Source organism: Rousettus aegyptiacus, unplaced genomic scaffold, assembly GCF_014176215.1.
Source record: "Rousettus aegyptiacus isolate mRouAeg1 unplaced genomic scaffold, mRouAeg1.p scaffold_m13_p_2, whole genome shotgun sequence".
NCBI lineage: Eukaryota > Metazoa > Chordata > Mammalia > Chiroptera > Pteropodidae > Rousettus > Rousettus aegyptiacus.
In genome coordinates, this window is record NW_023416295.1 from 102387666 (window position 1) to 102459754 (window position 72089).

Below are 72089 nucleotides of genomic sequence, written 5' to 3' on the forward strand. Positions count from 1 at the left end.
CCTCTTCTGTGGTCTTCCTTGGAGCCAAGGGCAGATATTTCTCTTTCTTGCTTGTGACGAGACATCCTGTCTGTGAGCTTGTTAACTTTGGCCTTCCTGGAATCACACTTGAACCAACTGAATGCATGATGTAGCAAGTGCAGTTGCCAGAGTTTATACCCCATAATGGACCCAAAAGATTACACATGACTGCTCCTTGACCCAATAAAAGGCAGTTATAAAAACCCAATAGGCAATTGGAAGCTGTCAAAAGTCATTTCTCAATGAGTCATTTGTCACTGTTAACAAGAATGAGTTAGGGACAAATGGAAATGTTTATTAGTTTTAAGGCAACTAGATTTCAACAGATGAGCAAAAAGTTGTCATTCGGTATTTGTGAATAGCAGTTGGGTTATTTTGAAGCTAGCAATCCTTACTTCTTTTAGGAGTGCTTATGAATGTCTATCATTCAAACATTTTTCTAGTTACCAGTTTCCCAAAGGATACATGGAAAAACACCCTTTCTGCTACTGATATGCAGCTAGAAAATGGGGGATGCAGTAGAGCCAGATAGAATCAAGCTGGAGAAGTCTGGTCTGGATTTTGTTTTTTGTTTTTTGTTTTTTTGTTTTTTCCATAAGTCTTTTTCTTCACCTGTAAAGTGAAGCTCTTTTTAGATAATCCCTCAAGATTTCGTCTGCTCTAAATATGTGACTTATAAACCCAATGGCCTTAATTAAGTAGTAAAATCTCAGAATCTTTTTGTAGATCTTTAAGTCAAGGGAAAAGACATTTGTTTATAATACACTTAAATCAAAAAATTATATCTCTAAACTATGTAATTTTGAAATATCTATTCTAGGCATTGTGATATATGAATGATAAATTTCTGATTAGGCATATTAAACCATTCTTAGTTAGCAATTTAATTTCAACACTTATTAGATAATTGCTCATAGTTTCAAATACTTATCTACAGAAGGGTTATTGACCTGTTTCCTATTGGAAATGAACCTTATATGTAAGCTTTCTGAAATTGTAAGGCACGGCATCTACAGGCATGTAAGTATTCTAAAGAAGATACAAAAACAAACAAACAAACAAACAAACAAACCCCAAACCCAGCAAACTTCACTCTTTCGATACAAATTAAGGATATCTTCCCTAGCTTAACAATCTAGAAATGTTGTTTTTTTTTTTTTTTAAAAGGTGTCAGTTTGAAGATTCTGAGGGAGCCACTGGCTATAGCCATGGTGCTGTAACAGAAATTGGAACATATTGTTTCCTGGTGAATGGATCACAGATAACGCCATTGTATTAAAAAAGACAGTTTATTTTCCAGGTTTCTTTTTTGTGTGCGTGTTTGTGTAATTATAAAGGAATTTTCGGCATTTAGATGATGAGTCCAACAGTTGAAATTATTACAGACAGCCTTGTCATATCTATAGTTGTACATTAGCCAAGATCCCTGGGGGATGGTGAAACAGCCAAATATTACCACATTAGCTGAGCGAATGCTCTGTGCTTTCTCCAAGGTAACTAGTTATTCGGAAAGACTTAGACTGCTGTAGCAAATGAAAGATAAGCTGTGGCGAGGGAATTATCAGGTCAATAAACAAGAAATTCAGATACATGTCCCGAGATGAAAGGTTAAGAGGCAGGGCTTAAATGGCAACTTTATTTAGTGATCACTCACAGGCCTATTGAAGAAAATCATTCTGTGCAATACTTAAGATCACAGTTTTTACTGAGTAAGGGCTGTGCACTGAAAGAAAATACCTTTTATTGATTAGCATTTCTTTTTACTTTGAATAAGCAGATCATGTGTGTTGTCAAATATAGATCATAAGTAATCACTGGCAGAGGAAATTGCTATTTATTAGTTCTTTCTCCTAGAACCCTAAAGCTTCATTAGTCAATAATTTCACATGCTATCTCAGTTTCTATGTGGGAAATGACACAAGCTTTCCTAAATATTTAGGGACTTGCTCAAATATCTAGTTGAAATCGGTACTACTTTTGTAGAAATCCCTATTTCCTCTCTTAAGAGCTTAAAGATTTATAATATTTATCTTTTTTTTGTGGGGAAGACTTTTATTTTTTTAAAGAGGGCTATAACTTTTAAAATGATATCTGTGTCTCTAAATATTCAAGCAAATGCCTTCTTTTAGATATTCTCCCTACTTTTGAAAACTGAGAATCAGCGACTCTGGCTACTGAATTGGAGCTGGCTATCTCTACATCTCTTCTTAATCTTCTAACACGGAGTATCATGGATACACACAGCATTACTTAAACAAACCAACATCCAACCTTTGTAACTGCAAACATGAAGACAATTCACGAATTGACTAATCGCTGTTTTCTTTTGCCGTGACACCTATCTGTGTGTATCTAATTCAGAAGCCAGAGATCACAACAACCCTAGTTTCACATAATAAATTTCTAGCTACTAAAAAATCTCCAAACCTAATTTGAGTTATAATAATCTGCTACACTATAGAATTTCAAGAACCTAATCTCTGTAAAAAGCTAGGTGTAATAGTTTATGCTGTTAATCTTTCTATTCTAGAGTTGCTTAGAGTTGGCTAAGCACTTTTTGAATATATATTCTTTCTATATGGTCTGGAGGCGGCAGGTGTTATCTCAGAATTACAGACGATGAGTCAGATAAAAATATGGCAGGTTAAAGCTCACCAAATATGAATGCCTCCCTTGCAGTTAGGTTGAGGCCATAGGAATAGTTTTGACCAGCAAAATATGAGCAGAGGTGCCATGCGTGTCCTGTTTGTGCTAAGACGTCAAAGAGATGGTTTGCCTCCTCCATTTCTTTTTTCGAAGAGTTCCAGATAGCAAAGCTATCTGGAGAGTGATGTGAGATAGAAATATATTTTCACTGGGTTGAGCCACCACTGAGATTTGGGGTTTGCTATTATAGCAGCAAGCATTAATTACCCTGACTAATATAGTAATATAGTAAGTGATACTACTGATGTTAGAAAGTTATTGGAGAAGCTGGAGTTGTTATTATAGACCAAGAAATCACAAATCTGATTTTGAATCAGAATCAACTGGGGAGCTTTAAAAATATTCACACTCCTGGGACACATATAAGAATTTACTAAATAAAAATGAAAAATGGCGGAAGGAGAGAATGTGATCAATATTTTTATCAAGCTCTCCAAATGATTATACATCATTCCCTTCAAGTCTTAACTCTTGTTCCTCAATGTCAAAGTCTCTTTGATTATTTTCTGGGGTGATGAGAGGGAAGATTAAAAACAATTGGAGAGAATTAGAGATTTTAGACCTATAACAGAGTTCAGCCAACTATAGACCTCAAGGGCCAAATCTGACTTACAGTCTGGTGTTGTAAATAAAGTTTTATTGGAATACAGCCATACCAAATGGTTTACATATCATCTATTGCTGCTTTCACTACAAAGGCAGAGTTGAGTAGTTACAACAGTGATCTTATGGTCTGCAAAGCCTAAAATATGTACTCTCTGGCCCTTACAGAAAAAGTTTGTGGACTGCTGATCTACTTGATTGTCTCTGTGCTTGAGAAAGGTGTGAGCTCTTGATTTGGCCCTGCCCAGGATTGGAAGACTCAAATTCTCAGCATTCTTGCTAAGTATAAGAAGGGCCTGTCATAGAAATTTATTCAACTTTGGATCAGCTGCATATTATGGTATCTCCATGCTTTGTGGAACAGTTTGAAAACATACAATTTCCTTAGTGTCTTATAATCTGTCAAACCACCAGAAACACAAACACAGGAAGATGATTGTTCCAATAGAATCTAGAAAAATCTAGACATTTGTAGGGGAAAAAAATGACAATTTCCAAATATACCCAGATCTTTATAGTTTTTTTTTACTACAAATAAAAATATGAAACATGCTTAATATTTAATAATAGTTGAGTCACACTCCAGTACACATTTTTCTTTAAAGTCTATCTTTCATTCATGCTCGATTTACACCGTGCTTGGTACAACTCCAAAATTTAAAAATAATCTATATTGAAATATGTATGTACATTTAAATGTGCATACTTAAATATATACATTTAAATATAAATGTTAAAGCTGCCAGGTCCAAGAAATTCAAGTTAAAAGTGCATTTCTGGGGGTTGGCTATTTTAACCAGCTCCAAATTCAGAACTGAGCCAAAGATCTTTTCAGCAGCAGCATTATGGCTTCCCTTTCTTTCTCCTTCCATCTCCCCAATAAAATGCTACCAATCAGAAACCTAGTGAATCACAACAGAGAAACAGAATTTTGCTTTTTAGTGAATAAGAGGGGAATTTTGTCTCTTGGCTAAATGATCTGTTATCGCTCAGTGAAGAAAAGAGGAAGTAGCTTTATGTGTGAATTGCAAAGAGCATCACTTGGTCATTTTTGAGGACTTTGGATAGAATTCTGATCAGCTCTACTGCAGAACAAATGCTGAGGCCAGGCTGGAATGTAGCTGAAAAAGTAGAGGGGCTTTGATGCACATGGTTCTTCTACACTTAGAAGAAAAACATTTATGTTTAAGCTCTGTTCTTTCATTAATTTATATAACTCGGAGCTAGAGAAGAAAGAAAAATCAAAGCAAAACATACAATTTTATTAAAATCCCTAATGGGAATAGTTGGTAACATGTGCATCCAATTTTGTTTACTAACTCTTCTATTCACTTGTTGCTGGTTAACCGAGAGTGGCAGTCCCAATTAAACATTCCCTAGTAGCCTGTAATGGCTAATTGTGAGCAGGTTTGAAGCCTTTTTTTGTCTTTGGAAAGGTATCTTACCTCTTCAGGGCATATCTGTTTTGGATTGAAGTCATAATATGGTATCAGATGACTTAAATTCAAGAAAGTCCTTTAATATTAAAATTCAAATAAATGAATTTACGCTCCATGTCATATGTTTAGCAGGTGATGAAGGCCATGTGTTCTTTACCCCACTTAGCAGAGAAGTGTGATGTGTAAGGGACTTAAATTAGGCTGTAACCAATCTCGTTATGGGCAAAAAGTAATATAGTTAATGCAGCAGGCTTGGAATAAAAAATTTATTCATTCGGGTCATTGCAATGACATCCTATTGAATTCAGGTAATTTCTTCTAAAAGGAGTTAGTGTTTCTCTTCCCTCTACCTATAACTTCAAAACTTCATACCCAAGCATTCACTGATTTATGCAGTTACTATTACCAAATTGCTGGATTTAAACAATATGTCTCCCCAAATGCTTTGGCTAATGGGTCTATGTAATGATTATGAAAGTCTATTATGGATGAGGGCACACGTTATTTTCTGTAACAATTGCTATGGTATCCCCTGGATGGTTTCTAAGCATTGTGCAGACTAGCGGGATCACTAAAAAATAGAATATGATGGCTGGAGCTTTATCAACACAATTCTCATTAATAGAAATGGGATTTGTGTAGGCAAGAACCATAGCCCTCTTGGGCAAACATTTATGCACTAAGGAGCACTTTTCAAGCAAAATGCCATTTCCCTTTCCTTTATTTCAGAACCAAATTAAAATTTATGAAAGTCATCATTTCACTTCGAAATCATTTATGGATAAAGATGGACCTTGATAATTGAGAAAATTAGCATAGCCCATTTCAGGATGCATATCTGTTTTTTTTCCCCATCTTTTTCAGCATCTTTCCTTTTGACTCATTATGAGGATAGCATTCAGGGAGGTGAGTCATGCTGGTCTGCTTCTAAACCATTCACCCAGCATCTGTACATCTCTTTCATTTTTGATTTAGTTTCCTACTCTGTCTACTTTCTTTTCTCAGACTCATTTGCTATATGAATTAACAGATTATTAGTGACACATTTCCTCAAGGAGTCAAAGGAATTAGAATTTAGAATCATATGATAGCTTTCTGCTTTTATTCTCACTCTTATTTGTTTTTTCAGGTCTGCTAATAAAAGAAAATACATAAGATCAGTCTATCAGTTGGGCTTTAGGTTCTGCTGTGGATAATAGGGATCCCAAAATATTACTGGGTTAAACAAGATATATACATGTTTTTCTCTGACATAAAAGTATAGAAGCTAAAATGGTGGCTTCTCAGTCCTCTGGGACCCAGGTTGCTTTCTACTGCCCATCTCATGAAGGTGGATGAACTGGGTGTGTGATCCTCATTCACAGGATGGAACATTAACCCTTACATTTTAGTTCCATGAGACAAGACGGAAAAATAGGGAAGAACATGTGTCTCTACTTTAAGGACACATCTCAGAAGTTACACATATCATGTCTGCTTACGTCCCATTGGTCATAACTTAGTTGTATAGCCATACTTAGTTGCAAGGGAAACTGAAGAATGTCTTTGGGCAGCCATAGATCCAGCTAAAATTTTGGACTTCTCATAATAAAGCAGAAGTGGAGAACAAATATAGAGACATCTAACAACCTCTATCACGGTCTGTGTATATGGAAACCAAATAGTTTGGTGTATCTCCTTTTTACACTTCGAATCCCTTTCCCAAGAAATTCAGGTCAAAATCCCAGCCAGTTATTGTAATAAGTTCAAGTTTCAGGATATCTGGGTGATGCTGGCTCTGTCTCTTTTATGAGGTTACAATAGAGTTACACTTAGATCCATAATTTTTTGGTCTGATCTCACCCAATATGCTTCAATGGAGTGGCAATATAATAACTGTAGCAAATTTCCTATTTAGAAAAGGAGGGAATGCAAATACTCTCAGTCATTGGTTTGTAGCAGTTCTCAAATCTTGTTGGACCCGAGTAGTGAGGGAGTATGGACAAGTCTCTTGCTTAGCGTGTCTGGCAGCTCTTGTTTCTGACTCTCTGGGAGGAGTTTCCTGACCACATCTGAAGCAGACCTTGGACAGTTAGCTCTCTTTCTCAGTCTCCTTTTTGCTGGTGGAGTATTTAGGTTTCAAGGGGTTGCTTTAGGGCTTGGATGATCACAAGCTTTGTCAGGCCAGACTTGTGGTTTCTTTGGCAATACAATTTCCTTGCAAAGTTAGTAAGTGTCTGGTCTATATTTTTCTGGTTGGTATACTTTTGCGTAAGCAAAGCCAAAGGACTCATTTACACATGGATTTTAAAACTAATGACTCCGTCTTTTACTTGTTGACCACCGTGTTGTGCTTATCACTCTGACTGCCTGTATTAGTTTGCCAGGGCAGCTGTGACAATGTACCGTAGATGGAGGGGTGGGGGTGGCTCAAACAACAGAAATTTATTTCCTCACAGTTCTGGAGGCTACAAGCCCAAGATCAGGTATCAGCAGGGTTGATTTCTTTTGAGATGTCTCTTTTTTGGCTTTTTGATGGCCATCTTTTTCCTGCGGCTTTATGTGGCCTTCTCTTTGTGCATGTCTGTATCCTAATCTCCTCATCTTTTTTTTTTTTTGAGAAAGAAATGGCTGTGTATAATCGATATATTTAGAACATGTGTCAACACTTGATGCTACTCTTAGACTGTTTGGTTGTATGGATTTTAAATGCTGTTAACTGCTTTAACACCAATAAGGCAAAGGATATGATGGGAATTCCTTGCAAGCAAAGTGGGATACAGTAAAGATAGGCATGGGATGCTGTGGGCTCACAGAGAAAAATTCTGTCATTTTAGAGGAGTTGAAGACAGTGAAAGCTTCCCAGAGAAATGAGATTTTGGTCAATTTTTAAAGACACGAAGATTTGCAAGGCAGGCAATAAGGGGATGGGGATGAGAAAAGTCCTGGCCACTTGGTACAACTTTATAGTTTTTGCCCTGAAATCCAGTGCATACTCTGAGGTATATCTGCTTCCCCTTAGAGAAGGTGGCAGCTGTCTCTTTGCACAAAATTTCATGGGATCTGGCCTCCTGGGCTGTATCTGCCTAGAGGAAAGCTCTTTTGAGAATTAGAACTAATGTTTCCTTATAGCCACAGGATGGTCTGGAACTTACACTGTAGGTATTGGATGCAGCACTTGCAAAGCCATGGATGAGTGAGATATCATGGCATAACTTGTAAAGCTGGCAGTTGAGCTTGTGGAGTTGCCAAGGTGCTATCTCTTGTGCTTTAGGAAGAGCTCTGGTGGCTCCGAGGAATATAGATAGATTGTTGTTGCTGGAGGAGTTGAGACCGGAATCAGGGCTTCACTGCAATGTCATTCTGAGGTAGATTTAAGTTAGCATAAGTGTAATCAAGACCAATGCTATAATTAGCTTTAATCCTTTGAAATTAACATGAATGAGGGAAGATCATCTGATATAAACATTTTACTAGCAGCAGGATATAAATTATAAATAATCTTAGTTTGGAAGGAACAGACCTTGTCTCAATACCTTGTTGGCACAAAGAATCAGTGAAGTGACACATACATCTCTAAAGGCTAGAGAGCTCTCTAGAAAACAGTTTAGTTCTTCCTTTACAGATCTTAACTTTACTATATGTCTGCTGAATGTGGATTTCCCCCTAATTGTTGAGGGAAATTTATCATTCACTAAACTTGTATGTGAAGTAGGAACAAAATTTAATATAATTCTGTGACATTTGTGATGTTGGAATTTTTTTTAAAAACCGTAGCTAGCAGTTTCATAAACTCATGAACTATTAACATCAGAAAATACCTCAGAAATATCTTTCAACTTCCTGATTTTACAAATGAGAAATTTGAAGTCCAAAGACATATGGAATTTGCCCAAGTCGAGTTTTTGTTTGGATTTTCTCCATTAGAAAATGACATTTTTATACCTAAGAATCTTCAAAACTGGTGGTAATTGTTTAATTTCTTAGCAAATTTTCCCAATTCCTTTGTCAAGCAGTTCAACGGATATACTTCCTCTTAATTTTATCAATTTTAAATAAGAGATGGGGACCGATCTCTGGTTTGCTTGTGCTGTGTGTGTGTGTGTGTGTGTGTGTGTGTGTGTGCGCGCGTGCGCGCGCGCGTTTTAATTTTTGAAGATCTAAAAATTCCCGTGTATTCTCTGTTCTTGTTAGAAAAAAAATTAGAAAAAAATCTCTGCTTTGCAAAGTGTGAAGTTTCAGAGAAAAGAATTACTTGTTAATAAAAACATTTGTGAGATGAGGACAAACTCTTTTAAGCTAATGAACAAGTATTTAATGATAAATTATTCTGGTTTTCTGCTAGAGTAAAATAAATATGAAGTTCCGACAATGAAATAGAGTAGCATATTAGTATCTCAAATAGGTTGGAAAAGATTCCCATAAGACTTGGCAAAATGACATCTGGTGAACCCATTCTTGACTACAAATGGAAATTTACTATTCTTTGGCCAAAGAGATATTTTCTCACAGTCAAATGGGGGTGTTGTCATCTGAACTGGTGTTTCATAAACCATAAACTCTGTGTCAGAATGGGGCTTTTTCTTCTTTTGGAGTTGTCTAGGCTTGCTCAGGCATATTCAGGGAGCCCTCCCCATAACTTTTGAATTTTTAAAAGATTGAGGCTAAGTGCTGTCATCATTCCAGTACAGCTCTACTCCAACTCTTTTCTGGGTCAGCATATTCAGATTTTCCCAGATGTAGCTTGGCCTCAGTAAGACTCAATGACTCAAGTTTTTGTTATATAAACAGGAAAGTTTGTACTTACTGCCTCAATTTATGTTGCTAGGGTCTTTATGCACTGCATTTTATGAATATTTAGCACATCGAGTTTCAGGTTAAAAGGTATATTGTTTGTACTTTCCAGAACTAGGTGATCTTTTAATGAAGTGTTAAACCACCCAGACAACTTTCCCTCCTTAATTTTATGAAGAACATCAACATAATTTTATGTTGGTCCAGCCCCAACATTCATTATCTCTCTCTTCCTGAGCTTTTACTGGACACATAGCTTTCTAGCATGAGGCTTCCAGTCTCCCTTGTAGCTGGCGTGGCCATGTGACTAAATTTTGGCCAATGAGTTGTAATCTGAAGTATGTGTGACTTATAGGTCATGTACCTAGAAAGGTATGTGGTATACTTCCTGGCTTGCTCTTCTCCTTGCATGGGAGTTCCCTAGAATCCAGAGATGGAAACCATGTCTGGAGGATGCCAAACCTGTCCTACCAGCCCAGCACCACTTCCCTCTGAACTGCTATGTGCAAAAAAAGTAATTTCTGACTTAAGTTACTGTATTTTGGGTGTTTTTATTATGTCTGCTAAACCTTGTTCTAATTAATATACCTTGCTAGAGTGTTTAAAAGAGTTTCAAACCTTCATACCTGGATTTAAAGAAGGCCGTAGAGACATTTATGACAATTATAAGGAAGTCCTGTTACCAAGGATGAGGTTCCCTTTAAGATCAGGTCTAAGCAGCAGAACTATTCTCAGCACAACTGCTGAACGGAAAGCTTTATAACAGCTCCATACACTCAGCAAAAGTCTGTTTACTTCTGTCTTGTTCCATCTTTGAGGAATTTGTTATTTAAAACTAAATCAGGCCATGATGTGGCTTTGTTATACATTGAAGTGTGAGTCTCCTTTAGTTGCGAGAGTCTCAACTGACAATGCTTTATGATAACTTCAGCTTCTGAAAACTGGAGTATGTTCAGAAGCATAATTTGAGGGATAAGAGAATCAACACTTGAAATATTCAATATGCTAGATACTTAGCCATGTCATAAACAATTCACTGAATCCCTGCTAAGCCTTGTAACATTTATGTTTTTATGCACTCTTTGCAGATGATGAAACATGAGATCAGGGGGTTAAGAAGCGTCTCCAAAGTTATAGTAAGAAGAAAAGCTGAGACTGGAACAATGTCTTCGGAGTTCCAAGGTTTATGCTTTTTTCCGATGGTAGTGCAGTCTCTAGAAGGAAAGATGTCCCTTGATTAGAAACACTAAAATGTAAATTTGCTCAATACCCAAGGTGCTCAGCAAACAATGCCATCTCTTTAGTCCCCACCCCTGCCTTGGTTTACATGCTCTACTACTGGCACTACATCTCTATGCTTCACTTCACTTGTTTTATTTAAACATAGTTTAATTGGGACCTTAAAATATTATTCCTTTGATAATACTGCCTTTAGACAAAACTATACCAAAATGATCTGTTTTTTAAAGTCTTTTATGCTGTAATCTGGATGCATACTACGACCATCTTATTAAGTAAAGAAGAAGATTAGAAATAATTATTATTCTTTGTTTGAATCCTTTCTGTTTAGAAATTTATTTATTATATTACTCTTTCTTTGTTCCTCTTGGAAGAATATTCCAAGTTCCTTTAACCTGTCCTCGTCTACTTCATTTTAGATCTTTGTGGGCTTGTTTTTGGACATAACTCTTTAGATTTTCCATTTTCAATTTGTGGAACTCCAGACTGGTGCAGTAGCAGTTGGTAATGCCTGTTACTTTCCAGGTACACAGCGCTGTGCTAGATGTCACTGTAGTGCATCATCTTATTTAATCTTCACCACCATTTGTGACCAAAGTACTATTATTGGCTCTTTCCTACAATGGAGTAAACACACTTCAAGAGATTAAGTACTGCACTTACTAAAATATAGGATGAAACAGTTTCCAAACCAATCCTCAAAAAGGAGAAAATCACCTTTAGTTTCATCTTTATAAAGTCTCTTGTATTATGTGGCACTTCTTCAACTTCTAAAGCTACATAATCCTGAGATAATCTCAGAAAATTTTGGTCTCCAAAGCTTTTACAGGTCACCTGCAGAATCTCTAAAAAAGAAGGCAAAGGAATTTGACAGAGATTTATGTGTTATTCTCGTGGTGGGTGGGGGTGGAGTGGTGACTTCACAATTGCAAGGGTTGGATGTCATCATAAATAGCCTTTAAAAAGAGGTCTGTCAAAAGCAAGATATCACTTATTATATTAAGAGAACACAATAGTACAAATCTTCACCTACAAGATGAATGAACAAAGCAATTGTTTTAATGTTATGTGAATGGGTAATTGTTGTTTGGGATAAAATTTCTAATGACAGCATCAAACAACCCATCCAGAAATGAAGATGATGTCAGACGAACTGATGCCAATGCTGCATATTGAGAATTTGAAGAAAGCTCTTTCATGAAGTGTGAGAGTAACAAAACTTTTTCTAAATTGATGTTTCTATGATTTTAAGTATTTATGTGAGTAAATAAATAAAATTTTATATGTAGACATTTGATTTTTTTTTCATTTATATTCCTGAAAGTTTATGTAATTCCAGTAGGTAGAAAAAGTTTTCAACCTTTTCCTTGGGAAAATGGAGGAATTTCTAGTATTCAGGAGACTACAGTAACTAATTCAAGTTCATGTAACTAAAAATGGAATAGCTGGGATTTATGCCTAGATTTAATTCACGGACTCATAGTGATTGCATGGTATGATTATGAGTACTGCTGTCCGAATTTGTGCTTCTGCATTCTCTTTCCTGAGTACATTTTAGCAAAGTTAGACTGACTGTATGTAAGGCCCTAAGGAATTCAATATACCATAGGTATATAAATGTTTACTAGGTACAGTAGAATTCCAGTGTGTGCTCAAAAACGAATGTTAAAATTATAATTCCCTCTTTTGTCTTTCTGTTCAGTAACACATTTTCATGTTTAAAAAAGAAATGTGTTTTTTTTTTCCAAAAATTTTTTTTTCATTTTTTTTTTCCCCAGGGCGAATCAATAGGAGCAATCAGGGTGTTGTGAGCCCTGACTACACAGAAACAATAATCACAAATCATGCAAACTCCAATCATCATGTTCCAATCTGCCCTCTAAAGAAGGAACAGGTAAGGATTGTTCTACCTGATGATCAGATTTTTCTCCTTCTCCTTTTCACCTTTTCTCCTTTTCTCCTTTCCTCCTCCTCCTCCTCCTCCTCCTCCTCCTCCTCCTCCTCCTCCTCCTCCTCCTCCTCCTCCTCCTTGTTGTCGTCGTCTTCTTCTTCTTCTTCTTCTTCTTCTTCTTCTTCTTCTTCTTCTTCTTCTTCTTCTTCTTCTTCTTCTTCTTCTTCCTCCTCCTCCTCCTCCTCCTCCTCTATATATATATATCTTCAATCTACAGAGGGGAAGGTGCATTTGTACCAGGGAATTCCACTTCCAGGAATATTTCTGACCCATTATGATGTAAACATTACATTAAGAGTTTTAGATCATATAACCTTTCTTCCCTGTATCTTTATTTGGAGAACAGGACATTGATGTCTTATACTCACTTTTCCTCCTCTCTATGCACCCCCCCAAAAAAAACTCACACACACACACAAATTCAGAAGATATTTGGAATGATGCTTATGCAATATCCCTCTTGCCTTAGGATGAGTAATTATACATGATGGAAAACACATGAAAGTATCTCGTAAGGCTATTAGCTTATTTCTCTCCCATCCACATATTTCTACCATTTACTCCCATATCTTTTGTTAAAAGCTAAAAGCAACTGATATAAATTATGTGATACAACTTCTTGGTCTAATGGACCAAATATTTTATTCCATTTATTGCCACAGGCTACTAAGGCCTGCCTTTATTCCTTTCTATAGGAAACTGACTTTTTCTCTTCCCTCTGGTTGAACTCAACATGAAGGAAGCCAATTTATTAAGCTAGTGGCAGTTACTTAGATGTTCAGACATATGGTCCACAAACTGCTTCATTCTGTTTTAAATCAATTCCTCCTGACAGGCTCCATTCCTTCTGCCATTTATGCCACAGGTGAAGTAATGAAGATGCTTATGTGGCTTCCTGTTAATATTCCAAGACCCCAGGCTCCTAGCAGCAGGATGTCTGTTCTCCAGCTATTTCTCCAACAGGAAGAAGAGATAAAATAAACAAAGCACACACAGTAGTCCATTGAAACCACAGGTAATCCACAACTGCAGTAAAAACAATTCAGGGTTGCCAAACTGGTCCACCATCATAGATTCTCATCAGCAAAAGCAGTTTCAAAATACTTTCAGGGCAGTTGATAGTTTCTTTCAAGTCCTTCATATCCAGAGGGCAGCTAACCTGTAAATCCAGATTTGGACCAGTGAGTCCTAACTCTCCTGCATTTTTAATGAATTTTAAGTGCAATTCTATGGGATGGAAAGGGGGCAATCATGATATAATCATATATAAATTACTATCATATATCAGTTTGATCTTAAATTAGAATTTAAAATGTATCTGGATTAACAAGCCCTTCAAAATGAGACTCTACATAACACTAATATTTTACTGCTTATTATTAGCAAACGTTATTTCCCCAGACACCTATTGTAATCCAGCCAATTGAATATATAGAACTCTAGTTATGTAACTTACATTTTTTAGTGGCATAGAAAATGAGGATAATATGCAAGCTTCATGTGAGATATTTATTGAAAAAGGACTCAGACCATGATTCCTGAGCCAATTCTATATAGATATATAAGTTTGGAGTCCAAAGCTAATTTCTTTCTTTGATTTAACCTTGATGACTTGATACCCAGGGCAATAGATATTACATAAGGGCAAATGCACTGTTAATTCATGGTCAAGCACCTGACTATTATTCTCAGTGTTCGTGACAATGTATCTCTTAGTCATCTATAAGATCTAAATCCTGAACTTTTGAAAACTTGCCAATGAATTCCCAAAGACTTTTTTTCTTTTGAACAAAATATGCACTTATTCATCTCAATGAAAGGAATACTCAGTATAGGGCCAAATATGATTCAGAATGAAATTGAAATTGGATTAAATGAAGTGTGTAAAGTCACAGGCTTGAATGGCCGTAGACACTGTCAATGAACACTGGTGGTATTGAAATGGATTTGTCAAGCCAGTCATGCTCGCCTGCCTTATGGTGACCATGAAAACACTCACGTACTATTTTATTATTTATTACATTTAGGGTTTATTTCCAACCTTATGGTACTATTTTTCTTATAATTTTGTTTTCTTATAGTTACCATTAGCTCTGGAAAGATCAAAGTCTATTATGGGTAGCATTGTCTGAGAAGTTTTATGAATGTCATAGTTTGACTCAAAGATGAACATATTTAAAAAATGTACTTGCACATCATGGGTTTCAATTTTGTGACTATTTTGAGACTTTTCTTTGCCAGTCAAAACTAAGACTTACTATAGCTATCTCAATTTATTAATAAAACCAAAGTGCTTCTTAGGTTAAGAAACTGATAACTGGGTTTAAGCTGACTACATCATTCCTGTTAACATTATAAGAGAGTAGAAAAAGCACTGAACTTGGACTTGGCAGGCACAGAGATGAATACTGTCTTGATCTTCATACATTACAAACAAATATTGATCGGGAGTCCGATCTATAAGAGATTATTGATCACTGTAACTGTACCTTGTCCTCAGGGAGCACGTAAATTTGCTAAGAATACAGTCAGAAAATTTAAGAATTTCATGCCCCACAATGAGATGAGTGTGAGAGAGAGCTATCTAGCATGAATTACTTTTTTCATTGTATTCTAGTTTCTTTTGAGAAAAACTTCCTTTCCTCCATCTTCTGAGTGTTAGTGGGAAGATAATTTCTAGTGACTGATTTTCACCGGGGAAGCTAGAAGGAATTGATCCTCCTCTCTCACCCTAGAGCAACCACAGGCTAGTCAGTCCAGTCAAGTGATCCAGGGTGGGCCAAGTGGACCTCTTCTAGGACTTTGACACTAGGATGGAGGAAATAGTTTCTCTGATCCTTTTGGCTATGAGGCTAATGTCCCCTCTGCTTCTTGCCTCTAACTCTCTTGGATCTTAGACATTTCTGAGCCTGTTCTTCCAGGCATTGTTAAGTCACTGATATACTTCCAGTAAGTTCTCATTTATTAGAGTTACTTTGAGTCCTTTTCTGATGCTCATGGTCAGGAATCATGAAACGGTGTTATAATCTAGAGTAAGGATGAAAGGAGTGGTAGCTTTGAACAAATGGCACCTTGGAGGAGATAACACTTGAACTAAGCCTTTAAGGACAATGAGGAGTTTTCTAAGTAAGAAGTAGGAGTGGCTCTACAGGTAGAGGAAATAGCGGTTTTCACAGGCTTGCAGATTAGAGCAGCAGGGGGCTGGTGCTACTTGGAGAAAATACAAGTAGCTTTGGTGGCTGCTGTATAGTGTGTGTGTGTGTATATATATATATATATATATATATATATATATATATATATATATATAGTGTGTGTGTGTCCACGTGTGTGTGTATGAGTGACAGACCAAATGTTGAAACTGAGGTCTGACAGTCCTGTATGAATGTTTGATAATCAGCTCTTTCCTCTATTAGAATAAACTATGCCTTAGTCATTGCGATGCTACCTAAAAAACGAACTGATCTAGAGAAGGGGCTTGTAAATGTTTAGTGAAAAAAAGTGACAATTGAGTTCAGTTCTTCTGAGATACTTTTTCCAAAATTTTAGAGTTAAAAGGACTTTGTCAGACCATATGTGCCCTGGGTGCCAAAAATTTATGTGCCATCTGGAGACTATCCCTTAAAATTGTACAATTCCATCCTTGCATTTAGGTAGTGTTGCACATGGAACATTCTAGACAGCTGGGAGCATTTCCAATGTTTCTATACTGCAAGAGAAAGAAAGACTAAGGTATTGTTGCTGTTGGGTCTTTCAGTGTATAGCCATGTTTTCTGCCAGGAACATTCCTCTCTATCTAATTCGAATCGTCTCTGCTGCAGCTCACCTCATTTCCTGTTGCTCTCCCCTTAAAGGATATGAACAGAATGGGCTCATCACCCTCCTCGTTAATAACAGCCCTTCACATGCTTGATGTCGATTACCCAATTGCCTCTAGTTTTCCCTTTCCGTTCTCTTAGTCTATTTTCCAGCCTTTAATCATCTCTGTGGGTCTCTTCTCAACCCTTTCCAAGTGCACTAAGTACCTCTTAAGGCACTTTTCAGTTTCAAAACAAACACCAAAGTTTCCAGGCTTGTTCGAACAGGCAAAATGAGATGACTTTCTAAGAAAATATATAAAAGAAAAGATATTTCAGGTGTTACTGTAATATAAAATGATACTCCAAGCAATTAATATAAGAAGAACTCTTGCAATATTTGTCTTTTCAAGCTGAAGTCCTTTTAGGACAGATTCTTGTCAAAAGATCCCCTAAAGAAACTGGGAAAAGTCAATGTAATAAATGTTTATAAAACACTAAATATGTGCCAAGTATTTTGCATGGCAGTGAGGAGCCAAAGGTAAATGAGACATGGTTCCTACTATCGAAGAGCTCACAGACTAGTCATTCAGGCAAAAACAAATAATACCTTCAGTGTGATGGATACAATAGCACAAATAAGAGAATAAAGAGGAATGGGTCAGAAAAAAAGAAGGTAGCATCTCTAGCTGGTGAGGTCAGACTTAAACAGATTCTTGAAAGAGGACTCAGAGCTTTCTAGGTTTGGAAATGAGCTGAGGAAGAATGTTTCTTTTTCACACAGAGAGAGCTGCATGATAAGAGTTATAAAGACGTAAAGCAGTGTGATATGTTTGATAGCGTAGAACACGGTGAGCCAAAAGTTGGCAAAAGATGAGGTTGGTGAGGGTGAGATCACAGAGGGCTTCCTGTGCTAGTCATAGGAGTTTGGATTATATGTGACAGTGGGAGCTGTTAAGTACCTGTGAGTAATGCAGTAATTTAGGAAGAGCTGCTGTCCAGAATAATTACTCTGCTTAGAAGAGTGGAAGGGAATGGGGCTAAAGTGGGATTGGCCTGGAAGCTGATTCGAGAGTTAAAACATGACTGCAATAAATAAATGAAAATGATGTTGGCCTTGATGTGTTGTGGTTAAGAGTAGAAGAGATGATTGAATGAAACTAAGCAATTCTGAGTAATTTCTATGAAAGTTGGGAATGAAAAAGTAAAGTAAATGTTGTAGAACACAGTGGATAAGATAATTGTCGAACAACTTTTTCATTTCAGTCTTATGTTCCAGAGGCCAGCTCCCCCAGCCTTCAGGTCACAGGGTTGAAAAACTAAGGTGTTGTTTTCCAGAGCCAATGGGAAGAATGTTCCAGAATTAGAGTCAGTTTTAGTATCACAGAACCAGATAAGGAGCTCTGAAGAAAATCAGATGATTAAGCAATTGACTAGTACATCATCCAGGATGGCCTGTAAGGGGAAAAATATAGCACTTAGTAATCTGTGTGATTTATGTATCTAGAATCTGTATAAAATATAGGATACAAGATAAACTTTAGAAAACATGTATTTCAGATACAATTGGACCAGGAACTTTACTTATCTAAGGAGTGAGAACGATGGGTGACGGTTGAGTAACTTTGTAGTTGCTATGATTGCCAAGTTTATTGGCACTTTGTCAGATTGTGGCTGCTTTGAAAAAGTCTCTTCTATCCTTCCCCTCTCTGGGGCCTGGTAGCTGTGGGAATGAGGGTGACAGTAGGTTTGAGTAAGTGCCGAAGACAGGTCAAGATGACTGAAGGAGTCTAGAGTGTGCATGTGTGCATGTGTGCGTGTTGCATGTGCATGTCGTTTGGTTGGTTGTTGCATGGGTACAGAGAAGAGCAAACTGAAAAGAGAAGCAATCTTTGTAGGTGGCAGTGACCTGAAGGTGAAGGGACCTCAAGGGCACTACTTGATGAATACTGAGGTTCAGGTGATAAGAGGAAATTAGGGCAATCCAGCAAACTTTCTGTTAGTGGTAAATTCTGAAAATTCATTCGAAAGTTTTTATTGTTAGTTGGGTTTTAGAATGTTTAGTATTGGCAGTTGATTATTTTTTTTAGAAATCTGTCATTATGTTTCAAAGGGACAAAATGAGCCATATTCTAGATAATGAGTAAAGATGAATTCTTAGGATTCTGTTAGAAATGCTGGCTTAAGCTCTGTGGTTACTTTCTTTGATTTTCTAATCTAATAATAGTAATAACACCAAAAGCAATAGCTAGGAGCCTTGTGATTTACATATATTACCTTTCATTCTTCCAACGATGCTTCAAAGTAGGCATTATTTTACAGATAAGAAATCTGCAGTCTGGGAGGCTAATAATATGCCCACAGCTACACTGCTAGTCAGTGGTAAATAGCATTCAGAACTGGGTCTATGCATCTTGAAAGGTTTTGCTCTTCCCACTGTCTCTTTCCTCCCAGTCTACCACAACAAGAGGAGAGCAGGCTAGATCTATAGGCATAGCTTAAAGCTTTGTCAGAATTAACAAAATGACGTCCGCAGCCTGCTTAGGGACCCTGGCCTGCAACACAGCAATGTTTTTCTGACTCTGGATGGGCTGGCAAGTGATTCCTCTCAGGATTCGCACTGAAGCAGAGGGAGGCAGCATTAAGTGCTTGAATCATACTGCTGGCTGGCCTTGACTTCAGAGGCCAGCATTCCTGTGATTGTTCTCCTAGGTTTTAAATTATGCCCCTGCCAAATTGCAGACCTGGTGTCTATGCAAGATAGAGAAAGGAATATTGGACAATTGGAGACTATCAGGCAGCTGTGGAGAAGCCTGTTTGATCAAGGGCATCTAAGGGCATGTGGACTGGACTCTCTTTCTTTGAGTGCTCTCCCTGTTTGGGCACCTGGTGTCCATTTCCTTTCAATTAATTATAAACCATACAACGTTCCTGATAGGAGAAAATGAGACTGTTCAGAGCTTAGGTGTTACTAATTGGCAAAACTTTAAAAAACTGGATTATATGGGCTTTTTTTTCCTTGGCTCAAAGGATTATCTTGGATTATAAAATGACCCGATAGATAGTTTTGGGACACCCACTATATTTTAAGCATGATTCTAGGTACTCTGGACATATTATTGATTAAAATAGTTAAAAATGATTGCCTGCATCAAATTTGTATCCTAACAGATACATGCCCCCTGCAGTGGGCATGTCCTTAAAATTAGTTCAGCTCACTTCTTGAGTATCAAATAAATGAAAAGCAGTAGGTTTTAGAGATGAACAAGAAGTTAGACAATTCTAATTTCTAGTTTCTTCTAACTTATAGTCAGAACAAGACAAGGATACTTATGAGCATTGTATGAAGCAGAATATGATAAACTCCACAATATAGAAATTAAGAAAGTGAAGTGGGAATTCAAAAGGGGAGCACACATTTGGCCTCATGGAGGGGTGGCATTTAAGCTGTTTCTTAAAGTCTGGGCAAAATTTTGACTGGTGGAGATTAATGGAAAAGTAATATCAGGTGGAAAGACAAACATGGTAAAAATGTGAATGTGTTTGGGGAAGACCGAAAGGGCAATTTGGGAAAAGTAGCTTGGGTGATATTGTGGAGGGCAAATAAGTAGCTGGGTCTTGTTTTTGTAGAAAAAGGGAAGTCATTAGAGGTTTATGAGTACAAAAAAGACATGCTCAGAACACACTTTTGGGGGAAGAGTCATTAATCCTTTGAGCAATTATGTGGTAGGCATTGTAACTTATATTATTTTATAGACTCTTGAAATAAACCATCGTTTTATAAAACTATTGAGGATTAGAAGGTTTGCGAAAATTGTCCAATATTACACAATTAGAAGGGGACGAAACTAAGATTTAAATACAAATCCATCTGGTTGTGAAATTTTCTTTCCCCCATAACAGTGATTGTAATAGTCCAGGTGAGAAGAAACAGGAACTTGAACCAGAATGAAGGCAGTGAGGATAGAAGAAGTTGACTGTTAAGGAGGATAGATGGAACTGATATTTTGGAAATGGGTCTAAGAGACTGTCTCAATGGAATTTAAGAATGGATGGGAGAGAAAGATGAAAGAGAGGGAGGGGTCAATGACAACTGAGGTTTCTACCTAGTAGAACAGGGATGCCATTTATAGAAACTGAATAGTTGGATGGAAGAACTAGTTTTATAGAGGAGGAGGATGAATTTGTTTTTGAATATGTTTGCTTTGTGGTATTGGAGGGACATGCAGGTATTTGGCTGGAAGACTGCAATGTAGGTCTGAGCTCATGGCCCAAGGATTGGGAGCAATCTGTGTAGAAGTGATGTTTCAACTGGATAACATCATCAGGGGAAAAGATAACTGGACAAGAGTAATAGGCCAAACCAAGATTAGAAACTGGGTTTCAGAGTGAAAAGATCCAACAAAGTATTCAATTCTTATTTTTGAAAAAATAAAAATGACCACAGTAAGGGAAATGAGTATAGAGAAAACAAGTGTTTGATAAACACCTAATATTCAAGAGCCTTTAGAATGGGGATTCTTAAGTGCTCCACAGTGACTGCCATGTTCCCTGATGTGTTTGTTTAGATAACTTTTGTATTACTTACATAAGTGACTTAGAATGGCTTCTTGACATCAAAGTAGTATTGTTGTGTGTTGATACCTAAATCTCTCTATGAAGCTTGGGGTGTTCCTGGATGTGCCCTGACTCAAACATCGGCCTTCTGTTGGGAAATGTTTGCGCAATATCTTTTAAAGCTTTGCTTTTAGTGGATCATAGCTTGTAGGGGAATGCTCACATCTTTTCTATTTAATTCCTATAGGAGAACATAACGATGACTGTGGTTCTAAGTGAGAAGATACTTTGGAATAATCCATGGTCAAGGCTTTAACCTCACTGTACCCCCGAGAGCTTGAATCTTTGTCTTTCTTTTAGTAAAGAGCTGGAAAACCAGTGTGATTCACTTTTGAGAGCTCATAGAGAATGGCAAATTCAAGTAAGTGATTCATAGATTGCAAATATTAAAAACAGGAAATGAAGAGGCAAGACTATAATCAATCCTTATGAAGTAAATCCTCCCCTTGTTGGTAAAAAATAATTGGCTATGAAGAGGCATGGTGTCCCTTCTAAAGCAGCAACGTTCTTAAATTTATCAAGTGCTGGTTCATGATGCTTCATTTACCTGAAATCTGCTTTCCCTTTTTTCTCCTCATTCTCATGTCTTTTCTTCAATTTACTTGCTCATAGGCTTTGTTTTGTTCGTTGCTCAATTACCAAAGTCCAGAACAGAACCTGGGACTCAATAAGCATTTAACATATATTTGTTGAGTCCACCAGTCAGTGAATCTACTTCTCCATCAATTCCCTCATCAGATATCTATTGAACATTCATTGTGTACCACATCCTGTGCTAGTTCTTGGGGATAAAAAGATGAATCAGAAGTTGTTCCTTCCCTGACGATGATCATAACCTAGTGGCACAATAGTAACATAAACAGAGTTACAATTCCACTGGACATGCACAATAATAGACCTGTGCACACTTGATACAGGCTCTAGTGGGGAGGATGGAAAGGTGGATGTTGCAGGGGAGGTCAGAGGAGGCTTTCAGAAGAAGGAAACCTCCCTTCCTGTACTTCAGAGATCTTCCGGTATTGATTTTTTTTTTCTCTCTCTTATCTTAAACCTCTTCCTCTCTACTGTGTCTTTCCCACCAACCTTTAAATTTGTTTAAGTCTTCATCATCTTAAGCAAAATAACTCTCGTGGGCCCTGCAACTTTTTTCTTAACCTTTCTCTCTCGCTTTTTACTCCCAAGTCTACTGAAATCTGGCTCTCCTCCATATTGCTCTCAATAAAGGCTACAAATGGCATCTTGGTTGTTAAATCCACTGGAGACTTTCTAGAACTTCTCTTACTTGTCTGCTTGGTTACATTTGCTGCTGTTGACACCTCCTTCATGATCGTACTCTTCTCTTGGCTTCTCTGACTCTTCTACTTTCTGGTTTTCCTTCTGCTTCCCTGACTCCCCCTCTCACTCTGTTGCAGACCCATCTCCCATAAAGCATCATTTAAAGGTTGTGACTGTTGGAATTCCTCAAGAATATTTACTAATCTGTATTTTCTTCTTGAGAAAATTTGTCTACTTTTATGATTCTAATACTATTTTTATCCTGATGATTCCCACATAATTTTCTCCAGCCAATATCAATCTTCTCAGCAGCAGACCTTCTTTTCTTCACTCATTCATTTACTCAACAGATATTCACTGGTGTCCACTATATGCTGAACACTGTTATATAGAATGAGATTCAGCAGTGAATAAAAAAAGTCTTTTCCTTTGTGGTACTTATATTCTACTAAAAAAACAAATAGCACATACACACATTCGGTCAAAAAGTGCTATGGAGAAAAATAAAGAAGACTAGGGAGTGCTGGAGTGTGGGTGGGAAATTTTTGTCAGTAAGTCCCTTCTGATCAGATGATATTTTAGTAGAGATTAGAAGAAAGAGAGGGCTAGGGCGGGCCATACAGACATCTGGAAGAAGAGCTCAATTATCAGAGGAACGAGCAAGAGGAAATCATTATTACAATCATTTTCCATTATCTTTGGCTTGATTAAGAAATCTCATATGATGAGGATCTTCTATCCTGGAACCAGAGGTAGATAATTGGGGGGACAAGTGACTGGTGCCATTTCTATACAACAAATGAGCTTCTTTTCTTGCTTAATGCAGCTGAATCATACAGGTGGGCTATAGGAAGAATTGAAATAGGCTTTGTAAATTACTGGCTATCCCAGAAGCCATTTGGCAACAATTATCTTCCCCCACAAAACTGTTCCTCCACCCATGTTCTCGCTGACAGAGACAGGCACTGGCATCCACCCTGTTGCCCAAGCCAGAAACATGGCCATCACTGTCCCTCATCCCCAATACTGATTCATCACCAAGTTTCTGTAAGTGACGTCACTTCTCTCAGACCTGTCCATATCCCTCAATCTCTCTCGCTCCTGCATAAAACCTTTCACTGTCATCTCTGATCTGGATTACCGCCCTGGACTCTTTGCTTGTTTCCTGTCCTCTTGTTAGTTCCTCCTCCAATCTGTTATTGCAGGGCAGCTGGGGAGATGTCTAAGCACATATCTAATTGTAAACTTCAATGGCTCTTCATTAGCTCAGGGAAAGGGTCTGTAATGCCCTGGGTACTTCATATCCCATAGACTGAGCTATTTTGAGTACTTCAGAGAAACCATGTTCTTTCTAACACACACGTGTTTGTACGTCATCATGCTATTCCTTTTGTTTGGAACATCCTCTGCTTTCACACCCACATTTACTAGACTAACTCCTACTCATACTTTAAGTCTTGACTTGGATGTTACTTCCTCCAGAAAACTTCCGACTTTGGTTAAGTGTCTCTTGTCGGTGTACCAGTCCTCAAGTCATTGCATTCATCGCTGGGTTTTAATCATTTGTTTAATGGTCTATTCCCCAATGCTAGGGTATGCTCTATGAAAGCAGGAACTGTGTGTGTCTCTTTTATCACAATAACTTAGTCTCTATCGTAGAATGGATGTCCTATAGTTATTTATTGGATAAATAAATGAGTAAATGAAGTGACATGAGCAAAATTGAAGAACGAATAAGATTTACTAAACATTGGGGTAGTGAAAATCTAGATATGGTATTATGGGCTGAGAGCACAGATTGACTAGACACAGAAGTGAGTAACACGGTGAATGAAGGAAACTGCTTATAGCAGTTTGGTGTTGTGGGGTCACAAAGCATAAATATGGAATTAGAGGCTTGTGAGGTAATTGTGAGAGATCAGCCAAATCATGGAAGGTTTGTGGATCAAATTAAAAAGTTTAAACTTGATCTTGTAGTCAGCAAGGAGCTTATAAGGTTTGCTTTTAGATATTTAATGAAGGTAGCTCTATGAAGATTGAATTTGAAGCACCAAGATGGAGACCAGAAAGAGTGGTTAGAAGGTTGCCACATTCTTTTCTAACTCTGCCTTAGAATACGATACATATTTTTTTCATCCCACCATAAAATTTTTATGGTAGTCAGAATTCTAAGACGGCCTCATGATTTCTGCTTCTGGTGTTACTTCATGGTTATGTTATGTTGCATGGTAAAAGGGATTTTTGAAGATAAAATTAAGGTTATTTATTAGTTTAATTTGAAATAGAAAGACTATCTGGGTTGGACTAATTAAATCACATGACCTCTTTAAGAGCAGAATTTTCTCTGGTTGCAGAATTCAGAGAGAATCGAAGCATTACAGGGATTCAATGTGAAGGAAATCTCTGTTGTTGACTTTGAAGATAGAGGATTTTCAAGGGAAGGAACTGAGAATGACCTCTAAAAGCTAAGAGAAACCTTTTGCTGAGAGCCAGCAAGGAAACGGCTTCTCAGTACGACTACAGGAAATGGATTTAGCTAACAACCATGTGAGCACGGAAGCAGATTATTCTTTAGAATTTTTAGACAAGAACTCAACCCCAGGCCACACCTTGATTTCAGCCTTGCGATATCTGGAGAAGAGAACCCCACCATGCTTTGCTGGACTTCTGTCTGCATAATTGTGAGATAATAAACGGGTATTGTTTAAGCAGTTAAGTTTGTGGAATTTTGTTATGTGGCAAGAGAAAACCAATACAAATTTCAGCAAGACACTCTTGTACTACTGTCAGTTGTCCATGGAAAAGTTTTAGCCATATCTTCTTCTGCTTTAGGAATAATTCTTTTTAGACTGAATTGTAATAAAAGCAGAGCTACCATTAAACATTTTACTGAACACTTAATGATTGATATCTCATTTAATGCTCATGATCCCCTCAGGTGAGAGGCACGATTCACTAACCCCATTTTATAAATGAGGGAACTGAAGCTCAGAGAAGCTAGGTAACTTGTCCAAAGTCACTCAACTAGCAAATTTCAGAGCCGGAACTTGACCTCAGGCTGCCTTCCTTATTCTACCTCGAAAACTCATCAAAAAAATTTAGTGATCCCATTAGTACTAATGGTACTCTAACATTTAAATCTCATTTTCTCTGAGAAAGGTTTGACAGGGTAGATTATAAACTATAAGGATGTACAATGGGAAAAAACTTCAGGTTCAATCTGTGCACTGTTTTTGTTTGAGATAGGTTAGGGAACCATCTTGGGTATGATATCAATTTGCTCTCTTCTGCATTTTGTTGTAATTAGATGAAGAGAAGGAAGAAGAAAATGAAAAATAGTCAGAGGGAAATGGTTAGAACTAATAAAACAATGAGCTCAATGTGGGTTTAAAGGCAGTTTGGTCACAGATGTATTCAATTTAGCAATCCCTTGTTTCATGTCCATTCAAGCACGGGCAGGTGTCCTTTTTCATGTGTTACAGAAGGCTTGAGGCTGTCTGATTTGTGCCAAGAAAAAAAAGCAATTAAATATTTTAATATTTCCTGCCTATAAACTGCTCCCCACCTTTTTTTTTTTTTATTACATCAAATGCTCTGGATTTAAAAGGAGGTGTGAAAGACTCCTGAGCCATTAATAAAAGGCTGCAGCTGTTAGAAGAGAGTGATGCTATGTGTTTTTCAAAGGCAGAATTTTGGTCTGAGCACCTTCGTCCACAGACTGTTGATTTATGGTGGTCTTGAAACTGATACAGAAGCATGAGGCAAATACAGTGCTTCCGGAATATATTTGAGCAGAATACAGACAATGAGTTATTCTCCTTGGGGGAACAAATAAAGGAATATAGAGAAGAAATATGAAAGCAGTTCAGAAGTTATGGTGCAAAGTAGGGCCAGCACAAAAAAGCAAATTTTTTCCTAGAGTCAGTGGCAAATTTCTTGTGGTTTGTTTGCGAGATTTCTGTTCTTGGTAAACAGTATGATTTTCATGATTTATTTGAGTCTTTGAAGGTTTCAAAAAGAGACATGACCAAAAGTGAAAGGTAAAAACCAAGATATGGTTCTATATTTTCTTATAATCAAATAAATAAAGCTTAACAATATCTTATTTGAAACCATTGGGTCCAGAGTGTTTAGAAATTTGAGACATTTTTGGATTTCACAAAGGTAACAAGGTACATATACTCTATACCATGTAACACCATGGTGAGGGGTATGGATAAAATCCTATAGTTAATTGACATTTCCACAGTGAGGCATATGAATAATTGCACTAGGTAGAATGTGGAAAAAATAAAGGTTTTAAATAGCTTCACATCAGCTCAGGTAAGTTGGAAATGTTGGTTTTCATAGCTTTTTGGATTTCATAACTTAAATAAGGAGTTGTGGATCAGTAAGTACCATTAAAAAAAAGTCTGTGTACCACAGAAAACAGAATTGTCAGTAATGTTCAAAGCATGAATTCTATAGTCTTTCTTTCAGATATATAGTTGGGCTAAACTTAAAAAAATTTTTTTTAATTGAAGTATATGTATAACATTGAATAAGAACTTAAAAAACGCAGATCGTAAACACACAGCTTAATGACTATATATATATATATACACACACATATATATATATATATACACAGACATATATATCCATATAACTACGACTGAGTTGAATATAGAACAATTCCAGCACCCAGAAGCTTCTTTCTGTCCCTTCCCAGTCAATACTCCTTCCAGATTCCACAACACGGTAATCACCGTTTTGAGTTTTATGCATAAAATCATGTGATATATACCCTTTCATCTATGGCTTCTCTCACTTAGGAAAACAAGATCTTTCCATGTTATTGTTATATCAGTGGTTTGCTCCTTTTTATTGTTCTATACTATTTCCATGTTAACTTTTATAACCTCGTAGAATGTTACATGCATATATCTTAAGTTAACACTCTCTTGGGATTGAAGTGCTATCTTTCTCTTTCTTTTCAAAAGACAATCACATACAGAAAACTTTTACTGGGAAATTTGAAAGCAGCTGACATTTTTAGTGCTCACCAAGATGGTACCCCTCTCACCTAACTTAGAAAACACAACTTGTGTTGCGATGCTATATATAAATAGTGGTCAGATTCATTTCCTATCTTGTTTTTGCCACTTTGGTGAGGGGATGCAAGTTGTTAGCTTCATTAAGTAAAAAAAAAATTTTTTGATTTAATTTTCGAATAGTGTAAAACTTTAGAAAAGAGAATTAAAAGCTCATGTTATATAACTAGATTGTGATAAGATATGAAAGACTCTTTAAAATAAATTTTATACTAAATTTAGGATGGTGCTTTTTGTTCAGCCAGCTGTTTGTGGCACCAAGTGAGCAAAGATGAGTAGGGAGCAATCATGGGAAGTTTTTTTTTTTTTTTTTAACTTCCTCTTGATTTCCTTTATAGCTTAGCTTCATTTAAAACATTTGAGTTGGTGTGAATTACTGGAACATGAGAAGTACTTGTTCTCAAGATACAAAAACACATTCTAAAAGCAAATAGAATTGTCAGACTTTTGCTGCTTTAGATCGATATGGAGAATTGAGACCTGAATGACCCAAGACAAGCTGGAAACTTGTTTGTTTGGGTTCTTTAAAGGGTTGCATTGTGTTGTTAACTAAAACACTGAGTACAGGCTATAGAAAGTCACTAATCATTAAGAAATATATCAGAGGGGCTAAAAAACATTTAGTCTTATATATGCATTTCATCCACATTATCTCATGAGAGGCAAAATAGCAAAATAACCAGTGGATTTTGAGACGTGAGTTAAAATTTTTATTTCTGTCTTGAGTAGCTATGCAATCTTAGTTAAATTCATTTACTTCTCTGATTTTTAATTTTTATTTTGCTTATTTTTCTTCTTTGTAAGCAGCATTGTCGTAAATGAACCAACATAGAAAGAACCATGCCGATGTGTTTTTAAGAGTTAAAGAATATTGAAGGGCCTTTAGTTTCATAATACAAGAAAGCCCAGCACTCAGAAAACTGGCTGATACAGGATGTCTCTACAGCATCTTTATTAAGGGGCTCAAGATATGTTGTAAACTTTCCCCAGATCTTTCTTTGGCTGGCAGTTGCCAGGGCATTTTCAATAAAAAAGATCCATCATACCTAGTGAGAATGATTTTCCTGAGAACTCAACAAAATACCTAAAGGGCTAGTCATATGATTTTGTTTCCTAATCATCATTCTTTTGGTAGTGTACCGGGATAGTTCATAGAGAGTTAATTGTCTGAGAGATTCAGTATGTTTTTTCCCCAAAGAGAGAAAGGGGTGGAGGCAAAGAAATCCAAATGAGTATTCATTACATGTAATTGAAAGCTAATCATCTCTGCATGGATAACTACTCTCTAGAAAAAAAAAAAAAAATCAGCCAAACCACTTAAAACCATCCACAAATCTCACTGGCCAGTCAAGATAATAATGCTGAAAAATATTGCTGTGCTTAATTTATTTAATTATACCTTGCTTTATAGACTGCCTATTGAGTAGTGTAGGTTTAAATCCAGGCCCAGGATTTAATTTTTCTCCAACAAATTTTTTTTCCTCTGCTTCCTTGCACAAATCTAAGAACATTCATCATAAGTAGTACGTACCAAGTCTTCAAAAAAACAACACTTGGTTGGAAGCAAAATGAGCTTGACCTTGATCTTTATCAAGAATTACTTGAGTCCATTGGCCTGGTCTGGAAGAGGCAGGTAATAAAATATCAACTTGATTTTAAGGATACTTTTAAGAGTCAGGGGTGACAGGCCCTCCATAAAATTTTTTATTTTTCCTGATACTAAAGGAAAAAAATCTTTTTTTTTTTTTTCCTGCAAAGGTGATTAAAATTTATAAAAAATTCTGAGAAACGTGAGCTCTAACAAGTTGTTTTCTGATTTGGATAATAGTGATTCCCTTATTCCCCAAATATTTGGTGACTAATCTTTATTTCTGAATTTTATTTCCCTATTGGCAAACCACTTTATGATAAATCCTATATCTATTTATGGAAAAGTTATTTAGGTGCTATGCTTAGTGCTTCATGTATTAAGATGATGTAGTCAAGTCATGTTTAAGTCCTCCATCGATGAATCTTACTTTTCTGAATTGCTTTCTTAAAACACTTTGCATCTTAGCCAAAAAACTACATTTAAAAACGGGGATTAAGGAGAAGGGATAGCCTCATTATCTAGTTTTAAAACTACATGAATGACATTTCTTTTGAGATATAGAAATAGTAGAGTTATTTTGTTTTACCATATATATATTTTCCTTTTAAAGACCTAATACTATTGTTTATTTTTGCTGGTGAGAAAATGAATCTGGTCCTGGGCTTTTCATGACCAAGTTAAGTAACTCAGAGCCTTAGTGCTAACAATGAAAATGAGATTCCCTTTCACGGAAGGGCTGGCCCATTGAAAGTTAATGATTCTAGTCTAGCTGATCCAACAGGTTTTGATTTCTCAAAGCTTTGAGCGCTGTGAGTCAGAGGGAGAGGAAAAGAGAGGGAGGACATGAGCTCACTACAGGGAGGCTGGTATTAGAAGAGAAGGGAGGAATTGTTTTTGGACCCAAACCGGAGCAAGGAGTGGCTGTTATTGCAGCATGAAAATATGAGTGCTGTGGGGGAGTGGCTGAGCTGTTTGTAGAGTTGGCTTCAGAGCCTCAAGGCTAATTTTCCAAAGGGAGCCAAGTTATTGGTTTACCAATCTAAAGAGGAGACTGGTTTTGGAATTTTTTTGCTCTTTGCCTTTCTCTGCCTGGAAACTTGTCTTGAGAGGAGGGAGTCTCCCCTCTGCCCTTGACTCACCTACACCACACTTCCTTTCATGTGAATGCTCTCTCAAGTGAGATCACACTGGTGAACTCATCTGGATTCAGGAGCAAGAGGAGCAAAAAAGAGGTTGAGCATGTGGAGATCTGCCTGTGGGTGCTCACAACGCTGGATGCTGGATGCTACATTGCTTTGGGAATGAGGCCTTAGAAGTGTGTACACACTTTCCCCTTCTACTTCTTACTCCAAGTTTCAGTTGGCCAATGGTTCAAGTTCTCCTATAACTAAACTTTTTAACATATTTGTTAATCAAATGAAAATATTCTAGATAGAGGCTTTATTTCTTTATTCCATCCTTAATGGAGGGATCACGAGAGGGTCTATGTTAAGAACCTTTATGTTCAAGTAACAGAAATAAAACCTCAACTAACTTAGGCAAAAGGAAAGGGCAAAGGATGTAACTGGGTCTTCAGGATCTCTGGAAACAGAAACTCAGATACCTTCAAGTCTCTCTCTCTCTTCTAGCTTTCATTTCTACTCTTTTCAATTTGTTTTCCTACTGGCCTCTTTCACAAGGTCGCCATGCTCGCAGACTCTGATCCTAAGCCTTGACATCAGAGAGGGACTGTTTCTTTTCCTTAAGCCCCATTTTGTAGAAGCTTAGGGATGGTCCAGTTCAGGTTACGCGCAGACTCTCTAACCAATGGATGGGCTGTTGTGATTGGTAGCTCTCACCTGTCCCATGTGGGACAATAGTATTTCTCCAAAGAAGGTGGAAATGAAAGAAAGGGTGGGTCTTTTCAAAAAAGGAAAATGTGCTGGGATTTTAAGGAATATATTCTCATTATAGGACATTACTATAAAATGTCAAAAGAGAAATTTTAGTTGAGACTGAGTCTGGAAAAATCCACAAACTTAATTAAACATTAATCAGCTTAGAGTTGATGGTATATATTTATGACTAGATCTCTTTGGTTAAACTTTTAGCCTTTATTGTGGGAGGGAATATATAGCATTGAATGTTCACTTCATGATAAGATGAATAATAAAAGAAAAGGACTTGTTTCCCTCACATTCTTGCCCCATATCAGAGTCCCAAAGTAAAAATAATTTGACTGATTCCTTTTGAAAAAAAGTCCAGATCTCTGGTGACTCAGTACAATCTTTGAGTTAAATCCAGAAGTCTCTAATGCCCAGAAAAAGAGAATTTCTCAGCTTCATGGTTCTGTACTCTCTAAAGACAGCTTTACTGCTAAAGGTGTCAGTCCCTCAGGACCTTTATAAAACTTTAACAATTTCAATCATTTTGTGGGATGCCTAAAATTATTCCTACAAATGGGCATCCTAGCATTTCATTTGACTTTCCTCTAAATGTTAGTAGTAGTAGTAATTTGGTGTCTCTGCAATCTTTATATGTTTGAGTAGATATGTTTTGCCTAAAAGTATTTTCTAATCAGCTTTGTTAGGGGAAAATAGCGTTGTCATGTCTAGGTTTTTAAGTGAGAGAAGAAGGCTAGGTCAAAGGACAGAGGAAGATTATTTGAAGCATTAAATTGATTATTGCAAATGTCCAGGTCCAAGATGAAAGCAATCATGAGGCCATTGGGGAAAGATTTCTGGGCTTGGATAAAAAAGTGGAATGCAGAGTATGCCAGTGTTCGAAATGGCCTAGTACAGCAGCAGCCCCAGGGAGCATTACAGCGTGTGCAGGTGCACTACTCATAGGAGGCAACCTGTATGTCCCTGAACCTCAAATCAGGCCTAATAGTGGCTGCACGTGAGATGTGCAACAGAGAAGCATGTGGTCGCCATTGAAGGGCAAATAAATCCTAATCTTATTCTAATAAATGGGTCTGGTTGCCTGAGCCTTCTCCAGTTTGGGACAAAGTAAATAGTTGGCAAGCTGGGAGGTGTCCTTTAGAGTTATAGGATCTGTGGTTTTAAAGGGGAAATATCTACAAAAATTCATGCGTATCTTAGATGTGAATTGTCTCTTTACTAGCAGCTTGTTTAAATGGTTCATTGAGCAGTATATTTTGAACACAGACATTGGTTGAGTTTTCAATGTTTAAATACATTTATTTACTTATTTACTTATTTATTTATTTATTTAAAAGTTTTATTCTACGGATTTAGAAATTTGAGATCTTTTAATAACTGCAAAAGAAATTCATTCACACCTAATGAGTAACACAATGTAGTGATGTTTTATCCAAACGGAAATTGTGTTGATGTGCCATAATAAAATGTCTATTAGTAGAAAATACACTTTGGGACACAGCATTGTCACAAATTACAGTAGGGATACTTTGCAAGAATGTATCAAACTAGGGAATCCTGAATATCTTTTAAATGCAACACTTAAAAATGTAACAACTCTGTGCATTCTTTTTCTAAAATAATGACCTCATGTGTGTCATAGAAATGCTGCTTTATTATTGCAAAGGTCAAAGTTCAAGGCTCAAGCACTACAGGAAAGAATACAAAGGTAGACTTAAAAAAGTTCTCTTTGTTTATGTATAAAAAGAGTAAAGTTTATAAAAGTTAATTATAAACAAAGAACAAAATTAGTATGCGTGTGTTATGTACAAGCATCCTTGGTTTAAATACCTTTGATAATCCAAAAGGGTTTTTAATGCAAAACTATAGATAAAAAGTTAACTGAGAAGAATTAAATGTGCACTAAGAGAATAAGCATTAATGGTTTCTTATCAGTTAACTTTAGCATAGACACACAGAGTAAATACAAAGAAGTATAGGTAGGACTGAAGCATGATCTTAGGGTGATCTCATTGTTCTTCTTTAGGACAGGAGTTAAGTTGGGCGGGTTTGCCTAGAATAATCTCTTTTTTGTCCTATACTTTTCTGATGACACAGGCTCTGAACTGCTCAGTTTTATTATAAATATATGCAATATATGCAATATTTTGCAATAACTCCTTAGTGTGTCTGTTATTACTTGGCTTTAAAACACAGAATTATTTTGTTCCACCTACTAAAACCTCAACAACTGCATTTTCAGTGCCATTGCCTGTTCTATTCTGTTCTCAGTTGCTATTACAGAAATTTGTGTAAAATAAGTTGAACTCGTTAGACAGTTAGAATTTGTTGGAAGTTGAATATTAGACAGAGCCTTCATAAATTGACCCGGCTTACTCTTCGAGCTTCGTTTGCAGTCATTGCATTGCATCTGTCGAAGGCTCTAGTCACCCTGGGTTAGATACTGTTGTACTTTAAAGTTTCATATGTATATTCCTGCTTTTCTTAGTTTTGTCTTCTTTGTCAGCCTGGTAAGTTCATATATATCCTTGCAATCATTGTTTAATTGTTGCTTTGTCTGTGAAATCTCCCTGATGGCTTCTATAACATTCTTCTGGCTAAATTCTGTACGAACCTTAGAACATCACGCTACATGCTATTGATGATAACGTAGTGAAATTGAATTTTTGTCCAAAAATTTATTGTTTAAAAAACACATTTATTCCTTTCTCCCTCTCTCCTTTCTCCCTCTTTCTCTCTTTTCTCTCCCCTCCTTCCCTCCCTTCCTTCCTTTCTTCCCTCCTTCCTTCCTACTTTCCATCTTTCCTTTTTTTTAAAGTTAGCTTAAACCACACATTTCTAGCTTTTATATACAACGCCTACCCAACACCTTCACTTGAGTATTTAGCAGAAAACTGAAACTCAATGTGCTAAAAAAAAAAAAGGTCTGGATCTCCCCAACTCTTCCTTCCAAACTGCCTTATCCTTGGTCTTTCCTATATCAGTTGATGGCAATTCTATCCTTCCCACTGCTCCAGTGGAAAAATCTGGAGTGGTTCTTGACTTGACTTTTGCCTCATACCCTCCATCCAGTCTGTCAGAAAAAATGTTGGCCTTACCTTCAAAATGTATCCAGAATCTGGCCGCTTCTCATTACCTTTACTGCTACCACCATATTTTCTTGACTAGATTACAATAGCCTCTAATACAACTGCTTTATTTTTTATTTCCTAGCATTTTATTTCTCTAACATCTTCTCACATACTATGTATACCCTCTTATTTTATTGTTTACTGCTATCTCTTCAGTCTAGAATGTAAGCTTCTGAGGGCTAGATATTTGTTTATTCCTGCTGTATCTCTAGGACCTATTACATAATAAATATTTATAAGTAAATTAATAAATTTGACTCAATAGAATGAATGCCTCTCATGAGTCTTGCCTCCCTACTACAGTCCTGGGGGAAGGATTACAGCAAATCTTAATTTAATGATGGTCCTTTGGAGGGCAGTTCTCCTTTGTCTTCTACCTACCCTCATCATTTTGAGTGTTCTGATTTTCATGGCTTCTTCATGGCTCTTTAGCTTTTGTTTCACTCTCCTGGGTGTCCCGGGTGTGGTTAGAACCCCTCGTTGAAGGCCCAGCCTCCCTATGTGTTCCCTACAACGCTGAAGTTGGCTTTTCTCTAGGGAACCACGCTGACAAGTACACTAGTCTCTCCTACCTGTTGACATCTGCCTCTTCCCACTGTAAAGCAATTAATATCCCCTATCGCTGCCCTCCAGGGCACTCTTCTCTCTGAAGTGTCCATCATCTTCACTTTAGTGAAGTTAGGCTTTGCCAAAAAACAAGAAGCAGCTTTTTCTTCAAGCAGCTTCTGTCTTCTTTTCTGAAGAAAACTTTGAAAATGAGAGAATCACAGAAACCTTAACTACTACTGCTTAGGAACAGGGCAGGAGGGAACCTACAGCTCCACTCTTCACACACAGGACCCACATTACTGCTTGTTGCCAATCCCTGGGTATTGGCACTATGACAATCCCGTGTGCCTGGAGGAAATTCTAGTTTTTCATGGTGGATTATGCTTTTAATACATGTTTGAATTTAACTCAGGAGTTTTTCATTCATGCTTATTTCTGATATTTGTCAGTAGCTGTGTCAGTAGTAGTAGTAGTAGTAGTAGTAGTAGTAGTAGTAGTAGTAGTAGTTGTGTGTGCGTGTGTGTGTGCGCACGCACGCGTATGTGGTTTGTGTTGTTTTAGTGGCAAGATTATGTCAGCTTTGTAAAGTAAATGAGGAGGATTTGTGTTTCTATTTATCTGTCTGTCTGTCTATCTGTCTACCCATCCATCTATCCATCCATCCATCATCTACATCCATCATCTATCTGTCATCTATCTGTATATATTCTAGAATTGTTTATATAGTGGTGAGTATTTATTTCTTAAAAGGATGCAACCATACAATAGGTTAACTTTAAAGGTTTTTTGGACTATTTTTGATAACTATTTCAATTTATTTTGGGTCTATTAAATCTGCTTATGCAGTTTCTAAATTTTATATTATTGTTTGATTGATTCTGTATTTTACTGATATTTTAAAATTTAAAACATTGAATGGCAGATAGAATTATTTCTAGAGAATGATTACCTCTGGAGTCTTCCAGATGATGTTACTTTTTCCTATTTCTGTACTAATTTATAGACTTAAATTTGTTTTTTTCTTTATTCATTCTGTAATAGAGAAAAGTCTTCTTTTTAATTCAGTGTTTGAGATCAGACAGGGTTTCTGGATGATCTTTGGCTTTTCTCACAGACACTTCTGGTGCTAGATGAATTCTCTCATCAGATCTAAACTTGAGAATAATTTGATTATATCATGTAATGTGCTTTCTGAAAAATAGTTGCTATATAGGATATTAAAAGTTATGGGAGAAAATTTACCTACGCAAAAGGATTTAGGCAATGATGGATAAAAATTTAAACTTAATTATTTCCTGCAGAATATCTCAAAATTCTTACACCTACTACGAACCTCCAAGGAGTAGCTATGTAGCCTTTCTTCAAACTCTTTGTTTACATAACCTTTTGGAAAGCCATTTCATAGTCCTGCTCTTCTGTGAACCCTATTTTGAGAATTCCTTTGTAATAGAAGAGAGTACTCGAAAATCTAAAATACCAAGAACAAATGTCTAGAATGTTTAAATGTCTAAAACATTTGGAATGAATATCTAAATATACCCATTTATTTCCAGAGTGTTCATTTATTTTCCTCTTGGAATTAGTATTCACATGGTTATTGGATGGTAGGAAGTGAAAAGCTGATGGATTTTAGCTGCCCAAAAATGCTTTGCAAGAGTGGAACTATAGTCTGTGGATATCTAAATCAGAGTGAAGTGGTTGGAGAAAGAACAGAGCATCTAGGAACCCCTACTATTTTTTTTCTTATATTTTTAGGTGGCCGAGATATTCTCTTTCAACAGATGAAACATGGGGTAGGCTTTTGAATTTCTTAAAAATCCATTTCCATTGTTAGACTTCATTGAAACCTCCACTAGATTCTTGTGATAGGCTATTAGTTTTAGGTTTTGGAGATGTAACAGTTTTTGTCTTTGATCATCCTTGGTATTTTTGTAGAGAGCTAAGATGAGCTGAAAAAACCCATTTTAAGTCTTTTTTGTCCATAAATATTCTTTCAAGTCCTGCGAATTAGTAATTATTATTTGTAGCATTTGAACACAGGAACCTGAAGGCTCAGGGAGGGAGGATAAATAATATATAGAGAGGTAAACTTCTTGTTACCTCTGTCTGACATTTCTGTAACTTTCACACATCCTGGTAAGGATGCCTTCTCAGCTGAACTTCTATTTTCTTGTTTTACCCTCCTTAATAATTCCCTAGATAACATCCTCTAAAAAAAGGCCACAGCTGTTGCAAACAGACAGATCTGCTTACCTGCCCATTCAGGGTTTCTAAGCAGTCCATTTTTAAAGTCAGTATCTTGTCAAACTCTCTTTTGCTCGCTGCATTCATTAAACTAAATACCATAAGCTGACCATCACCAACAGACTATCAATACATCATCACCAGTCACCTTCAACCACCTCATTTGGTCCCCTAGTAAACCTAAAAATCAAAAAGAAAAACTCTTAAGAGTTCCAGACCAGTTCTACTCAAAGTGTGGTCTTCAGATATATGTTGGATTGGCATTGGACTATTTTTTAAATTTGTTTGCAATAAAACAAGTTTGGAAATTGAGATCAAACATTCAGAAACTTTTATAGTGATTGGGCATTGCCCTGAATTCCATGTGTGTGACCAATGAACTTGTCTGTTGAACATATATCAATTTGTTTGGATGTTGTTGGCCTCAGGTGGTGGCAGCATGTAATATGAATTGTGACCTAGTTATGTCCCGAGACTTCTGTACATATGCTAAGAAGCCCTAGTTTAAAGAGACCATTTTTTTTTACCCTATGTTTGTCTCTGCTGAAAGCCGTGTAAACTTCCTGGTTCACTTAAAATTGTATGGAGACATTTTCCCAATCTCCTTTTTCAAGGTAATGGCCTGCTATCCAAATCCAAAAACCTCAAAGTCTACAAAGGACTCATTAGAATGGAGAATCAGGGCTTTCTTCTCCCAGTTGCTCTGCTAAGACTTCTTTCTAATGACAGCGACAGAATGTTACATGTCTTCTCTAGCTCAGGTATAGTTTGAGTTGTGTAAAAGCAACTTGAGGATGCATTAAAGCCTCTCACTCAATGTCACAGAAATGCCAAATATATCTTTGCATTGCATTTAAATCAGGAGGCCAAGCTGTTCAGCTGCAGCCCAACATGATGCGGCATAAGCCAGGTCCCAGAGAAGTGATAAGTTATTTAGCACCATCTGGTAAAATTTCACACTTGTGGAACTATTAAAATGGACTCTTTTCCCTGAAATTAAAGGATTTATTTTTTTAATTCCCCAGTAGAACATCTGTTATGTGATACCTCGTGTGTGTTGTGCCCCAAACAGTAAGCTGATACATCCAATGAATTCACCTTAAGAAGAGGACTTGTACTGTGTGTGTGTGTGCTTGCCATGTGTGTTAGATCAATCAGCATCAAAGAACACTGACTATAGTGCCAGACTTTTGTTAATTCTAAGTGCCGAATTAAAGGGCAGACTATAATATTCTTGAGAGACTCAGGTATTAAATAAAATCTGTTTCCAAGCTCTTAATACAGTGTTAGATGAACAGTCCTTTTTTCCTGTCGACATATGAAAATCTTGATTTTGACTAAAATCGCTGTTTTCAATGTCCAAGACTGTTTCCCTTCTTAGCATATCTGCCACTACCACTTCTTAGTAGTTTATTTATTTACTTATTCACTTAAGAGTCATTTATAGAGCACCTATTGTGTGTCAAGCATTGTGCTAGATCTAGGCTCCTGTCTTTATAGGGGAGATTCACACTAAACTGACAATGATAACAGGTTGTACATGATGATAAATGCTTTGATAGAAGCATGAACAGGATATATGAGAACACAGAGGTGGGACATTTAAATCAGAAGAAAGCGAATTAGAAACAAACTTTCCAGTATAAGTGATATTTGCATTGAAGTTTGAGGAGTTAGAAATAGTAGCACAAAGAATGTGTGCTTGTATGTGTGTGTGTGCCCTCATGCATGCGTATATGTGATGTGTCTGTGGGAATATCCTCTGTAATGGAGTGACAACATATTAGAAGGCATAGAAGCATGAATGAGTACGATACACTGAAGCAATTGAATGTAAGAGGTTCCATACCACTCTAGATCCTAAGTGCAGACAAAAGAAACTCTTTTACTCAATCTATGCCTAGAGCTTAGCTTATAATAAGAGCTCAATAAATATTTGTGGAACAAATGAATGGCCTCAAGTACTAAGTTAATAAGTTTGAATTTCTCCCCCAAAAATATAATAGCAAGATATTAGCAGTTGTGGCTAGCCTTTATTACAATGTTATAATTTTTTTTTTTTTTTTTGTGGTGTCCCTCAAGGGAAAGACTGCCACATCACAGCTGTTCTCATTCATTTCCTGTCATTCCCATTAGAATCACCTGTTCTTACTTTGCAAGTAATTATTGATTGATTTGACAACTCTCTGGTTCTGCTGGTGATATGTAACATTTGTGTCAAATGTAAACAGGGCTCTAATAGTCTCATATGCTCTTTCAGATAATCCATTGTGACATGCACCCAATAAGGGGAGGTTACAATGTTTTTTGAGCCTAAAGCTAACACTGGAATTTAAAGCAAATAATATACCTTTTTATATCAAGGTGTTTTAACATTTATAAATATTAGAATTGATGTTTAATATCAAGCTCTATTGTTAAGTCATAATAGCATTAAAACTGGTTGAATGTTTATCCTAAGAAAAGTTCTGCCTTTACATAATTAAGCCATGAACTAGGAAAGTTGTGTAAATCCCATAAGCAAAACTTTAACATGTAGAGACTTGATTCACTGGAAATTGATAGTTAGCAGCTGACCAGAAACTAAAGACACACTTGATTTTGGACTTGAAAATAGCAAAACAATAGAAAATTACTTTTATTGAACAGAGGAAAATGTGAGTTTTGAAATAATCTAAAAATTTAAAAATCTTCATTAGATTAGAAGATGCATTCGAAATGAAATTGATTTTAAAAACTATCCTTTCTTTGAAAATTCAGGCTATTTTATCAGTTTGCTTTTGAACTTACTTTCAGTGGTTTCCTTTTTACGTCTCTGCAGATTTTTTTTCTAGATAAACTCCTCTCTCACAGGAAGCACAGCATCTTCCTTCTTTCCAATCTTGATTCAGCTCATATCTTTCGGGTGGGTTCTCTGTTAGTCTCACCCAACTCTGCATGCTTGCTCTGATTCTCCCGGCACTCACCTGTGTTGCTTTTAGATTGTTCCTTGGCATTTTCATGTGGATTTGTATTGATCAAATTAATCCTCTGCCTCCTTTATTTGTTTGTTTGTTTGTTTTAGGTATTCGTTATGTTCAAGGCTTTTTGGTCACAAGAGACAGAAAGCCATCCAGACTATTTCTACTGAAAAGAGAGTGAATTGAAAAGATGCTAGAGCCTCCTAGAAATATTTGGAGACAGGAAATAAAAGTAAAACCTGGGCACTGGAGGCCCTGAGATTGTAAAATCAGTGCCTGAGCCTACTGCATTCTCTCACCGTATGACCAGCCTCCTGATTCTGCTTTGTTCTGCCCATCTGCTTAGTTCTGCTTGTGTATTTGCCTCCTTTCTCATGACTGCTCTGCTCTCTCTTAACTTCTGCTTGGATGTAGCTTTTGCTTAAATGGATCCAGGCATGACTTTGGTACTATACCCATCAATATATCTCTCCACCCCCACCCCAACCGTCATCTCACTACTCTAATTGTTAAACCTACTGCTACATTCCCAGGTCAGAAAATTTGATTTGCTGAGCTGAGTCATGAACAGTTTCTCTTCAGGGCAGCCGTTTTACACATCAGATTAGGAGGTGGGTCTCATTTGCTGCAAACAGGATGGATTCTCTGAAAATAGGTTGTGGGCAGCAGGCAGTGACTAGTATCTCAAGTCCAGCATTCTGTCAGAGCTTCATTCCTAGTCAGTGTTCTCAATTGTTTCAAAAGGGCTGCCTGACAGATTGTGACCAATGTTCGTGCTCAAACTAGTGTGCTTCAGTGGTCTTCACTATTTTGTGCCCTTACTTTATAATACTGTTTCTTTCTTTCTAAATGCCTTATTTCTCCAGTCTGCTTTGATACTAGGGTAGGAACCATGTTCTCTGGCCTGAATGATTGTTCCCCAGAATTCATGTATGGAAGCCCTAACCCCCAATGTAATGGTATTAGGAGGTGGGGCCTTTGGAAGGTAATCAGGTTTACATGAAGTTATGAGTAGAGTCCCCATGATAAAATCAGTGCCCTTATAAGAAGGGACATTAGAGTTTGCTTCCTTTCTCTCTCTGTGCACACAAACACCAAGGAAAGGCCATATGAGCACACAGCAAGAAAGTGACCATCTACAAGTCAGGAAGAAAGTCTTCACCAAGAACCAACCCTGCTGGCACCCACCTTCCAGAACTGTGAGAAAATAAATGTCTGCTGTTTAGGCCATCCAGTCTGTGGTATTTTGTCATAGCATAGTCTGAGCTGACTAAGCCACCAGTCAATGATAGTTTGCTTCCATTTTATAGATAAAACCCTCAGTAATTAAATAGACTGCTCAGGTTACTTAGGTAGAACCAGGATTCGAAGCCCAGCTTCTCTGGCCATCAAACCATTGCCTTTCTACCACAGTTCTCTGCTTTACGCTGTGTCACACTTATAAAACGAAACAAAACAAAACAAAACAAAACCAACTCCAGGTACTAAAAGTAACTTTCAAGTATTTGCAATATGTCAAATCATAGTATTAAACTCAGTTTAGAGAGAACATTAGAAAACTTATTTCAACTTTATAAATTAGTCAGGGAATTTTCTTTTTTTCCCTTTGGCAGAGCTTCTAATATATGCAGTAGTTTTAGACTTTAATATTACTATTATGAAATTAAAAAATAAAGTTTATTTTAATTTCCTCTGTCCTTAGAATGTACCTTGGATTCTTGCCATTGTCATAGGGAACATATATAAAACAGCTTGAAAGTCTGCTTTCTTCCAAATCTGGGCTACCTTTTTTCAAGCTCTTGGATAACCAGGGGCCTTTTAGAATTTTCTCAATTAACAAATAATTAGATATGATCATCTGGAATTATGACTTACTAACTTTAGAGATATATCAGAGGAAAGAGCTCCTTAGTGGGAGTCTGGAGGCCAAAATTTCAGTTTGGACTGTGCTTCTTAATAACTATGTGACCTTGAGGAAATCCTGTCTGCTCTCTGAGCCTCAATTTCCTACCCCATGAGAGGGAATAACCATGCTTCAATACCTCACAAGAATGTCATGAGGATAAAATGAAATAATGAATGGGAAAGCACTTTGTAAACTGAAAAGTAATATAGAACTGTAAGTGGATATTATTATGTATTTTATGAGCCAATAGAAATCAAAGGCCAGGTTTCACTGTCAGGAGGATTTTCCTCACAGATCTAATTTTTAAAGCTTGGCTTTGTCGAGTTAATGAGTACTTTCCAAATAAAGATCCCTTTTACTGCTTTGATTTTTGTGAACTTCCCTTTACTCTGATTCAAAGTCACATGGGAAGGTGCTCTTGTAAAGCCATTGTTTAATTTGGACTTTTCATACTGTGTGTACGTCCGGCTATTCTCTGGTTTCAGTCTCCAAGGAGCCTTTGAGGGCACACCGTGCTTCTTTCCCTTACATATAGTTTGGCAGCAAATGAGATGTTTTCAATAGGGATAAAAAAAAAAAAAAGCTCACAGTATGTAACCTGTCACCTCAAGGAAGAAGCACATCCTGTTCTAAAAGAGTTGCCTAAGAGCCAGCTGAGGAACTTACCTGGTGTTTTTACTTATGACTCAGGCAGTACCCTGGAATGAGGTTTTATAGAGAGAGTTGTTATATACCATTGTTGTAATAACAATATGAGAAGCCACTGTACAAAGCTCTTTATTTTAGTAACTTAGGCTTCTTGTCAGGACCCTCAATTCTGCTCAGTAGGCCTAAAACATTTTATGCTAATACACAGGAAAAGTGCAAAAATGTGTTTAAAAGATAATTACATGTAAGCAGATATGCTTTTAATTACATGTAAGCAGATATGCTTTTAATTTTACATGTGAAGGGATTAAGGCAAAGAGTAGTTGAATTGGTTTTCCTAACGTCACTTTGTGTGGCTTAGATGGAGACAAATTTCCAAGTTTTTGCCTTAAACTTTACCTATTGATTATGCCCTACTATAGTTCTTTCTAAGTTTTTGGGATCCAGACATTGGAGCCAAGGAATGAAGCAAGATCGAACTTTAAAGAAATTAGGTTGATTTTAGAACTATCATTTTATCGTCACTCTCTGAAGCACTATAAAAGGTGGAAGAACTAAAAACAATCTCCTCATATCTGTCTCTTGCCTTTGGTATTGTATTTTTATCAGATTCTGGGATAATAGTTTTGACAGCTGAGGGCTTGTTTGTCTCCGCCTAGGGAACTCAGTAGAGTCCCACAGTGCCAGGTTAATAGGCAGAGCTTCCAAAGTGTCCCATCTATTGTGCTTTTCTTTTCTCTTCGCCCCATCCCATTGCCTGGGATTAAATTTAGTGTCAGGTGATGGAATAGACAAATTGTCCAGAGCGATGATATGAATTGATTGTCAGCTACTTCCTGAAACCCACATCTGGATAGTAGCAAATGCAGGACTTGTATAAATTATAACTTGTGGTTCTATTTTCCATCCTCCCAATGGTGACTTCCTTTATGAATTATAGACAAAAGTGAAAATTAACCGTAATTTAAAAAATATTAAATTTGGAATCTCAGACCAAGAAATCTTAACATTCTAATAGCAACAGAAGCAGGATTTTGTTTTTACTCTAAGTTCCAGTTTTAGTTATCATTGCATTTCTTTAATAAGAGGCCTAGACTATGGGAAATGTTCTATAATGTAAAAGCTATTGCTCAACCTTTTAATGTGGCCAACTGTTTGCATGATCTATTGCAAGAATCTTTAGGATTCCCCAGGTGGTATCTCACATGAGCATGTGAACAGGTACAGTCAGTGACCTTGTCTGTCACTTGGAAATATTCAGAGACCAAATGATAGGATAATAAGGCTCATGTAGACAGGGGTTCTGTTTCGAGTGTCAAGTTGGCTAGATTTTCTTTACATGCTAAAATTCGAAGATTCTTGGGAAAATTCAGGAAATATTTAGGAGATAATAAGTCAATTTGGCTGGAGTAGAGTGTTCACAGCATGGAGAAGCTGAGGACAGAGCTGGAAGGATGGGTTGCTTTCTCCTTCTTAATGCCACTTCACCCGTAAAGTGGGCACGACCATAATCTCTGGATATACAGAGGCTAATTACTAGAAAACATTTGGAAAATGTATAAAAACCTAGGGTGGCACAGCAATGGGGAAATTAACAATTAGGCAGACATATGTAAATCCTACATCTGCCGCCTGCTAACTGAGTGACTTTGGGCACGTTAAACATTGTTAGCCTTGGTTTCTTGACCCAGAAAGTGGCAATATAATGTTACTTCAGAAGTTTATGGGGGTGAGGTAATAAAATATGTAAATATTAAGTATATAAAGCAGTTCTCACACTGCCTGGCACATAATGAGCAATAAATTTAAGCATATCATCTCTCGACTACATAGTTGAAATAGCCTCCTTTCTGGTCTCCCTGCTTTGGCTCCAACTCTGCCTCACTCTATTCTCAACATATCAACCAGAACGATCCTGTGATAATGTAAGTTGGATGGCGTCACATCTCTTCTCAAAACCCTCAATGGCTCTTCATTTCACTCAAAGTAAAAGCTTCGTAATAATAGCTGGCATGTTTTCAAGCTTACCTCCTCCTCTCTGTTTGACTCTATCTGACACAGAGCTCCTTTTGCTGTGCCTTAAACATTCCAGAAAGTTCTTGCTGCCACCTGACACCCTTTATCTATTTTCCCTGTTTAGTTTTCTACTAAACATTTATCATTAACTAACTCTCTCTATATTTTACTTGCTTATAACATCGATTAGTTATCTCCTCCTGCTAGAAGGTGAACTCCAATGGGGCAAGGATTTTTTTCTTTTTGTCTACTTTGTTCACAGCTGAATCCCTAGTATCTAGAACAGAGCCTGGCACATAGAAGCCATCAACAAATACTTGTTCAGATAGTTTTGAATGACTAAACAAATGGAAGCCATTATTAGTCTATTAATGGGATCTGTTAGTATTAGTACATGTACACGATTATTCATCCATTCAACAAATATTGGTTAAGCATGTAATACTAGTTAGCATTAAACTAATTTTTGGGGATAGAGCCAGAAATGAGAGGCATGGTCCTGTCCTCTTGGAGTTTATGATCTTAGTGCCATAAGAACTGCACTGAGTAGATATACTTAATTGTGAAAAGGTAAAAGATTTTCTTCCCCCAGAAAAAGCAATAACTTATAAACTTTACTTGAAATTTTCAGTCTCTAAACATTATATCTAAAACCTTGAAAAAGTATTTTATTTACTTATTATTGTTATTTAAAAAAAGTATTTAAAGTAGAATTAGAAAATTATATTCTAACATTTTTTTAAACCTGTGAAAGGAAAGAGATCCAAATATCCTGCTGGTGATTGAACTTCATATTTTAGATATTTTTCTCACCCTAATTAACGATTGAATCAACATCACATTTAGAATCACATGTAATGACTTTTAATACACTACAATCCATAATGACTTAGCAAAATGTTACTTGAGCTTCTACCTATTTGTAATTTCATATTTAATTCTATGATAATTTGATGCAGCTCTCTTCACAAAGAAACATTATCTTACAGTTTGCAATTTTGTTAACCTCTTATGATTAGAAAAAATATTTCAAACTTCCCATCTCATAACTCTGAGCTTAGCTCAGATTTTTAAAGTTATCACTAGATTTAATTTTAATAATTTTTATTATCTGATTATAAGAGAGTAAGCTGTTAAGATTTATTCAGTCAGATAAGTTGGTATCATGCAGGTTTTTAAATGATTCTAACTTCGGCTTTTTATTTGAATTTGTTCAAAATAGTCTCTCAGTTACTTAGTAGTTTTGATTTTAAAAATTACCATTTTTCCAGTCTGCCGCAGAATATAATTTCAATGAGATTCCTTCATGTTATTTTTTTCTGTGAAGATATTGCATCGGGTTGCACTGGTCACACTGAATTTGCCATGTTAAATGTAAGTAAGACGAGCTTAATTCATGCAAAAGAAATCATCACAGCTCAGAGTAATCAAGTGGGAGATTTGAAATCTCCCTTTTCTACTCATAAGAGGTTAACAAAATTGCAAACTGTAATATGATGTTACTTTGTGAGAGACCTGGGTTAAATTATTGTAGATAATTAAAATTAGGTAGAAGGAAGTTCCAGTTGATTGTGATCTGGCCAATCTCAAAGCTGTAATGATCAGATGTTTCACATTTACTAGGGTTCTATTTTGTCTTTGCTTGGGTATAATTGGAGTTAAGGTCTATGTTTGGGAAATATGTGATGGTTCAATAGTATCTTCTGCCTATTTTCTGAACAAGTGGAAAGCCACATGCACAAAAGAGTAGTGAATAGGAAAAGAATGAAAGATCTAATTTGTTAAAAACAAATAATAATAATGAAAATTGATAATAACATTTCAAGCAACAAGAAAAAAATTTCCTTTAAGTAAATCGAAAAGGTAAAATAGTGAATTAGAAAAAAATTTATTTAGTTCCAAGATCTAGTCTATGTTTACATTTCATTTTGTTCAAGGGATATTATAGAAATTGCCATTCCAAAAAGAACTGACAGAAAAAGCAGTAACTTTTACTTAGAAGATTATCAGGTAGAAAATAAATATGAACAGCGTAAGAAAAGGAAAACTCTGTGATATCTTTTTGAAAAGATATCAGAAAGCCTTAAAATAAGGTTCCTACACTGACTTCAGATGTAATGTGATGGAAATCAGGAAACTCTTCAAAACCTTTTACTAATTAGTATTAGTTTTTAAATAGCCATTGAATTCCACTGTATTCAACAAATATTTACTGAGTGTGCTAGGTGTGGAGAACACAAGGATGAATGTGCACTGATCATGGATTCAAGAAATTCATAGCTCAGTGAGAGAGAGTTATGGAATATTTAAGGAGAAAGCTAAAATTTATTGACCACTGAACCATCTGCTAGACCTTTTGTTAGAGCATTTACATACTTTATTACTTTTAATTCTCTGGAAAAGTTATGAAGTAGATATTATATTAAATAACCATTTTAACACTTAAGCACTTGAGGGTCAGCCAATAAGTAGGTAATCTAGAATTCAGTGCTAAGTCTGTTTGTGTTCAAGGCTCTGATTTTTTCCACCGCAGGATGCTGTAAAGAGATGTATATGTACATACACAAATAAATTTATATTTATATATGCATACATAGGTGTGTATATATATTTATATATATGCATACATATAAAACAAATATATATAAATACACAAGTGTGTATGAGTCATATATATATATCTAGATGGCATCCTTCATTATCCAAATCACATTTTTTAATATTTATATATTTATATTTTTAAGTGTTTATTTTTAAATTAAGTCTTATTTTTCAGAGCATTTTTAGATTTAGAGCAAATTTGAGAAGATACAAAGCTTTCTCATATATCTATTGCCCCTATACATGTATAACCTCCTGCCTTATCAACATCCTCAACCAGAGTGGTGCATTCATTACGACTGACAAATCTACATTGATGCATTATAATCACTGAAAGTCCATAGTTTACATTAGGTTTTACTCTTCAGGTTGTATATTCTATGGGTTTGGACAAATGTACAATAACACGTACCTGTCGTTACAGAATCACACAGAATATTTTTACTGCCTTAAAAATCCTCCATACGCCACCTGTTTGTCACTCCCTTTCTCAACCCCTGGCAACCACTAAACTTTTTACTGTTTCCATAGTTTTGCCTTTTCCAGAATGCAATATAATTGAAATCATACATATGTATCTTTTTCAGCTTTGCTTCTTTCACTTAGTAATATGTATTTAAGTTTCCTCCAAGTGTTTTCATGGCTTGATAGCTCATCTCTTTTTAGCACTAAATAATATTCCACTGTCTGGTTGTATCACAGTTTATTTACCTATTCACCTGCTGAAGGGCATCTTGGTTGCTTCCAAGTTTTGACATTTATGAATAAAGCTGCTATAAATATCCACGTGCAGGTTTTTTTGTGTTGATGAAAATTTTTGACTCCTTTGAGTAAATACCAAGGAGCACAGTTGCTGGATCATATGGTAATCAAATGTATTTTTGATACGTTGCATAAGGTTTTGGTAAATGGAGCCGATGTTTCATTGTTTTACATGGGAAAAATAATGCACTACTAGTGCATCCTATTTCTCCAAATAACACTACCATAGTTTTAAATACTTATATAACAATCTCTAAGGGATTTCTTGCATGATATAAAGCATTTACAAAATCATTGTCCTAATTATTTGATAATTAGTCAATCATTAGTGTATATGTTTGAATGCAGAATGCAATAATAATGTGCAGTATGAGATACAAATTATAATTTCCTCCTGTGATGACATGTAAAATGTAGAGAAACAAGGAAACAATATGTTAAAGTTACGCAATGAACTCAAATAACACCTAGAAAAATAAAATAAGTGAGTCTATTTAAAAACACTTACTAATTGAAGAGTTGCTGTGTGTACTTTGTGGTGAGAGGAGAGGAAGAAATGGAGGTATGGTCATTAACGCTGTTTGGCGGCGAGTAAAGGTGAAGGGAGAATGTACTGGTGGAGGAGTGAGCGGAATAAAAAATTCCTGAGGTTTATCTATGTCCAGGTCCAGGGAATAGATGGACAATGTCCTTTTTGACATTCGAGACTCTGGAAGGAGATGACTATGAGCCACTGGCTGAAGTCCTAGGTAAAACGTAATGAGACAAAATAACTAATGCAAAATAGGCATGTATTGATATGGTGATGTGTTCACCACTTAAAGTCAAATCTCCTTCTGTCACCATATATTAAACTTCCTTTACCCTTACCTACCACCTGTTTTCCCTCTGGTAACCACTAAGCTGTTGTCTATGTCATGAGTTTTTGTTTGTATAACAGCAATTTTAATGTGATGCTTCTGCAAATGTCCTAGTCACATTCATTTGTAAAGGCAATTGTTTTCATTTTTAAAGTTTTGGCATAGAATACTCACAGCTTCTCTTCTTTCCCCAGTCGACAATGGCTGATGAGCACTGACTTGAATGAATTCCTCAGGTATAAGTATCATACTTGCAATGCTAACAGTGTCTCAATATTGTCACTGTCCACTAAACCCAACTTCCTTACCATGGTCTAAGATTTTGCTTATTACCACTTTCACAAAACCTGGCAAGCCATTGACAGATAGCCGAACCAGTTTCTTGTAAACTTCACTCCTTATTGTGATTCCGATCTCCCAACCTGATGAATCTGAGAGCCTTTCTGATATCATGTGAGACGCATCTCATGTGCCTTCTCAGATTCTTTTGACATTTCTTCCTTTTGTGAGCTACATTATTCTTCTACTTGAAGCCACATGTCTTGATAAAACATCAGACTTGCTAAACATATGATAAAACATGTGATGGAGATAGATGATGAAACCCAGAAGTTAATTGGGAGATCGGAGATGGGAATGAACTGGAAAAATAAGTTTTAGCTCCCTTCTTTCCAATAAACTACTCGAGGCATGGTTTTGCTGTACAGCCTGATGTCATATCATATTATGTGGCCTAAAAGGTTTACCTGCCTAGCAACTGCACGTGTCTTCTTGCAACTGTTCATATCGGTGGCTAGCATGGTAACACATTAACTTGTATTTCTTCTGATTCTTCAATGTCTTAATTACCTTTTCCTTTACTCATACTGCCCTGGTATTGTACATCCATAAAAAGTGTTAGCACTTAGTGCCTTTGTTTTCTATGTAACCCAGGCCAATGCAGATACCAAATTTCTTTCATAAATTCTCCATTGAAGCAGTGTTATCTGTGTCAGTCCTTTGCACAGATATTGCATGTTGAGAGGGTACATTAAACCACAGATTATAAAAGTGACGGTATTGAAAGGCAAAAAGACCACTAAGATGTTATTACTATAATCAACAGCACTAAAGGAATCTTTGAGAACTGGTCTATTATGAAACTAGTCTTTTTTACAAGATTTTTCTTCTTTGTGTATACTTTGATGGTAATAGCTTGTTTCTTATGTAATCATTAAATATTTCCTTTATCATGCTTACGTCATGATTTCTATATAATGTTATTCACTCTTCAACATTTCTCTAAGGGCCTTTGTTTTCAAAGGTATTAGGTTAACATTGTCTTTACAATATTCATCTAAAATCCCATCTTCGAATGTATTATGCCCTTGCATTTTTTCCTTCTTTTGAAATGAATAGGGCACTCATTTTCTAAATAATCTTTTTTTTTTTAACCATTGAAAATTTGTATGTAGAATAAACCATTTAATTGCAATCTTACTATTAGTGGAAATAGCTTCACCCATGATCTTCAAATTGTGCAGTGTTGCATACTCTTAAATCTTTTGACCTATTGTGGATTTTAAAATTCTGTTTCTTCTCTGAACCAATTCCTTCCTTCCTCACTTTCTTTCTAACTAATGCCTTCTATTTTAATATGCTGCTCAATGATATACAATGGCAACAATTAATCCACCACACCAAGGTATTTCTCTAGTTGTCAAAAAATAATGTATTGTGCTTGAGTGATATGATGACACTTTTTAAAACTAAAAACACTTAGAAAAATTATTATGTAATAATAGCAACACATGCATGGCCAAGCTTTTGTTTTGACATATATGTTCACATTTCTATCTTCCTTCAGATAACATTTTCCCTTAAAAATATGGGGAAGATTATGACAATAGGTTTAAATAAAGAGATTATGGGGAACCATGTGAGACACATCTCTTTGCCTGAATAGATGTGCACTTTGAACGTTTTCACTGGTGTGTGAGAATATTTAATAAAGTGGATTTCTAACATAGACAGTGAATTTTGTGTAAAAAACGTTTGTAGTTCATTTGGGCAAATATAAGGTGACGAAAATTCAGATAGCAATGGATATCTACACAGGAGTCCTCCCTTGCTTTCTGAGGCTTCCATTACCTGAGTTAGCTACAGTCCGAAAATATTAAATGAAAAGTTTTAGAAATAAACACTTTGTAAGTTTTAAATTACACATCTTTCTGAGTAGCATGATTAAATCTTGTGCTGGCTGCAGGGTCCTGCCCTGGCATGAATCATCTCTTTGTCTAGTGTCTAAATGTTGTTCACGCTCAGACCTTAGTCACTTCCCGTAGATCGACTGTCATGGTATTACAGTGCTTGTGCTCAAGTAACCTCTATTTTACTTAATAATGGACCCAAAGTGCAAGAATAGTGATGCTGGCAATTCAGATACACCAATGAGAAGATGTAAAGTGCTTCCTTTAAGTGAAAAGTTAAAGCTAAAATTCTCTACTTAATAAGGAAATAAAGAAATTGTATGCTGAGGTTGCTAAGATCTACAGTAAGAATCTTCTATCTGTGAAATTGTGAAAAATCAAAAAGAATGCTAGTTTTGCTGTTGCACCTCAAATTTCAAAGGTGGCCACAGCGTGTGATAAGTCCTTAGTTAAGTTAAAAAAGGTGTTACATTTTTGGATGGAAGACATGAATAGAACATGTGTTCTGGTAAATGACAACATGTTGTGTAGGGAAGAATTGAGCCTATACAAAGACTATGGATCCTCTTAAACGAGTGACACCAAGCCATTTACTGCGTGGTTACAATAATATATTTTGAAAGAAAGAGAGAGAGACAGAAAGACATAAGGAAAGACAGACAGATAGAGAGAGAGAGATACACACACACAGAGACAGAGGAGACACAAAGAGAGATCATATTCACATAACTTTTATTACCATCTATTGTTATAATTGTTCTATCTTATTAGTTTTTTTGTTAATCTCTTACTTTGCTTAATTTGTAAATTAAACTTTATTATAGGTATGGATGAATAGGAGAAAACATAGTGTATATATAGGGTTTAGTATTATTTGTGATTTCAGGCATGCACCGGGGGTCTTAGAACACATCCCCTGTAGATAACAGGGGCCACTATAACTGTAAAATGTTCTACCAGTTCTATGGACAAAAGATAGAAAAATATAGAAAAGTGATAAATTTCGCTTGGATGGGACATGGGAAAGAATGTCAAGAGGGGGTTTAGAAGGTGGGCTGATGTGCTTGGGAAATCAGATAAAAGTAACTTCACAGAGGGGCTGATGTTTGAGTCAGAATGGAGGAGGAAGGAGTAATCATTGAAGCAATCCCTGATTGCCTACCTAGCCCAGTGATTGCTTCCTCTCCTCTGTCCTCTAACAGTCTACCTCCAATTTACTTCTACTATGGCATGCATCACATGACACAGTAATTTTTATATATTTGTCTTAACCACATTCAGTCGTATCTATCTTTTTTTCTCTCCTAGGAGAATGCTTGGGACAATATAAAGCCCAATACATTTGTTAAATTACTTATTCAATCTTTGTTGAACACTTGCTATATGCTATTATTTTTGGCATTGAGAAATAGCAGTGAACTAAACCAAAAGGTATCTGTTCTCGGGACACATAAATTTTATTGCGTTTGTTTTATAATAAGATGACTACAACATTAAAAAATTGTGAACTGTAACAGTTAAGTCTGAAGATAACATTTTATGTAATGGCAAGTGCCATGCAGAAAATGTGCTCTCTTGGATGGGTTGGTCAAGGAAGATCTCTCTGAAGAGGCAACGTTGAAAAGGGAAATAAATGAAGGAAAAGAGTGAGTTATGTGACTTTCTAGGAAGGAAAGTTCTGAGCAGAAAAGGCGACGGGTCCCAAGGCCATGAGATGGGAACATGCTTGATGTGCTGTAGAACAGAAAGTAGGAATAATGATTTGAAGAGGTAGCCAGGCACAGATCATGTAGTTTGTAGCCATGAATGAATGAATGAATTATAGGAAATTAAAATAGCACAAGAAAAGCCATGAAGGCCAAAAAAAGTATGATGCTTTCTTGGCCCAGTATGGCTATAGAAAAATTGCATTTTTCCTAGGGAGTAGAGTTAAAAAATATTAGATTCATGAACTTCCTCAGTTTCACCTCAACCAAGTGGGAGGTGATAATATTTTTTTAAAAAACTAGGTTGAGGTGAAACTGGAAGGACCCATGAAACTTATGTTAAAGATTTTGAACTTTATTCTTTAGAAAATGAATCCTTTGAAGATTTTTGAGCTACATTTTCATATTTGTGTTTAAAATAGGAATTTTAAAGACCTTTCATATATTTTTGATGGGATTATTATTTAGGGCATCTTATACATTATCGGTGAGCTTGTATATTCGCACAATAATAATGGAGGGCAATCTATCAAAATTTAAAATGCTTATAAAAGCAATGAACTCACTTCTAGAAATTTTCTTTAAAAAATATATAAATGTATAGACATTTGTACAGCATTGCTTTTGTTTTATTTGTAATGGAGAAAATTGGAAATAAATTAAATGCCTATTATTAGGGGACTAGTTAAATAATCGTGGCTCTTTAAACAATGGAATATTATACAGCCACTAAAAAATGTGAGGCAGCTCTAAGTCTATTGACATGTAAAGACATCCAGGAAATATTAATGGAAAAAAAATTTATAAAAGCATATACACAACATGACTCCGTTTATGTAGAAAAAAGGAAGGATATACACATATGTGTTTGTATTTGCAGAGATAATCTATCTAAGAATAAATAGACTCGGTTACTTTTATTGAGCTGTGTTTAGGCTGCAATAGTGGGGTGGGGCTGGAGTGAGGAATACATTTTATGTTATACTTTTTGGCCATATTTAAGTTTTTGTAGTGAACATTTATTACTTTTAAAAATAATCATCTAAAAAAATTTAAAAAGATTTTTTTATTTAAAAGAAAGCTATTAATAATAGTCTACTTGGAATGTTAAAGCTTTTTTCTGAAAAAGTAACTTTAATAAAAGATAATAAATTAAAAATCTATTTATATAAGGCAATTTGAAATATTCATTTCCAGTGAAATTAGTCTATCTAATTATACGTTCCTGGTTCTAAGACAGTGAAAACACTGGTACAGGAGACTTTCTAAAACTTTACATACCCTAAATATAATCAAATTATCTCATTGACTATTACCTCTTTTTATGAACTTTGATATTAATAGCCTGTGTTATGTATTGGCCAGAATTAACATATTCTCTGCTGACTTGACCTTGTTTTTCCTCTTAGAGCCATTTTGATGCAAGGGGTGGTAATACAGTCAAAAACGCTTCTGATGCATTTCTTTTCAGATAATCTAAAAAAGGAAGTGTTATAATGCTACCAAATACATATTTTGGAGTTTTTTTGAAATAAAATGTTCATGACATCATTAAAAAATAGAATTGTAATAAATTAAAAATAGCAAATACACTCAGATAATTAGTGTCTTTATATATTTTTTCTAACATTTTTGTATCTACTATCTTGTCGGTCCATGTTTACATATCTAACTTTGTTTCACCAACTAGATTTGAAGTACTCGAAGGTAAGGAGTATTTACTGTTCTTTCCACAGTTACTAATATGAGACGTACCAGCAAGTTGATACGGCCCTTACAGAGATTAAACTAGAACCCATAGAAGTCCACCTGTTTAGTCTACCAGCATGTAAAATTGTGACAAATTTTAAATTTTAAGTTCTTTTTTCTCCTTCTATGTTTCACAATAAACCTCATACAGATATTTGTTGAGCAATCATAAGCCAGTGCAGTATATACTTTGGGATTTGCTTTATGTCACAAAGGGAAGACTGATTAGCTTCACCTTCCCCATGAGATTATGCTTTTGTGAGGCAATCAGCTTCTTTCTGTTCCTGGTATCCTCAACTTCTCTTCCCTTACTATCCTCAACCGATGTGTCACTAAGTCCCATCTTTTGTACTCCGTAAACATCTCATGGGGTATGATCCTTCTTGCGAGATCTCCGCTTTAATTCACCGTGAGTACAGAGCCCTGGTAAAATGGTTCTCTCACAGCCTCGGAAGGATGGAGAACACTCCCGTGGTCCACTTCCATGATAGGTCTTCACTCATTATACGTACTTAATGAACACTGAAATGATACATACATTTTTATGAAAAGTAAGATACTGGTCTCAAACCAAATCAACAAATATTTATTGAACTTTCACACTGTGTGGAGCTCTGGGCAAAATGCTATGGAGAGTATGAAAAGTTCTGGGACACTAGATTCTTCAAATCTAAATGATGAAGCAAACAACAGTAAAAAGTTACGTAATAACTAGATATGTAAATGTTTAAGCAATATCACAAGATGTTCTATCATTAATTACTAAGTTTGCTATCTAGGACATGAATGCTAGCAGTTCAGAAGAGAAATTGGTCATTGTGACCTGTAGTGATCTGCAAAGAATACACCGAGGTACAGGGAGATGTGAGCCTGGCATTAGAGAGGAAGTCAGCTTTACGTGAGTGGAGATCATCCAAGGCGGATGAGAAGGAGCAGAGTAGGGAGAAGTAGTCCTATCTCCTAGAGGAGACTTTTCCTGCAAGGTAGTGTTCTTCACTTTTTTTAAGGTTATGAATACTTTTAAGAATTTTATAAATACTTTGAATTGATCTCCAAAAAATGACCATATAAAAGAAAAAGCAAAATTCTATATACATTTTTAGGGGTTTATGTTCATGAAGTCTACCCATGGACATCAAAAGGAGTTTCGGCAGGTTCATAAACACCTCCTCTTAAAAACCACATTTCAAGAGAGAGTAATGGGAAGAGAGATGTAGAGAGTTCAGATTTTGAAGGGCTTTAGATAACAGACTAACCAGAATTAGGGGGAAATGGGGAAATATATTCAGTTTTGAATCAGGAGCCGCTTTTTCCCCTTTGACTTTCTTACCTATAGAATAAGGACAATGGTCACACATTGTGGCTTGTTGAGATGATTAACGACTATGATGATCTGAAACGTATACTGTGCAGCACATGTATATTTATTCTACAGGGAATGAAAAAAGCTTGAAGATTTTTGATTAATAATAACACGATAAAAAAAGATTTTAAAGAGAAACTTGTTGGCAGTGTGCAAAATGAAATGAGAGGAAAAGAAACTGTAACTTCTGAGGGTGGGAGAGGGGGAAATACTGACATACAGGAGATGAGTAGGCCATAAACAACACTCTCAAGATGGGTAAGAGGAAGATGTTTTTATAGGGAAGAAATGTCACACTAGGAGGAGTTAGCATTTAAAAATAGTTCTTCCTTTAAGAGGTCACTTTTCACAGGAACTTACTCCCACTTAGTAAATTAGAAATGAGTGATTGCAATCATCATAAATGTTCACTTAAAATATTCAAGAAATAATTGTGGCTGCAATTGGTAGCCTGCATCATAGATATGTCAAGGGAATAGAAACCTCTTTAGGAGAGTTTCACACTCGATTATACAGAAAGGTGAGTTAGGAGATGTTCCCAAGAGTAATGCCATATGCTTGATTTTGGTGTGGGACAATTGGCCTCTTTGCACTCTTTTCATCCTTAACCTCTCCTTTATGGTTCATTAGGGAGATTAGTTCCAATTGTTCTACAGAGTCTAAATAACTGATGGTCTATCTTTCTGTTTCTGCTCTGCTTAATTCAGACTTCTTATCTTTTTACCTTGTTATTCCAGCAACTTCTTAAAGGGATTCTCTGCCTCCAGGCCTTTTTCCATTTAATGTATTCTCTGTAGTACAGTCAGATGCTCTTTATAAAATACAAATACAATCACAACTTTTTACCGCTTTAAACTCTTCACTGACTCCTCAAGTCCTGTAGGATCAAGTTCAGAGTCTTTAGCATAGCTTACCACCACCCTTAACCCACTTCCCCAGACTTATCTCCAGTCATTCCCATCCATATGTTCAACCTCTAAAAAGTTCAATGTTCCAAATGCTGCTATTGCTTTTTAATATATAAACATAGATTAACCATGCAAATCACACCATAAGCTCATGTTCACTTTGCCCCTCATAGAAAACTACGATACTCTCCAGGTTAACCAGTATTGCTTCTCTTCGTTTCTCTCTCTCCCATTCCCACTCTGGCTCTCAACTATCTATCTAGGTGTCACTCTTTCGATTTTTTTTTTCCTTTGGTGGGAGATTTAACTTTTATTTTTAATGTTATTTTTAAAAAATATTAATTAGTTTCAAGTATACAGTACATTGGTTAGACATCTATATAGTTAGTAAAAGGATCCTCCCAATTGCTCCCTCCCTCCCCTGACCCTTCATCTAGCCAATGTATTAATGCTAATTGCATTTCCTATGCCATGCTCCCCATCCCCATGACCATCCATCGGCCACTAATTTGTACTTCTTTAACCCTTTACCCAATTCTCCCAGCCCCCAAACCCCTCTCCCCTCTGTCCATCACCAAATTGTCCACTATATATGCGAGTCCATTTTTGATTAGTTTGTTCTTTCTGTTCCTTAAATTCCGCATATAAGTAAAATCATATAGCATTTATCTTTCTCTTACTTAAATACCTTCTAGGTTCATCAAAGCAATATCTTTTTCCATTCCTTTCCTTTTCATATATAGGGGTCTTGTTTTCTTATCCTTTCGGTCACTCTATCTTTTGGTTGGAACACTTAATTCTTTTCCATTTAAGGTACTTGTTGATAGGAATGTAGTTGTTATGATTCTTTATTCCTGTTTTTGATATATAATTTTTCTTCTTAAAGAAGTCTCTCCAACATTTCCTGTAATTCTGGCTTAGTGGTAATAAATTCCTTTAGCTTATTTTTGTCTGAGAAGCTCTTTATCTGTCCTTCAACTCTGATAGCTTTGTTGGATAAAGTATTCTTGGTTGTATATCCCGGGTCTTCATCACATCGAATACTTTGTGCCAAGCCCTTCAGTTCTGCATAGTTTCTTTTGAGAAATCAGATGCCAGTCTTATAGGTGTTTCCTTGTAGGTAGCTGTCTGTTTTTATCTTGCTGCTCTTAATATTCTTTATTTGTATTTAACCTTTGCCACTTTAATTATGATGTGTCTTGGTGTGGTCCTCTTTGGATACGTGATTTTTGGAATTCTATGAACTTCCTGGGGTTTTATGTCCATATCTTTCATCAGATTAGAAAAAATTTCCATCATTATTTCTTCAAACATCTGTTGAACATCTTGATTTTCTTCAGTTACGCCAGTCAGACTAATATTTGGACCCTTAATAGTGTCCCATATCCTCCTTAAATTATTTTTATAGTTTTGGCATTTTTTTTCTTGCCATTCTGGTTGAGTGTCCTAATTGGCTTTCCTGTCCTCTAGATAGGGCATGTGATCCTCTTCTTTATTCACTTTGTTTATTCTTTTGTTAATTCCATTTAATATACTTTTCATCTCAGATAATGTGTTCTCCATTTCAGACTAGTTCCCTTTCATAATTTCCATTTCCATTTCTATCTCTTTTTTGGAGTTCTCTACACTTCCCAAAAGTGCATTGACCATCTTTATATCTAGTGTTTTGAACTCTGCATCAGTTAGATTACTCGACTCCATTAAATCTAGACCTCTGTTCTGTTCTGTCATATGGTTTCTGCTTCTTTGTCTTCCCATTTTGGCTGCCTTTCCTTCCCTGTTTCTATGTACTAAGCAAAGCTCCTAAATCTCTCATTTTTATTAGCATGGATTTGTAAAGTAGGTGTCCAGTGGCACAGTCCTAAGAGGAGTTCAGCTGCAGGCCAAATTTAGTCCAAGCTTCTACTCCTCCGGGGCCACCTGTTAAGACTCAGCAAGCAATCCACAGATGCTGTGCTTATAGTTGCCTCAAAAGGCCACACCAGAAACTGAGGCCAGCTGCCTCCACCAGTGTGAGTCTCAGCAAAGAGCACCTGACTCGCTGAGAACACACCTGGATGTGGCATGGTTAGAGCCCAAGCTGGGGTGGGCGAGGTTTCAGGGAATCCTTTGGGCGGAGTTAGCTCTGTTATCCAGTTTGATGACATCACAGCAATGGTGGCACTGTGTCCGCAGACCAGGAGTGGGGAGGACTCAACAGGGAACAATGGATACTGCCAGCACTTCTGTACAGAGCCAGTCTTGTCTTGGCCCTTACTCCGACAATGTCTCCCTGTAAGTCCCTGGTGCCCCCTGTGCGCAGCCGAATTGGCACTAGTGCTCAGTGTGAGTAGGTCTGTCACCGTGAAAATCCACTCGCAGATGCAGCCCCTTTAAGAGGAGTCTGCCTCTGCTGCTGCCACAGCTTCTGTCTCCCTCAGATGCTCAGGACCCACAGCCCTGTGTCCTCGCTCCATCCTACCTTCTGCTGTTGCAGGGTGCTTTCTTGGATTTCTCCTTAGTTGTATGGCTTCTTTCTCTAGATCCCAGGTGATTTTCCCTTGCTGCTGCTCCTTGGTTCTGTCACAACTTTGATTTGGTCGCCAGAGGGATAAGTAGAGCCTCTATTATCTACGCCATTTTTTCCTTCTCTCCTCTCACTCTTCTGATTTTAAAAATTTAGACATCATCTCAAAATATTACTGTAGAAAGTTAGAATTTAGCTCCCTTGACCTCTCTTTCTGCGATGTTGGTTAACCCTGTGCATTAGGTGCAAGTCTTATTTGCCTTCTCACTTTCTCTTGGTGCTGTCCATGTCGCATTTGTCCCTGGGAATCTTGGGCCCTTCCTCTTGGCTGACAGCAGCACAGCTGGGCCAACTCACTCAATACTCAACACTTCTGGCTCTTATTATCACACCTGAACTAAGATGAAGCTCTAATCCTCAGGGTGTGAGATTCGGCATCCTTAATGGCCGTTGAAGGGGCCAGGTGACCCATCTGAGATATGAGGGAGAATTATATCAGTGGCTGAATTTTGACCAATGAGAGAATAGCATGTACCTATGGTATATATTTTTTTCCTTTTTGTTTTGCTTTATTTAGTCCTGTCTCTCCTTGACTAGGATTTTCACCTCCTCAATAAATCCTCAGTATTTTAATCCTTCATCAGACTATTTTTCTAGAGGTTTCAAGGTTTAGCACTTTTCCCTCCCTAGTTTGTTTATGTGTCACAATTTTTGGTTAATTCAATAGTTAGAATTTAAATTATCATGACTCTAAAAATATTACATATCTTAGCAAAACCAGAAAGTGTAACTACTTTTTTCCTCCAAAGCTTTTTTATTTTCCTTGAACTTAAAATTGCATGGATTTTGTTTTTGTTTTTGTTTTTGTTCATTTAATTTTCTTTGACAATATAGAAATCTTCCCAAAGTATGAAACTTCCCTTAATATGATCAAAAGTGTTAGGGAATCCAACAGTTCTCCTTTTGTCTTTGAGATTCCTACTGAAGCTTTGTGTTCTCTTGTTTCAGTCTGAATTGATTGTCCCTTGGACCTGACATTTGACATTATTTTCTGAATTCTCTTTGTGTGTTTCCTCTTTAAATACTTTATTTCTTGGATCCAATTCCTTCCTTTTTCTTGTTTACAACCTCATGTTGGTAAGACACATCCTTCAGTAGATTCCTAAGAAGGGTACATGAGAGGTAATTTGTTTTTAAATCTTAAATTCCTGAAGTCTTTATTTAACCTTCATATTTAAATGATAATTTTTTTGCATATGAACTCTTTGATTAGAAATAAAATTTTATCAGAATTTTCTAGTATACGGCATTACTACTGAGAAGTTTAATGCCAATCTAATTCTTAGTTCTTTGTCTAAAACTAGTTATTTTCTCACAGGGATTTTAAGTATCTTTTTCTAAATCCCTGACCTTTTGTATTTCATAGTGTTGTATCTTGGCGTGGGTCTTATTTTACTTATCAATAAGACACCACGTATCAATTTGTTAATTTAGATTCTTAAGTTATAATAAATTTTCTTGAATTGTTTTTGATCGTTTTATGCTTTCTATATTCCTGGTTATTTAATTTATCAATAAAAATCTTTGTCATGTTTGTAAATTCTTCGAAGTTCTTGGGATATAGCCATGAACACAAAGATTAAAAACTTTGTCCTTGTGGTGTGTACATTCCAACGTTAGATATAGATAAGTTAAATAAGTAAAATAAAAACTATCAGGAGGCAATGATAAAGGCTAAAAGAAAAATAAGGCCAGGAAGGGAGTTATGATTTGGTGAGTGCATGCATGTGTGTGAGTATGCATGCATGCATGATTTACAATTTTAGATACAGTCATCAGAGGAAATAAGAGTTAGCCAGGTAGATCTCTCTGGAGGAAAAGCCTTCCAGGTAGAAGAAATATCAAGTTCAAAGTACAGATACATTTAATGAACAGCAAGGAAGCCAGGGTGACTATAGTGAAGGATGCAAGTGGGAGAGTGGGAAGGGATGAGATTGAAAGCAATTCAGGCTTAATCACGTTAAGGCCTTGTGTGTAGGAAGTGGGGCATTGGAGGATTTTGAGCCAAGGAATAACAGGGTTTTGAGTATGTCTTTAATGGGATCACTTTAGCTGGTGTGTTGAGATAGTCTGAGGCTGGACAAAAGTAGAAGCAAGGGTTCCATTTAGAAGGCTATTGCAACAAATCAGGAGAGAAATAGTGGTGGCTTGTACTGGAGTAGTGGCAGGAGGATTGTAAGTTGTGCTTGAGTTTTCCATATATTTTGGAGGTAGATGTGTCACAGTTTGCTGACAGACCATATCTGAGGTGTAAGATAAAAAGGAAGGAAGATGACTTGGGGTTTTGGCATGAGCCTAAAAAAAGAAGTTACCAGAAACTGAAAAGAGAAAAAGTATAGCAGGAAAAGACTGTTTTTATTTCCCTTTGGTGGCGAGGTGATGTGTGTGCGTGTGGTGGGGTGAGGCGGGGGGAGGAGGGGTGATATGGAGAGAGGAAAGTATAAACTAGAAGTATAGTATTGGGCATTGGAAGTATGAAATGACTGTTATGCATTTGAATTGAGAGGTAAATTGTTAGTTTGACATTTAGGCCTGCATGTTTAGACATGTGGTACAGATGTAGAAACCATCAGCACGTATGTGGTCCACATGACCATGAGAATGGATGAGATACCCTAGGGGTAAAATCTGGATTTTAAAGAGAAGAGATCTAAGGGTTGAGCCCAGAGGCACTACCCACATTTAGAGTTCAGAGTCATGAGTAAGAAACAGCAAAATAGATGGAGAGGAAGTAGCCAGAAAGGTAGGAAGAAGGCAGGCATGTATGGAGTTCCACAAGTCAAGTGAAGAACTATTCCAAGGAGGGAATAATCTCCTCTGTTAGGTGCTGCTGAGAAGTAAAGTGAGGTGAGGACTTAGAAATGACCTTTTTTTTTTGGTGATTTTGATAATGTTTTTAGGGCAGTAGTGTGGGTGAAAATCAGATTGTAGTGGGTTAAGAGAGAGGGGAGGGAAAGAGTTGGAAATAGTGGGTGTAGACAACTTTTTTAAGCAGCTTGCTAAAAAGGGAAGAAGAAAACTAAAATGGTAGCTGGAGCTCTATTCTGTGTTTTAGGAACTCAGCTTATTCAGATGTTGAATATTCTGGATTGATTCTCTCATTTTCTTTCTTTTCCATTTCGTTTTCCACTTCTTCATCTTCTTGTTTTTCTTGCTGGGAGAATCTTCAATTTCATTTTAGAACCCTTCTGTTGACATTTTTTCTACTATCATTTTACTTTAAAAAGCTCTTCTTTGTTCATTTTTTATACAAATTGTGAGTACTGTTTGTCCTTGTTCTTCATTTATCCTAAGTTCTGTTGAAGTATATGAAAATTAATACATATCTTTTGCCAGAAACAAAGCTTTTTCAATATTAAACTAGTTAGTTTTTCTCTGCTTTAAAAATATATATATATTTAAAAATATTTAGGACATATAAAATGCTATAAAGTTCAACATAACAAAATCCTAGTGCTTATAATGTAATGAATGTTTTTTTAGTTTCCCGGTTTTGTTTTATAAATATAGTCTCTACACATCTTCCTAAAATTATTTATTAACATTTTTTTCCTTAAAGTTTTTTCCTGCTCACTGCATTAAGACCAACCTACTCTCCCACTTTTTTTTCTGTTTGCTTTGGTCTGTCTTTCATAGTAGAGGGCTTCCTCAAATATTTGGAGATCCTTGCCTGTCCATCATGGGAATTTTATTTTATTTTATTTTTTTAACTCTTCATATTTGAGAATGAAAGAGGGGCAGACTTGTGGCATTGACTAATAAGAAAATTTATCTAATCCCTAGATGTTGAAAACTTGTAGGACTTTTTAAGTGTGGTATTTGTTTTACACTTACAGTAAACTGTGGAACAGTATTGCTGGAAAAAGAATGGAAACTAACTTAAGTGTTTAAATTGGGTAATTTATTTGTTCATTCATTTATTTATCACTTGAGAGATATCAGGAATTGAGAAAACTTTTCTTTTGAAAGGATATTTAAGCTGAGATATAATTGTTGAATAGAAGCCATTCATGTCAACATTGAAGGGAAGAACATTCTAGAATAGTTTGGGCAGAAAATATTTGGTAAGTTTGACAACTTAAGAGTCCTGTTGGGGTTGCGTTTGTTATCAGGAGAGAATGGTAGAGTATGAGACTGCAGAGGCCAATGAGGACCAGAAACACACATAGCCTTGAAAAGCATGTTAAGGATAATCTATATTATTCTAAGGGATTTGAGAAGCCATTGAATAACCTAAGCTAAGCAATAATTCCATTTAGGTTTAACAAGAGAATACATTGTCTACTATGAGGAGAAAAGTTTAAAGAGAAGCAAGATTACCCTCTTGAGAACAGGTAGGAGGCTACTGCAGTGGTCTTGCAGGCTGGGTTTTGCACTGGCAATAGAGAAAGGTGATTACATTTGAGATTCATCTGTGAGGGAAATCAACTGGACTTCTTGACCTATTGGATGTGGGAGGTGAGGGAGAGATGGGTGTCATAGATGACTTCTAGATTTCAAGGGGCAATTTAGAGAAAGAAGAGATTTTAGAAAGGTTTCTAGAATCAGGGAAGAAACACAGCATAGTTTAATTATTATGAGCAGTAAATAAATAATTACTCACTCCTCTCCCCTTCCCTGGTTAACCAGTTGTTCAAGTTCTAGATCATGTCTTGTATTCACAAAAACTTCTCTGACCACCTGAGGCAAAAATCAGTTGGCTCTCTCCTCTCTTCTGTAGCACTTGTTAGTCATCTGAAATTTGCACATGCTGTTCCATCTCCTGCTTATCTTGATATATCATGCTTCTTCACCCTACATATAGATTTCAAACTCAGTGTGCAGGGATTTTTCCTTATACTCCTTTGAATTCTCCATATCATTTAGTAGAGTTTGTATAAAATAAGTTCTTAATAAAGATGTTTTGACTACTTAATAATTGGAAATATCATTTGAAAGAAAGTTTGGAAAGGATATGCTATTGTTATTGATTTCTTCTCCCATATTTAATTTATTTCTTTTTTAATAATATTTTTTATTTTTCAAATATACTTGGCATACAATATTATATTAGTTTCAGGTATATAATGTAGTGATTAGAGATCTATATAACCCCCAAAGTGATCACCCCAATAAATCTAGCACCCTTCTGCCTCCACATATATTTATTACAATATTATTGGCTATTTCTTTATACTATACTTTACATCTCCAAGACTATTTTGTAACTACCCTGTCATACTTCTTAATTCCTTTGCCCTTTGTCACCAGCCTCTCCAATCCCTCTCTCATCTGGTAACTCTCAAAAACTTCTCTGTTATCTATGAGTTTGCTTCCTTTTCTTTGCTGTTGTGTCTTTGTTATTTAGATTCCACATGTACATGAAATGGTATGGTATTTGTCTTTCTCTATATGACTTACTCCATTTAGAACAATATCATCTAGGTCCATCATGCAATATCTTTTTCCATCTCTTTACTTTTAGTCTGTGTATGTCTTTTAAGCTGAAGTGAGTCACTTATAGGCATCATATGTAAAGGTCTTGTTTTCTTATCCATTCAGCCATCTCATCTTTTAATTGGAGCACTTAATTATTTTTCATTTTATATGCTTGTTGATAGATATGTAGTTATTGCCATTTTCAATTCATATTTTTGATACATATTTGTTTTTCTTCTTAAAGAAGTCCCTTCAACGTTTCCTGTAACACTGGCTTGGTAGTGATGAACTCCTTTAGCTTTTCCTTGTCTGGGAAGCCCTTTTTCTGTCCTTCGAGTCTAAGACAGCTTTGCTGGATAAGGTAACCTTGGCTGTAGATCCGGGTTATCATCACTTTGAGTATTTTGTGCCAAGGCCTTTTTTCATGCAAAGTTTCTTTTGAGAACTCAGCTGCCAGTCTTCAGGGAGCTCTCTTGTAGGTAACTAACTTCTCTTGCTGGTTTTAAGATTTTCTCTTTGTATTTAATCTTTGGCATCTTAATTATGATGTGTCTTGGTGTAGGCCTCTTACCCTTTCTCTTCTCCTTCTAGTACCCTTATGATGCAAATGTTTTTACGCTTGATGTTATCCCAGAGACTTCTATAAATTTTCTTCATTTTTTTTGGATTCTTTTTGTTGTTGTTGCTCTTCTGATTGAGTGTCCTCTGGTACCCCATCCTCTGTATCGGTGATTCAATCTTCCTCTTCGCCCATTCTGTTTATTTCTTTTAATGTCTTCTTTAACTCAGATATTGTATTCTTCGTTTCTGACTGGTTCCCTTTTACGATTTCCATCTCCATTTTTATGTTTTTTAAATATACTTGTTAAAGTTCTCACGGAGTTCACCTACTCTTCTCCTAAGTTGATTGAGCATCTTTATAACGAGTGTTTTGAACTCTGCATCCATTAGATTGCATGGCTTCACTTTGTTTAGATCTTTTTCTGGAGCTCTGTTTTGTTCTTTCATGTGGGGCATGCTTCTTTGTCTCCCCATTTTGGCTGCCCTTCTGTGTCTGTTTCTATGGACTAAGAAAAGCTCCTAAGTCTCCCAGTTTTATTTGTGTGGCTTTGTGTAGTAGCCGTCCTATAGGGCCCGGTGACATAGTCTTAAGAGGGGTCCAGCTGTAGGCCAGGTTTAGCCCTAGCCTGTGCCCTCCAGGCCACCTGGTAAGAGCTGGCAAGCAATCCATAGATGGCTGCCACCTGTGCTGTGCTTATAGTTCCCTGGGCCAGAAACCGAGGCCAGCTCTTGCCAGTGTGGGTCTTAGAACTGCTCAGTAAGGTGAATAGGACATGCCAAGGACACCTCCAATGTGGCTTGGGTAGGTACTCAAGCTGGAATGAGCAGAGTTCAGGGTGTCCTCTGGGCAAAACAACCTGTCTTATTCAGTTTGATGATGTCTCAGCTATGCCAGCACCTACATCTGCATCCTGGAAGTAGGGGCATCTCAACCAGGACTAATTGATACCACCAGCATTTCTGCCTCAGCTTAAGCTGCTCCTCTGGCCCTCGCCTCAAGGTCTGACCATTTAGTGTCCCCCATTCAGTGTATGTCCCTGGTACCTCTTGAGCAGCCTCCCCAGCTCTGGAGCACAGAGTGAGCAAGTCTGTCACTGCTAATTTCAGTTGTAATCATGGTCCTTTTAAGAGGAAAGTCCGTGTCTGCCTACTGCAACTATCATAGCCTCTGTCTTCCTCAGCTCACATAGAACTGGGTAGCCTCCATCTCTTTCCCCTTCTACCATTCTAAGGTGATTTCTTATTTCTCTCCCTAGTTGTAGGGCTTCAACTATTCATCCAGATCCCATGTAACTCTGCTTGCTGTTTGCTCTGTGGTTTCATCACATTTTTGGTATGTCCGCAAGAGGAGATATACAAAGTCTCTACCCTCTGTCATCTTTACCGGTCTGTGCCTCCCATATTTAATTTTTGAAATGTCTTTTTGATGTTAGCCTATAAAAAAATACAAAATATTTATGGTGACTATAGTTCATTGTATATAAATATATAAGTTTAATAAAGAGAGGTTGAGGGAATTCGATGTTTGCTTTTAAGTCTCTGAATTTACTTTTCTACTTACGAATTAGAGATGCTGGTTGCATTTGGAAGAACATGGTGATAGTGGAAATAGGAGAAGGGGGTTGAGAGAAGACATACTAAGATACATATACAATATGATTCTGCATAATATATGAAAAGTGCTGCAACCTCAGAGGCCAAAACAAGCTCTTTACAATGATGCCCGTAGTGGTACCACTCGTGCCTACTACCTTTCATGCCACATAGTTGATGGTGAAAATAGAACATGGCATGCTGACCTCGCGCCGTTTTGGTGAATTCCTTCAACTGCTCCTTCATCTATTAGTGCTCTGGAAGTAACCTCTTAGAGCTGCCTTTGTCCATAATCTTTTGGAAACATTTAATGAGGGTAGGGACAGGAGATCATGGCTGCCACTTATCTGTCAGCTTCTGCTGCTATTATTCATCTTAGTTTGATCCTTGGTAATGTGAATGAAATAAAAGACATTTACTGAACACCTAATGTATGCCAGGATTTGAGCTAGGCTCCTTTGAAGACATAGATATGAAAACAAACCCAACAATCTATGATTCTCAAGTAGCATGCAGTGGCGAAGTCAAGTGTATAGGCACACAGCTTTTTTACTATGGAAACATTTTTTCTTATGAGGAGTTTAGCTATTGATGTTTAAGTCTTCAGAATCATGGAGAACTGAATTAGTAGCTTGACTTCTCCATGATGTAGCTATATGATCTTGGGAAAGATATTTAATTTCTCCAAATTGTATTTGCATTAGTTCTAAAATGAAGATAGTGATACTTTCATTCTTGGGTTGTTGTAAGAATTAAATGAGATAGTATATTCAAATCAACTAGAATATGTTATATATATAGATATAGATATATAGATATACAGATATATAGATACAGATAGATAGGGAGAGAGAAAGAGAGATCTATCCCATTTGTCTAATAAGCGCTGGCATATTCACCTGTGGTTCCAACATTTCTTTTGCAAAGACAAATTTGATGGTAATGATCTATTCCCTGGGGCGGAGTCAGATGAATTGGCCCAAGGACTCACTCTTTCTTAACAGTCCATGTAGCACCCTTTCATGGTTTAGTCTCCCACCCACTCCACCCTTCCCTCTCCCTTCTAATTGCCTACCACCTGCCCTCACAGGACTTTCCCTTTCTACTCCAAATGATTTTGCAAGAGTCAGGTTGCTCTTGAGAATATATACTATGAGAGCAAACTTGGAAATAAATACTTAGTTATTTCAAAACATTAACTGAGTAAACTGGTCTCTCACTTCACCCATGAGTCAAGAAATTCATGGGCATGGGGTTTCAATATCATCTTTACTTATTTGAAATAAACCTGATAAGTTGTTCGTTGTTTCTTGGCTTCAGCTTTCTTGTTTGTAAAATGGATGATTGTGAAATGAGACAGTTGCCTCTGACGACTGTGGCTGTGTTATGGTGAGTGGCACCAGGAAAGTGTTCAGTAGAAAGATCAATGACAGAAAAATCAAGAAATCTGGACTCTTGACATCTTCAACTGAGTGATTTAGATGAGAAATTAAAGTGTGGGAAAAAGAAGAAAGAACTGATCTTTTCAAAATATCCTGACCAAAATCCATCTTTACTGGCAATGTTTTCTCTCTTTCTCATCTGGTCTGAAGTTGTGAAAGAGTAAAAGAATAACTGGAGAAAGGAATGGAAAAAGTAAAAATCAGAATACCAGGGTGTTCATGTTGTGAATAAGGTGGTCAGAGCAACTGTTAATCCCACCCCAGGACTATTTTCCCATATGGGCACCAAGGACTTTCCCTTCCTGGTTTGTCTTCAAGAACAGTTTTCCAAAGTTAAGAGATGAATGTAGGGTTTAAATGTGAGCACTACATTTAATGATTCACTAGATCTATTGTATAAGAGTTTATCTAACATCTTCTAGGATGGATTTATGTTTTTAGCTAATATCAGATTTTGGGATTATAATTTTCATAAAGTAGTAATTTTACAATAATTTTTCTATAAGAAATTGAGAATTATAGTCTCCCAAATAAGGCTAAAATATCACTCTGAAGACTCTTTCCTCTTTTCAACCCATCTTCCTCACATAGATTTAATATTAATTATTCAATATAAGTATCTGAGATTTGAACATAAAATGAAGACTTCCTAGTCACTGTTTCCCTGAGATATTACTGTCTTGACTTACTCAGAAGCCAAAAAAACATGTTATATATAATTGTAAATTTTCTTAAACTGGCCCCTTTCCCCATAAACAATAAACCACAGTCCTGCAAAGCCACTTAGATTGTCATTCACTCTTAAAAATAAGTACCACCTTTTCATCACTGTGACAGTGACAAGTGTAACGTGTGTTGTTTTTGTTTTTGTTTTTGCCTGTGAAAACTAGAGAAAGCATTTCTGGCCATTAAAAATAGTGGTCTGTCCAAAGTTTGGCTTTTTAATAAAATACTACTCAATAGCAATCCTTATTTTCAGGAGGAAAATGAAAGGGTGGTATGATGAAGTCTGGCCATTTGGAGAAGGGAGGCAGGAGAAACTCTATATTCAATGTTCAGAGGAAGCTTGTCTGTGTGGAGAAGTAATATTTGAACTGAGAACAGAAGGGTAACAATGACAATCTAAACACTAATGATCTATAATTGTTGAGCACTTAATTATATTTTAGTAATTTATGTACATTAATTCGCTGTGCCCTGAAATCTACACTCTCAACTCTCTGTTTTAAAAAGTCCATGCTCTTGTGGTTAAGCTCTATGAAGAATTGGTAAAAATCATTTCAGAAAAAGAAATGGCAGGTAGAAAGTCTCTGCATGTACATAGCCAGGTATACTGAGAAAAGAGAATAATTGTACTCTTTAGTCTTAGGACTTTTTATATCATTCACAATTATTAGATATTCAATATTTGAAGGTAAACTTGCTTCTAATTTGTTGTCTATCTATGCAATAAACCTGAGCATATCAGGAGAACAGATGCAGGATAGTTTTTACAAAAAAATTTTATGGTATCTTAGTCTCAATATTATACAGATATTATTGTGTGTGATATAATTTAACAATCGAATAATTCTATTCCTCAAAATATCCACATCTAAATAATTCACCAGATTAAATGGTGTTATCCACTGAAGTCTGAACTAGGTCTACTGACCACTCCAGCAGATTGTTTCTACTAGGTGCATTTTCCTCTTAAGACTTCAGAGAAAGTATAAATGTTTAACATCTTTGAGCAATTTTAGCAATCATAGTTTGCTCTGATATTAAAAATGAAATAACAATGGAAAAAAATTCTAACAGAATACAGACCCAGATTTAGATAAATATAGTTTTCTCATCCATAAACTTCTTTTTTAGGAAAACATGCCTATTTTCAATATCATTATTTCAATTTAGGTGTGTCCTTTTAACATATTGGGTCATTGTTTGGTGATTAGAACTGTCTCCTCTAGCATTTCATCTCACAAAGAAATTGGCTTCTGTGTTTGATAACACTTAAGTAATGTTCACCATGTAAGCAAGGATAAAGCTTTGTTGATACTGAGATAGTACTCAAATACTACAGTGGGTAGAAATAGCAATGATTTTTCTAGTCCTCTATAGAATTAAGGAGTTGAGTTCTCTAAGTATGATAGAGTGAATATTTTAAAAGTCTCGAATCTTAAGAGAATCCTCTTTGACAGAAAAAAAAGCAAAAATTAAAAATAATGAGTAGCTTAATACTTAGGGTATTAAGAACACTTAAAAAGAGATCAACCCATGAGGTTAGTGAGGATTGTTTTAGGAAAAGGACAGAAAAAGCTGGGCTCAGATGTAGGTACTGTTTATTATTTGAGCCCAGAAATGGATGGGAGTGAGTAAAAGGGGATGTTCCCTTAGTAGGTTGATGTTTTTGGCAACAGTACAACCGATGTTGCAAGAAGGGAAACAGTCTCAAGATGAAAATCTCTTACAGGTTGGCATTTGTCCAAAACTGTAATGTTGACAGGGAAGTGTGGGCACACCCAAAAACATCCTGATTAAATTGCAGGTGTTGTGCAAAACCAAGTGGGAAGAGCAAATATTTTACAACTAGTAAGCAGTTCTGGCAGTTGCCTTATATATGATGTGTATAGTGTGTGATATTTTAAAATCTTTGGACACAAGGTAATTATTTTATATTTCTGTTGTAAAACAGAGTTTTACTTTAAGAATCATATACAATTTGATTTAGAAAAGACTTTTCACATCATCTCTTCTGGTAAATTTTTTTTTTTAAAGCAGAAATAACTTCTTTTGAATAAAACTTGAATGGAACTCTACTACATAAAGCAGATGGTATTTTATCAGTAAAAGTAACTTTACAAGTTAAAGCTGAACATATTTACTCTTTATATAGTGAATAAAGTAAACTAATGGAATTGTTTTGACTAATATAAAAACTTGGAATTAGAGCTACTGTGTAACATGTGATTTCATGAAACCATTAGCACCTCTTTTGTTTTAGTATTTTTGTGTTTGCATGCTACCCAAAAATCCCGATTTACACGGAAAACTACTTGTAAATGGGAGGTTTTTTTAGTAGATCACCTTGTAATCTAAAGATACTCCTGTTGAAGAAGTCTTTATTTTGAAGTTCATTCAAAAATGAGTCAAACCGGAAACACAAGTTAATGGGTTGGTGGTTTCTAATGCACTAACAACATCTGGTATGTAACTCCTTGGTGTATTTGAAACATTACGATATTCCAAATGTTTCCAAAACTCTTAAGATGCAAATAGAGTCCAATATTTGTTGAACACTTTCCACAGAAACTCTTCCACAGAAATCTAGTGCTCAAAAAAACTCTACTAGTTGTGAGTGGTAGTGTAAACATTATTTCGGCTCTCTCAACTACTGAAGAGTGTACAATCCAACATACAAAATCCAACAAAATAAGAAAGCTTAACACTTAAATAAAATAACTTCATTTTAGATAAGAAATGTCACAAGCAGTTATTTAATAGAAATCATAATGTCAAAATGCATAGCTATCGTCACTGAGTTTGTCATTAAATTGGGCTTTTAATTGGGATAGTTAGCATTTTCTCCCCCTCTCACTTGAATGGTAGCATTCTAAAATTGAAATATAGTTAGGTCTAGTTTTATGTTGTTGGGAGATTAAAATTTCTTCTCTAGACATATCCTGGCTTTGCTTAACAATGTTTCATGTCCCACTCCTATATGAGAGAGTTATTATCCATTCAAGTAAAAGCTTTGTTTAGTTCTTTAGTTTTCATAAAAAGAGTTCAATCTTATTTTTTATAAGCAGTTGGATTGAATCGTATTAAATTGACGTTTTGTAGATTGAAAAAGGAAGATTAGCAATTTCACATTGTTCTGCCTAGTGTATGAGTGCAACTCAAATCAACAAGTTGTTTGTTATCCAACTCTCATCAAAAGCAATCAT

At 36.3% G+C, this 72089-nt stretch overlaps 1 long non-coding RNA gene and 1 other non-coding gene across 2 annotated transcripts; one reads left to right on the forward strand and one right to left on the reverse strand.

The window, feature by feature from the left end:
• The first annotated feature begins 11816 nt into the window (after positions 1-11816).
• On the forward strand, positions 11817-13805 carry LOC107520905. The gene is made up of 3 exons (XR_001599461.2): positions 11817-11985; positions 12560-12675; positions 13568-13805. It is a non-coding gene; the product is annotated as an uncharacterized LOC107520905 (long non-coding RNA).
• On the reverse strand, positions 12565-12698 carry LOC118614493. Its single transcript, XR_004956083.1, has one exon. It is a non-coding gene; the product is annotated as a U8 small nucleolar RNA (small nucleolar RNA).
• Positions 13806-72089: the final 58284 nt, after the last annotated feature.